Consider the following 72,089-nt stretch of genomic DNA (forward strand, 5'->3'; position numbering starts at 1 on the left):
TTCCAAACTGTTTTGGTAGGACACCCATCAAGACAGGTTTTGAGCACGATCTCCGGTTTCAGTATTCATGTTTAGATGGGCTAATACGCTTAATACTAGTATATGACAAACGCTATAAAAACATAAAAATTTCAAAGAATAAAAAAAATTATTAGAAATACATTTTTTTGCACTCAAAAAATTATTTCAATATTTGATGAGGTCACAGTGATTGAATAAGTGTTTATTTTAACCTTAATTTAACGCTTTGAAATACAATAAATTAAAGACCTGCTTTTAAACTCAATTTATTTCTAAACGTGAATTGATAGCTGTCACAATGCTTCCCAGGAAATGGGTTGATTAAAGTAGAATAAAGTCATCATTGGTTCTACTGACTAAACCTTGACACTTGATTTTCATTCATATACTAACTGTACAAAGATATCTGGTCGAGATCTAAATATTAAAAATCTATTTATCCTCTTGAAAATCATTGGCTTTTGCAAACCCACATTTTTCAGCGTGTACTTTCAGTATTTGAACAGTTAGAAGCCCACTAAATCTTTTCTTTTTGGAAGGTTTTTGTGAAGTTTAGAAAATTATATTTGCAAGTTTTTAAGCGCCCATATTTGAGAGTTTTAACATCTTTTTCTAATAATGAGATCATACAAGGACGGAAAAACATGCCAGTGGATGTTCTCAAATGATCCCTTTACAATCCTTCAAAAGCGGTTGATTTCACATTCGTAGATAAAACACACCTTTACCTGAAGGCAATCAGTCAACAGCATTTTTTTTTTTTAAATACTTGCTAGGGGTTCTACTGGTAACAGCCTTACCATTTAGCAGCACAGAAAAGGTCAGCACATTTGGAACACTAGACTTTTTAAAAAGAAAATAATAATTAACTAATAATAATTAACTGTTAATTGATTAACTAATATTAATTAACTGATACCTAACCTCCCACCAATGCCCTGTGTTGTGACCACCGCCCAGGAGCCCTTTCTAGTCCCCCAGGCTGCTCTGCTATGAGCAACAGACAGGAGATTGGAAACCGTCTGTGTGACTCTGGAGTTCACTGTTTTAAGCACTATGCTACACTATGACCTCCCAAAAAGATAGTAGTGGTGGAGAGCACATTAAAGTTATCATTTTAAAGCATAAAATTCAGGCGCCTGGGTGGCTCAGTGGGTTAAGCCGCTGCCTTCGGCTCAGGTCATGATCTCAGAGTCCTGGGATCAAGCCCCGTGTCGGGCTCTCTGCTTAGCAGGGAGCCTGCTTCCTCCTCTCTCTCTGCCTGCCTCTCTGCCTGCTTGTGATCTCTCTGTCAAATAAATAAATAAAATCTTTAAAAAAAAATAAAGCATAAAATTCACAAGTATAAAAACTATCGGTTTCCAATGCTGGTAAGATCAGACAGGCATGACTTCCTATTCTCCATAAGCAATGCTGTAAATTGGGTGCCAATTACTTCCAGAATTGTGTTTAAAAAAAAAAAAAGAAGAAGAAGAAGAAATGAAATGAAAAGAAAAAAGAATAGAAGCATGGGTGGAATAAGAAAGAAAAAGAAGAAATTGCTGTGAAAATATTTATACTTTCTGAATCAAAATTGCATTTCAAGGAATTTCACTGAAAGTAAAACGCACAAACATGGATTAAAATATTATGCGGAATGATGACCCCTTCATCCTTTTTTCGTGTGCACAGAGAAAATCAGCAAATGCCCAACAACAGAACAGATCGGATTCTATCACATCCATGATAGGATATTAATGTAAAGATTAGGAGAACAAAACAATGTTGTCACAGGGAGCATGAGTTATTAAGTGTAAATTAGGAATAAAGTTACATGTGAGCATAATCTGGATAGATTAGAAGGAAATAAATTCCATACGTGACGAGTTTTTGAGTGACAGGTAATTTTTATGTTATTTTATGTTTTTTCTGAGGTTTTGAAAACTTTTCCTTTCATGAAATTAATGTACATACATTTAGCTGGAAAATCAAATAATGCTCAAGGAAATACTTGAAAAGACAAGAGGTTCCAGGGCGCCTGGGTGGCTCAGTGGGTTAAAGCCTCTGCCTTCAGCTCAGGTCATGATCCTAGGGTCCTGGGATCGAGCCCCACATAGGGCTCTCTGCTCAGCAGAGAACCTGCTTCCTCCTCTCTCTCTGCCTGCCTCTCTGCCTACTTGAGATCTCTGTCTGTCAAATAAATAAATAAAGTCTTTAAAAAAAAGATAATTTTAAAAAAAGAGAGAGACAAGAGGTTCCTATCCACTCCTCCCACCTCCCCCAGAAGCAGTCACTCTTTCTCCTCATACCTGCCTCCAGATTTGCAAATAATATGGCTATATTGCCATTTTTGACCTAACAATTTGAGACATTATCTATTGCCTTCCTAACTTAGGGGCTGAGGATTGGGTCTTCTTACACCACTCACACTATCTCACTTGCCCTAAGTGTTAACTTGATTACAACCAAATAGTACTTATTGCTGAGTTAAGGCGTATACTACAAATGCATTAGTCTTTTCTGATAATACCATTTTTCCTTATGTTCCTACTGCCTTCTTCCCCATTTCTTCAGTTTGCTGTGTACTGACGGCAAATGTGTCCCCAAATATTGTACAGATCAGCAAACCTTGTCAATATTCTTCTGCGTGCACTCTTCCATATGAGAAACTCATCAATCCCGTTTTTCTTCTAGTCTGCCACCCTGCTGGTAAAGACAAGGTTCTTTAAAGTTGTGGGATTTTCCCTCCCACAGGGTAATCTCACAGATAGGGTAAGACTTCCCCTACTGTTAAACCTTAGTTAGCAGGCAATTTATTGCTTGTCAGTTGAGTAAAAATAATTTTTTCTAGACCATTAAAGCACACTGCTTAAATAGTAAATAAATTATTTTTTTCTTAAATGTTTAGGCATTGATTACACAACATGTCAGATTTTTTAAAAGCTTTAAACACCTTAAGCAAACTTACAAAGATCAGAAAACACTTTTGCAAACATTTGAACTTCCGTAAATCCAATAAATCAAGACTTACAAGTCTAGTGAACTAGACTCTCCTAAGACTCAAGCATGTAAAAAAAAAAAAAAAAAAAAAAAAAACACACAAAATAGCACAATGATTGCAAGACTTACCCTACTAATCTCATTCCTACTCATCTGACGTTTCTAGTATCATCCTTCTTCTTTTCTTGTTTGTTTGAAAAATATGGTGTTTAATGCTGTCAGACTCTGAGAGTGTTACAACGATTTTCCTTTATAATATTTAAGGACTTATAATTTACCAGAACACAGACACAAAAGGATTTGTTTCACTGCTACTTAGTGTGAGATATTATGGATGGAGGCAAATGTTTCATAGAGATATGATAAAATGTTACATATATTATAGTTTCTTTCTTTGGAGCTAAAGCATAGCTATGACAAAATTTCATATATATTACAATTCCCTATCTTCGCAGCTAAGGCATTGTTTTATCCTACAATACTGAGCCAAAATTTAATACAGAATACACATTTTCTGATATGAATTTATACACTGTTCATGTCAGATCTAGCCTTTCCTTTTGTTAGATAAATATCAAAAAAATAATCTAGAGTATATAATCAGTTTCTGAAATCAGAATAACAGGGGAACTTGGGTGGCTCAGGCAATTAAGCATCTACCTTTGGCTCAGGTCATAATCTCAGGGTTTTGTGATGGAGCCCAGTGTCCATAGTCTTGGAGCTCCCTGCCCAGTGGGGGATCTGCTTCTTTTGCCTCTCCCACACTCATGCTCACCCTCTTAAATAAATAAAAAAAATCTCTTTTTAAAAAAGAAACTTGTTCTTCTACCTCATAAGATTTTTTTTTAAGATTTTTATTTATTTATTTGACAGAGATCACAAGCAGGCAGAAAGGCAGGCAGAGAGAGAGGGGGAAGCAGGCTCCCTGTTGAACAGAGAGTCGGAGGCCGCCTCAATCCCAGGATGCTGAGATCATGACCTGAACCGAAGGCAAAGGCTTAACCAACTGAGTCACCCAGGCGCCCCTACCTCATAAGATTTTTAAAGGCAGGGATGTTAATATGACTACACTTTTACACAATAATTATTTTTAATAAAATGTTTATTTTTGAATTATTTTAGATTCACAAAAAAGTTGCAAAGATAATCCAGGGAATTCTGTATACTCCTAACACCTTTTCCCTGGTGCTAACATCTAACATAATCTTTCTACATTTGTTTAAACTAAAAATCCATATATCACCTTTATAAAGATTTTTCTTCTCTCAATGAGGCATGTGAAATATAAGTAACAATGATAATACAATGACCAAGTAGTTCAAAAATTGTAAGGCATTCGATTGAATAACAGTACTCCTGAAATGTAAATAATAGTCACATTAAGACAAAATGTTAAGTGGTAAAGATAAAATGTGTCATTCTCTCTAGATTTATAAGTATGATAAAACCACTAGAATGCATTATTTCAAGGTTTATTTGCTAACATTCGAATGTGAAAAAGATACAAGCTGCAAACTGGTTTTTATTATAATTGTGTTTCTCCATCTTTATGTACACTTTTCACACCAGAAGTTGGTCTCGTTTAATGAGAGAGATACATTGTCTAGGGGGAGCAGAATCTCCCGTAAAAGAGAATGTTACCGGTTTTGTTGTGCCTGATAAAGAAGAGGAACGGGTGGTTTGCATTAAATTCAATGGAAGGGAGCCTAATTCGAGTGCTCACCACACTCCCAGTGCCAGCTGTAGCCTCTGTACCTTGTTCATTTATTTCTACAAAAGACTTGTGGAAAACATTGGACAGAAATAAGTTTCTCTCCATAGACATTCCTGAAAAATCAGCTCTGTTCTGGTTAAAGGCATCACTCATCCCCATACTGCTCAGGGTTGACTTGAGATTGTAAGTCTCTTCCAGCTTGAACTTGGGGAGCTGCAGCTGAACCTCGTACAACTCCATCATGTCTGCACTGGTCCATTCACTCAGCTTCTCATAGGTGGTGGCCTTTTCCAGCTGCAGGTGTGGAACAAGGAGGAGAGAGTCAGTAATTCCATAAAGAGTGGTTGAGTGAGACCTGGATACTACATAGATGAATTACCGTCCCTCCCATTAACCAGGATAATAAAGCACACACGTTTGGAAATTCTTTGTGTAATGAGATTCTTCACCCTGTTGACCTACAGAATCTTTGTTTTGTAACTGACCAGTTGCCAGGATACAGGAGAATTAGACCTTATTTCAAAATGGTGTACTTCTATGCCAGCATGCAAGACATCAACTACACGCAGAAATGGGTCAACATAAATATGCCTTATGTGCTGTCTACACAAAAGTATAAATTTTAGAACAAGTTATGTGCCAGGGTACAAAAGGATATCTGTTATATTAACATGAGAGGCAGTTCTTTGAAAACAATATCTGAGATAAAATAAAATGTCTATATAAACACAACAATATGAAATTAATAACAATAAGCTATGCCCCAAAAAAGAGAAGAGTAAAGAAAGGAAAATCTCCAAATCTTAAAAATAATGCCTGTTTTTTAGTATAGTTTTTTAGAGTGTTTTTCTGCTCTTTATATTTTAAATTTTAAAATAATAAATATATATGGATATACATACCCATATGTATATAGGAGAAAAAAATGTGCTTGATTTTTTTTTTCAGATAACATGTTTGTTTCAAGATGCATGTTTTTGCTACTTTGAGAGTTTTCTAGACTCAAGCTGTCAGTGACATACTTGTAGATGGTACACATTAGTAATCTGACAACATATTCAGCTTAGGAGCCTGCACTTTTAGGAAGAAAGGGTTATCTTATAAAGGTGTGATGCTAATAGTTTACTGTACACCCTTGGTCTTACTTTTACCATTCTTTCCAGTTTCACAAATTGTATGATACCATTTGGAAATCTCTTCAAAATTCTAGCAGGGCTATGAAAACTTACAAGTATACAGAATCTGGAACACACAAAAAGTTATGCACAGTGCAAAGAAAGCCAGGCCACTCACTGCATGGGAAACTAGTGTTCAATTTAAACATACAAATTGCTCAGAAACATGGTCTGACCAAAGTTATATCAGACTTGGTGCGCCTGGGTGGCTCAGTGAGTTAAGCCGCTGCCTTCGGCTCAGGTCATGATCCCAGGGTCCTGGGATCGAGTTCCGCATCGGGCTCTCTGCTCGGCAGGGAGCCTGCTTCCCTCTCTCTCTCTCTGCCTGCCTGCCTCTCTGTCTACTTGTGATCTCTCTCTGTCAAATAAATAAATCTTAAAAAAAAAAAGTTATATCGGGCTTCATAGACATTTAGCTGATAAACAAATAATACTTGAAGGTAGTACTGATACTTAGTACAGATACAGCCTTTTCCTCCTGAAGACTTTATTTAATTAAAATGTTTTTTTTTTTCAAGTTTTGGAAGTCAGAGTCTTGTTGAAAAATGTATATCTCAAGCTAGATTAATGCAAATGATTAAAAAATTAACCTTTGATTAAGTAGGCCCTACCAGAGGGAGAAGAAAGACCTAGACGGAGGTCAGCTCTGTGACTGACAAAGAATATACGTATCTGTTGCTCCTGTGACTGTTCTTTTAGCTACCCGGTGCTAGCGCCTACAGATTACTTAAACTTTCTGAGGAATAGTGTGACAACTTATAGAATTTTATAAAACTTAAACGATACTGTGAAGGTAAAGTCGTCAAGGCTCAAGGTATGTTGGTTGTCTTCCTCTACCAGAATCAAAGAAACAAACAGGGAGACCATGTCTTGTTTCTCCCCAGAGGGGTAAATGCCAGAACCACCTTCACAGCAGACGGACTGTACCTGATCCAGGCCATCGATATCTTCTGGCAGCAGTATGAGCAGGCTGAGGTCACGGTTTTCATAGTAGAGTTGTAGGCCCATAGCTTGTGGCTTTTCAATGTGAAAAACTTGGAGTTTTTCTTTCATGGACATCATTTGCACTGGTTTGCTTGTACTCTATGGAAAGGAAGTAGCAAAGTCATTGAGAAGGTGTTCCACCAAATCGTTAATTTTGTTTTATCATAATTGGTTCCTAGTAGTCTGGGACACTGGCAAAACTGGTGATTCTCTGCAAAATGCTGAATAAAGTTACACAGACCTTGTTTTCCGAAATAGGTGTTCTACTGGATAACATTATCGATAAGTGATGTGGAAATTGCCTTTTATAACACTATTGTGGCAACCTCTATAAGTCACAGCAAGCTGGATCCTACTGAACACTTAAAAAAGTATCTTATCTCATGCAAACTATGCCAATGTCAATGATTCAGAAACGGCATAAGGTGGATTTCACATGCAAACATTTGAGAAAGTATTTTAGTATCATAAACACTTACATTTACTAGGAGAATAAAAAGACAATAGGCTAGGAGGACATACTTGTAAAACACATATCTGATAAAGAATCAGTATCAAAATTAAAGAACCTTTAAAAACTCAATGGTAATAAAAGAACCCAATTTTTAAAATAGGCAAAAGATATGAACAGATACCTCACTGAAGGAAGACTTACAGCGTATGAAAAGATGCTCAAGCATACGCCATTAGGGAATTGCAAATTAGAACAATGAGATAGCACTACAGACCTTTTAGCATGGCTGAAAATCCAAAACACTGACGATATCAACTGCTGACAAGGATGTGGAGCAACGGGAACTGTGATTCTCTGCCAGTGGGAATGCAAAGTGGAAGCCACTTCCAGAGACAGTTTGGCAGGTTCTTACAAAGCTAAACATGGTATTACCACATGACCCAGCAAGTGTGCTCCTGAGTATTTACCAGAAGAAGTTAAAAACTATGTCCACACAAAATCTTGCACACAGATTATTTATAGCAGCTTTATTCATAATTGCCCCAAATTGGAAACAACCAAGACGTCCTTCAATAGGTGAATTGCAAAACAAACTACAATATGTCCAGATAATGGAAAATTATTCAATAGTAAAGTGAAATGATCTATCAAGCCGGGGAGAGACAGGGAGAAAGCTTAAATCTATTGCCTATTGCTTAGTGGAAGAGGCCAGTCTAAAAAGTCTACATACTATACCATTCCAACTACATGGCCCTCCAGAAAAAGCAAAACTATAGAGACAGTAAAAAGATCAGTGGTTGCTGGGTATTTAGGAGGAGGGATGAATGGGTGGAGTACAGAGCATTTTTAGGACAGTTAAACTATTCCATATGAAAACAGAATGGCAGATACGTGACATTTTGCATTAGTCAAAGCCCATAGAACTATACAAGACCAAAAGTGAACCCTAATGTTAACCACAGACTTGAATTAATGAAAATGTATGAATATTGGCTCATTAACTATAACAAAGGCACCACACTAATGCAAAATGTTAATAATAAGGGAAATTATGTGCCTGGTGATATATGGGAATTCTACTTTCCTCTCAATTTTGCTATAAACCTAAAAATGCTCTTTAAAAAAGTGTATTTATAGTAAGGCCAATAGTAATACAAAAACAAAACCCTGCAATTCAGATGTTGTAAACACTTTACTTATCCATTCTATAGGGAGCTGTTAATCACAAAGTCCCACCCGTCTGCTAATGTAGTGGTCATATGATTAGGGTTGTTCATTCAGGATACTTCATGATACAGTGATTTTTCAGGGATGAACACATGAATGGCATAAAACAGAGCCCTCCTTAAGGAAGGAGCATTCTGTTAGAGCTAGCAGAAGGACTATCTACCAGAGTTGTGAAGCTCAAAGTCTGACGATGGGGCAACCAAATTCTCTGGTCATATAGAGAAATTGTATCTTTAGTATTAGAGAATGAAGGTGATAACCAGAGGGAGTAAAGGTGATGGGAGTGAGGGAAGAGAGGGACAGAGAAGTGAGATTATGTCTTGAGACTCCCTGGACCTCTCAGTTCCCCTTAGTTATGTAAATAATGCTAATACAATTCCCATTTTCCTGAAGCTATTTTGGAATGTTATCTTATCACTTGCAACTGAAAATTCCTTATGGATATACTAAGGCAGGTAACTATCCAGCTCATTTCTGCTTAGCCCATTCAATTACATGTTTGGTCCCTTCCCCATTTTATCCCACTGATTGTCTGAAAGCCACCTACTGCACATACCCACATGCTTACTGCACATACCCGCATGCTTATTAGGTCCCTGGGAGCACTGGTTATGTGAGAAGACCCACCCCAGGACTAATCAGCTTTAACAATTTTTGGCTAATCAATTCCTTTCCTAGGAATTTAAAATGAGATCTATTAGACTGGTCTCTAAAATGGAGGCAATGTTGTGAGTAGCATGTTATGCCATCGTGGACTGGGAAGAAGAGAAAGTTAGACTTCAGCCTGAGGGAAGAATGATGGGAGAAACAGAGTTGCAAAGATAGAGATTGAATCTTGACTACATTTGAATCCTTGTTTCCACTCAAGTTCCAAGGCCCAGACGTATTCTAGCCCTTGGATTCTAGGGGATCTGTCGCCTTATATTAGTCTCCCTTCTTGAGGTAGTGAGTTCCTATCTATCACAAAAATGAGTGTGTTGTATACTAACACAAAGAGAAAACAATGGAAAGCATGAGATTTTAGATGTGTCTTTCTTTTTTTTTTAAAAAAAGATTTTATTTATTTATTTGAGAGACAGAGATCACAACTAGGCAGAGAAGCAGGCAGAGAGAGAGGGAGAAGCAGGCTCCCTGCTAAGCAGAGAGCCCGATGTGGGGCTCGATCCCAGGACTCTGGGATCATGACCTGAGCCAAAGGCAGAGGCTTTAACCCACTGAGCCACCCAGGCGCCCCTAAATGTGTCTTTCTTTTACTTATGGCAAGATAAGGGTTTGGTAGAAGAGAGTATTGGTCTAATAGAACAAGAACAGAACTAATAGTGAAGAGTTGGGGGTTACGGTTCTGGTAGATTTTTAACTTAGGCATGGCTCCAGTCACTTTGACAGCTGGGAAATAAATATAATAACTATCTTACCTACTCCACCATAGTCAAAGCAAGAACTAAGTGATAAAATATGTGAACTGTCTCTCTTCAGAGAAGAAACAATGAAAAGAGGAATCCCCAGGTGGGATGGACCTGGCTTTTAGCTCAGGTATCCCTGCCCTGGTAATAGCCAGATTTTCCAGAAACATTTATTCAAAAAGAAGAGTGAATTTCAAATAGAATCTCCTTTAAAATATCATGTAAAAACCATGCTGATTATTAAAAGTTTTCTACCTTGTTTATTCTGAAAGGCTTTTCTGTGGTGTTTTGGACTAAGAACTGATGTTCCCAGATTCCTTTAAAGTAAAGGGCATTCACCAGAACCATTCTGGTTGCAGAATCCACTGCATCATCAGGTAGGAGATTCTGGATTTTTCCTATAAGAACAAAAGGATAGATTACAAATGGTATAGTTACATCCTGGCAATATGCCACACTTATAAAAATTATAATTATGAAATACTACTGACTGATATCTTATATCCACCAATGATCCAAACCAGGAAGTTAGCATTAACAGAATATTACTAACAGGTCCTATTTAAATTTCATCTGCTGTTCCAATAAAACTCTTCTTTTGGATCAGAAATCAATCCAAGATCTCAAGTTGTAGTTATGTCATTTTGTCTTAGCACCTTTGAATCTGGAATAGTTCCTCATTCCTTCTTTGTCTTTCATGAATTTGACACTTTTGAAAAAGTTTGGTAGTGTGTCCCTCAATTCTCATTGTATCCCACCAGAAAGATATGTTAGGTCCTAAATACCAGTCCCTGTGAATGTGCTCTTATATGGAAATAGGGTCTCTGCAGACCTAATCAAGTTAAGATGGAGGTCATCCTGAATTAGAGTAGCTTTAACCTAATAATGATATCCTTACAAGAGGAGGAAAATTTGGACATAGACACACAGAGAGGACAAGACGATCTGAAAACACAGACACAGGACAGACTTAAGAAGATTATGTGCCAACAGAGGCAGAGATTGAAGAGTCCACAAGCCAAGGAATGTCAAGGATTGCCCCCAACCACCTGAAGTTGAGGGGAGGCATGGAACAGTGCCTTCCCTAGAGCATTTAAAGGAAGCGTGGCCCTGCTCACATCTTGATTTCAGATTTGAAGCCTCCAGAACTGTGGGAGAATACATTTCTATTGTTTGAAACCATCCAGTTTGTGGTCATTGGTCATGGCAGCCCTAGGTCACAAACACAACCACAGAAACAATGTTATGTGCTTCTCAATGAATCATACCAGGAAACAGATTGTGTTCTTATTTCCCACTATGGGTGATGTTAACTTTGATGATTTGATTCCCACAGGTTTCTCACTGTAAAATTATGGCTTTTTCCCTTTCTAATTCATAAGTGTCATGTGGGGAGCTACTAGATGACCACATAAATTTCCTCTTTCTCATCAAACTTTTGCCCACCAATTTTAGCATTCGTTGGTGATCTTGCCTGAAACAATGATGACTGTGGTGTTTTGCCAAATGGTGATTTTTGATTTCCACTATTCCTTCTACATTTATCAGCTGGAATTCTACTATGAGGAAGAACTCTCCCATCTCCTCCTTTTATTTAGGTATTCAATAATTTATATCAGTATAGACTCATGGATGTTTGTTTTACCCTATGGGTTATAATTTATTACCATCATTATCTATTTTGTTGCCCAAATTGTCCCAGATTTGGCTATTAGAAACCTCCTCAAGTTGGCTCCTATGTCCATTTGACATGTTCTCAGATATTTTGAGCATTTACCTATATTCTGGTACCACAGTATGTCCTGAAGTTTATCTGGTGCTTTCCATGTCCCAGCCCTAGAATTGGCATTTCTTCTAGGAGCCTTGGTTATGTTGTTTTTTGTTTTTGTTTTTGTATTTGAAGGATGGGTTTTAGAAATCAAGATGTGGATGTGTGCTATGTTCATTATTCCTGGGGTATCATTGCTCAGCAGAGAAAGCTAGAAAATACACGTATTATACACACATCTGTAAATATTTCCATATCTATCTAATTCTCTGCTTATGTATTATAGATGAGGAATTCATATTGATATCTCCTATTTCAATCCAGCACCATGGGGTTCAAGCTCATCTTTGCTTTTCCTTATTTACAATTCTTTTCCCTGTCAGTGAAACACCTGAGCCTTATTATTTCCAATATATTTATTCATTTGCTCAGTCCTAGAATATACATAAAATAGTTTCAGAATGGCTAACCCATTCTCCTATGAAAAGCAAATTTGATAACTAAGTTACAAGATCTGTGTACAGTTCTCTTTTTAAAGCCTTAGAGTACATAGTCAAACTATGTTTTTCTAGAACAAATATTTGTTGAAAAGAATAATTCTGAAACAGGAATGCAAACTAAGAAAAGACGCTATTGAAAGACATTTTGAAGAGAAAATACAGATGGATTAGGTGAAACCACAGCGAGCGCACGCACGCACACACACACACATACACACCCCAGAGGACTGCTGAGCAAGGCCAAATGTTATCCAGGAAACTGGAACCTCCAAGGCCATGAGCAGTGGAGCTCAATGGGAAAGGGGGAGTGTTAATAGAATTGAGGGCATTATCCTATTCACAATAATTATTCTTAGCCTTGATTGTCAATTAGAATCACCTGAGGATTTAGACAATACTGATGCCTGAGCCTCCCTCCTAGAGATCTCAATTAATTCATCTGGGGTTGGACTTAGGAATTAGTAAACTTAGTTTCATGTGTCGTGAGAACTGAGAGCCACTGGTTTGGAGCCATTTGGTCTAATGGTCTTTAATACCTCCCTGTGTGCCAGTAATGGGTAGCAAATATGTCCGCCTGCAGGTTATTACAATGAGCAAGGACATCCATACCACAGTGAAGTCAGGACTAGTGGGGTTGCTGACTTGCCTTTTTTTTTTTTTTAAATAAGGACTATATATAACACATGTGCTAAAACTTTCAAAAATAATTAAGAACAACTAAAATTAGGTCTATTTAACTTCTCGATTTCCCTTTATTGTTACAAACAAAAAGTAGGGGGTGCCTGGGTGGCTCAGTGGATTAAAGCCTCCGCCTTCCGCTCAGGTCATGATCCCAGGGTTTTGGGAGAGAGCCCCTAATCCGGCTCTCTGCTCAGCAGCTCTCTGCCTGCCTGTCTGCCTACTCGTGATATCTATCTGTCAAATAAATAAAATCTTAAAAAAAAAAAGTAGGCATGGAAAACAAGAGTAGGTCAGTGAAATATAATAAATTATAAAATATAATATAATATAATATAATGAAATCCAGAGCTTGTCTTTCCATTCCCAGTGGTTTGCTGGTAAACTGTCTCTAGGTAGGGGTGCGGGAGAAGGAAACTCTTGATTTGTAGCCCATTTCTGGGGTGTAAATATTCTCACCATATTGATTTTGAGCTACCAACATGGAAGTCTGGGAAAGCAGGGATGGGAAGACATGTGCACACGCAACAAATGGGCTCCAAGAGCCTGACTGCGCGTGCGCACACCCCGCCTGCAGAAGTCCTCGTCCGACACACATGAGAAGCCCCTGTGCAGCTTTTGAAAAAAGTTTTGGGGTCAGTAACACTTCTAGAGATTCCAGTTGATCTGAGGTATGGCTTGGATGTGTCTATTCAGGACAGCCCTCCCTCACCAATGAAACAGACATTGTGGTTTAACAATGAACAATTAAATGATGTCAGAACATTCTAAGTCATTTTAGTATTCACCTATCTTATTAAAGACAGTGTATTAAACTTAATTTACAGTTTCTTTGATGATTCACCATGGGGAGGCCGTGTACATCATTTCTTTAATCTTTATTTTTTGCACAGAAGTTTTATTTTTTAAAAGCTGTGTTATTTTTAATCAAGTATTCTATCACTCGATAGAGTTGTAGGTGCAAATAGAAAACATATCGAGGACTGAGTTTTGCACAGACTTATCTCAGATTGGTTGAGATCGAGATGATTTAAGTTGTGCCGCATTATTCTATGGACTCATATGCTCTCAGAGAAACTAACCTCTTGAACCCGCAGCTGTTTTAGGGTATGTAAAATATAATTATTGAATAAAGGATGTATAAAGTGTAGTCAAATACAACTTAAAAGTAACTGAGCCAAATTTGACCATGATTTTGCTGTACTCTTTAGAGTTAAAGTGCCACCTACTGGCTGGTTCATTGCACACACCCCTGGTAGAGGTAATGAATGGGAAGGACAATCTTCCAAGATATTCAGGGTAAGTCCTGCTGAGCACAGTTATTAACGTGACACTAGAGTGCCCAGTGTGCCAAGCACATGAGAGATTTTGAGATGAAAAACATGTAGACAATAACCTTCTCCAACACCCACTTTCAAGTAGTTTATAGACTATAAAGGAGACAAACCAGAAAAAAAAATTGCAACATGTAACTGACACTATCGAGACTTTGACTCTGAATGCCGAGTGTGTCCCAGTGGTCCATATGGCTACTTGAAAGAAGCTCTATTTGAAAGCTTAAGGAAAGAAGCTTCTTTCAAGTGTTTCAGATGGAACGTAGTCATGCTGAAGAGTTTCTAGCAACTTTTTCTTAAAGGGTGTGCAGAATTCTGCCTTGATGAAGTCAAAATTCCCGAAGAGCTGTTTAATTCCTTAACCTTACTTGGTTTTGAATAGCCCTCAAATACCCAATTTGTATTCAGTACATAAAGAGAAAATACAGAAAGATTACAGCTCTCTGTCTCTTTGGAAGATACCACTCTACGAAGTAGAGCCAGCCTTGCCAGCTGGAACAATGAGGTCATAGGATGCAGGAAACAGGGGCTCAATAAAAGATTCTGACCATGCCCTTGGTTAGCTTATTTTGGAGGTCTCTCATTTTAGAAGTCGTGTGACAACAGAGGATTTTTCAAAGCGTGTCTATCCTATATCTCGACCCTATAATAACTATAATCTGAAGTCTACTTGTTCCTCCATAATTTAAGAAGAGTTATTCAGTTCTTCCTTAAAATCAAAACTTCTGCACTGTCAAATATGGCATCCATGGCTGCTTAAACTTAAATTACTTAAACTGAATTGAAGTAAAAAATTCAGTTCATCAGTAACATTAGCCACATTTGAACTCATCTATAGTTACGTGTGGATAGAACACGTGACCCTAGCACACTGGGTAGGGCAGACTTATGGCACATTTCTGTCAACACAGGACGATCTCCCAGGAGGCTGTGTGACCTAGACAGTTGGGTCTGGTCATGTTCCTTAAGGGAGGCAGTCTATGCTGGGAAAGCAGGACAAGGATGGGAAGAAGCCAGCTTCTGCAACACGAGACCATGGTTCTCCTCTCGGCTCTGAAAAGCTTTGCTCTTGTGTAAAGATGGCAGATTAACTGCTCTTAGCCTTCCTATCTGTAGAGCTCCCCTTCTTTTCCAGAAAACATGACAGACACTGGGCTAAGAATCTGAGACCTCAGGGTTAGTTCAGCCCCAGATTATTCTTACAGTCACATCTGCCATGTTGAATTTGTGTTGGATGCTACAGGCTTTTGCCTGTGCAGTCCCGTTTGGTCCGCCTGTCAACTGAATCCATACAAGTGCTCAGTAAATGCGAGCTGGTCTATCATTCTAAAAACAGTCTTGCTTTTGAAGGAACCCAAGTCAGGTATAAGTTAAGTACGATGGTCACTCTTGCCTCACCAGGGCTTTTGAGTCACTATTCAATGAAAAAGAAACTGAGAATTAAGGGCTGCTAACTTCCTCAGGGCATTTCAGTAAATGTTAATGTTCTGAACAATGACAATTAGCAGGCCTGCTGTGTGTTAGTGATTCAAAGCTGAAACTCACATCAAGCAGCATCATTGTACTTGGGCCCTTGAGTCTAGCAGGGGAGGCTTCAGTGGTTAACTTCAGTAATAGTGCGGTACCTGTCAAAGTGAGCTTTCACACCCAGTTCTGTGTAAGCAAAGAGGGAGACATAAATGAACTATTGGGACTTCACCAAGATAAGAAGCTTCTGCACCACGAAGGAAACAATCAACAACTAAAAGGCAGCCTATGGAATGGGAAAAGATATTTGCAAATAATATATCTGATAAAGTGACATATCTGATAAAGGGTCAGTATCCAAAATAAATAAAACCTTATAAAGCTCAACATCCCAAAAAATGAATAATCCAGTTAAGAAACGGGCAGAAGCCATGAATAGACATTTTTCCAAAGAAGGCATCCAGAAGGCCAACAGACACATGAGAAGATGCTCCACATCACAGATCATCAGGGAAATAGAAATCAAAACTACAGTGAGGTATGACCTCACAGCTATCAGAATGGCTAAAACCAACAACACAAGAAAACAGATGTTGTTGAGGATGTGGAGAAAGGAAATGTGTGAGAAAGGGGAATCCTCTTGTATTGTTGGTGGGAATGCAAGCTGGTGCAGCCACTCTGGAAAATAGTTTGGAGTTTCCTCAAAAATTTAAAAATAGAGCTACCCTACCACCCACAGATTTGTGCCACTAGATATTTACCCAAAGGTACAAAAATACAAATTCAAAGGGAGACATGCACCCCCATGTTTATAGCGGCATGATCAACAATAGCCAAGCTATGGAAACAGCCTAAGTGTCCATTGACTGATAAAGGGATAAAAAGGATAGACACATAGACACACACAATGGACTATTACTCCATCATAAAAAATAATGTAATCTTGCCATTTGCAATGATGTGATGGAACTAGAGAGTATAATGCTAAGTGAAGTCAGTCAGAAAAAGACAAATAGCATATAATTTCACTCATGTGGAATTTAAGAACAAAACAAATGATCATAGGGAGAAAAGAGAGAAGAGAGAGGCAAGCCAAGAAACAGATTCTTAACTACAGAGAACAAAGTCAGGGTTACCAGAGGGGAGGTGGATAGGGACTGGGATTAAAGAGGGCATTTGTGATGATCACTAAATTTTAGTGTTGAATCACTAAATTTTCACCGGAAACTAATATTACATTATATGTTACCTGGAATTTAAATAAAAAATTTGAAAATTAAAATTAAAATATTAAAAAAGAAATAGAACACCCAACTTTTAAGTGCATGTGTAGCTACCCAGCTACAAACTACATCTTAAAGATGGTTACTATAGCAAGTCTAGGTGACCAACTATCCTGGTTTGCCTGGGACTGAGAGGTCTTCAGGTGTTAAATCCAGGAAAGTCCCAAGAAAATCAGGACAGGTGGGTCCCCAGAGCCTAAACGGGGGACCATGTAAAACTCAGCCATGTAGCTGAGTTTAAGATACAGGTGCAACTGATGTATGAAACCTTTGGGTTTGTATTCAAATAATCCTCCTTAAAAGCAAAGAGGATTTCTTTTCACCATTTCCTGGTGACTTTACAATGACAAATGCAAGAATCATCTTAGACTGAAATACGAAAGCCATGTTTTGAGGATGGTGGAGCTAACCCACCAGTCTGGGTCTCTGCATTGCCTCTGCAAAGAGAATGCTTATCTGCCTTTTGACTATTATATAAAAGAAAAATAAACGTCAGACTTATCATGAAGCCACTGTATTCCAGGTCTCTCCGCTACGGCAGCTAGCCCCCTACAGTAATACATGACCTCATTTTGAAAATTACTTAAGATTATATAACACATTTAATGCCACAATTTCATTATTAATTGCTAGCTATTTTTGCTCAGAAATCACAAATGTTGCAGCATTTTGACTTTCCTCTTTGCACTTTTCTGCTTTTTTGCCCCTGGGCTCCTGTTTGGAATTATTGGGATACAAGAATTTTCTTGTCCTCTTAGTAAAGTGGGTATCTTGACTTAGATGTTTTAGATAAGACTTTCTGGGAAAGCTAGGAATCTGAAAATCATGGGCATGGATAGAAAGAAATGTTCTGCATATTTAGAATGTATCCACTGTTCTCGTCCAGAAATACACATACTTACAAAGCAAATTCAAAAAAATACAAAAATGCTTGGAGAAGATACTCTGCCAAACATCTTGGTGAAACCTTACCTTCAGTCTGACTTTCAACCCAAGAGTTGATCTCCTTTCGAATTTGTCCAGAAGCTCCCACAAAATTAACAGACTGTGGTTCTGCACCAAAGTATGTTTTCATGTCTTTTAGATATCTCTGGAAGATAGAGGTAAAATCTTCTTTTGCAGAGTTTGTCCAAAACCGAGACATCAAGGCTATCAATGGATCATTGCAAACCCCCACCCCATTGCCCCCTCTGTCTTTCCATACTTCCATTTTGGTTGAAAACTAAACACTCCCCTCTTTAAAGTTAGCTGGGCACAGACTAGCCATGCAGAAGTCCAGGTGTGGAGGAAGGTCTGCCTCCCAGTTCTGGGGCTCCCACACCCTCCCCTTTTTTTTTTTTAAAGTAGGCTCTACACCCAGCGTGGAGCCCACCATGGGACTTGAACTCACAACCCTCAGACCAAGACTCGGATGCTTAACGGACTGAGTGACCCAAGCACCTCTACCCTCTCCTGTGTTTATCCATGCCTGTGAAATGAGGCTGGTATGAAAAGGGAGAGAACTCTAGGAACCCCAGGATTGTCTCCAGTGATGAAGACCCGTTGCAGTTGCACTTTGCTTTCTCTAGCAGAGCCAGAACCAAAGTGAAGCATGTGGGTCCGGCAGCCCCCTGCTATGAACACTAAGCACCAAAAACCTGTGGAGGGCCCCCGAGGAGAGCTATACGCTGCTCTGAAAATGGATTGCAAAGTGTGGCCAAAGGTTCAGCAGGCTGTCTGAGTGAAGAAAGCTGGCTTAATCCTCTGGACCTTTGATGTCCCCCCTGGTGGCAGTCATCGGAAGTGGACTTATGAGGGCACCTGCCATCCTCAGGAGCCCTGTCATACTCCTTCAGTGTACTACTTGGTAGAGGAATTGTGTTCAGCAAAAAATGCTGAGGTAATTCAGCCTCCAGGCAGTGGTTTGAAGATTAGGAAGTCTAAACTATGTAGAAATTATGATCCAGTAAAAAAGGAAGCCTTAAAGTTTCACAAGGCACCATTCCCTGGGTTGACTCATAGGTTCTACTCAACCTCTCCGAGCACATCCAGGGCTTGTGGACATTATAAAAGATATCTCATTTTGTATATCTGTGTCCTTCTCATCTCTAAGTGCCCGCCCCATTCAGATACCTTCTACTTCCGGACCAAAGCAGAATGCACAGGACTACCAGTACCAGAAGTGTCTCTAAGGCCTAGTTTGGATGCTTTTCTGCCTTTAGTCATAACCAAGCCCAAGTGCTGACCTCCCTGAATTCACTGGTTATGCGCAGGGACAGCCCTGCTTGATATCACAAGATAGCTTTAATTTTCTATTGCTGTCCCTCTACCCTACCCAAGTTCCTTGCCCTTTGCCCACTGGGCACCTGGGTCCTCCTACTCTCTTATGTGTTGAGATGTGATGCTCTAATGGGAAATTCATTGCTTGGCTTGGTTCAGGGTGGCCCACTGTGGGAAGCCCTTGAATCTGAATTGAGGACGAAAGCATGGTCTGCACTGTGGGGTCTCAACCACCTGAGAAGGGGAGAAGGTGATATTATTCCATGTCGAGAGTCTTTCCTAAAGTCTCTAAAGTTATGCTGTGAAATGACCCATCTGATCCCCGAGTCAGCTTTGCTCAACTACAAGCTCCTAGTCCAGCCATGCTCCCAGGACCAGCTCTGCCCTCTGCTCTTGCACATCGGCCCTACTGGGTTACCCTGCATCTCCTGCCCCATTCTCCATGAAACAAATGCTAACCCAGAGATGACACAAACCACATCTCTTACCCATTCACCGGCTGAGGTGGACCCCTTTATTCTGAGCATATAGTCTGGCTTGAGACCCACTGTTGATTTCCTTTACACCTAGACACTTATTGGTGCTCTAAATGATTGTTTCACAGAAGTGCTGACCCCATACATGAATATCGTCCCTGGGATCTCTAAAGAAATGTACGAAAAGTTTCCTGATTGGTCTCACATACCTCTTTCTTTCCCATCAGCTTTAAAAGACACATTTGCACTTACAGTGTGAAATGGGTAGGTTTTCTCTCCATATATCCTGTTGGCTGTTTTAAGTATGTAAGCCTTGCTGGGATTGCTGATTTCTGAGATAAGGGTCTGGAAGTGAGAGTGTATATCTTCAACCTTGCCCAAACCGAATTCCTTTAAAAGAAAAGGGATTAGTCAAACAGTCAAATAAAAACACTGAACAAGAATTAGGTCTATATGAACAACCTCTATCTCAATGAAATGAGTTGGTGTCCTGCAAACAAAAACTCAGATCAGTTGCATGGTAGACAAAAAACATTTTCTTTAATGTTAGCAGTGCAAGAATTTACAAGTTGTTAGGGTATTGTTTTCTTCACATTTAGTTTATAAAGGCAAGAACAAGTTTGAAGGCGGGGCAGCTTTGAAGTGGAAGGAAAAGATGGAAAGAGAGAGAGGGAAAGAATATGACCCTTCCAAAAAGTATACACGTTTCTGCATTTTTCTATAGTTTGATGATATTTTTCTAAAAGAAGTTCCTTTTAATTATCAAATGCATATTAAAAATAAGACATACCATTTTTCTTTTCTTCTCACTTTCAGGACAAGGTTTGATGTCCTGATTTCTGCTAAACTGAAGAACCTGTCATTTCAATAAAAAGGAAATAGGTGAACACAATTTGTGAAGATGTAATCATCTGAAATTCTCCTCAGCAAATACAAGTCAGTCATTCCCATCACCACAGAACATATAATTAATTACCGGGGGGGGGGCTGATTTCACTTAAATAATGTGTTACTAGATGGATGGGGAAGTCAACAGCAGCTTTTAAATAAATTTTTAAGCTGCTGTTAAGTAGCTACTCTCTTTATTCTTATACTCTTTATAGGACGTTTGAGATGATGTTGGGAAATTGTTAGAGGTAAAAATCTCTTGTATTCCATGTTTTGTTTTGTTTACATATGGTTGTTTTGAAAACTAGGTGTTCATTTGAAAGCATCATTTAGACGATTTAAGCATAAGCCACTATTGCTTCAATTATCTAGAAAATTCAGGGATTTTAGTTGCTTATTCTAGTTAAGTGTTTCAGGTCTCATTGTCTGTCTCACTTGACAGTTATAGACACATTCTTTGTGCTTAGCCCAGCATTTCATTTGGAAGTTAACAAAAAGGAAGTGGACATGCTTGCTTCCCCCTGAACTGTGCAACAGTAGAAAACAAGGTGATAATTCCATCTCCCATAGCCTGAACCCAGCTCACAATGAGGAATAAAATCTAGTTTACCAAAGCTTGTGCTGATTGACACCTAGTGACAAACAGAGATACACGAGCAACTCAGTCTCAGTCACAAACCATCACCATTGATATGTCAGTAGCATTTAAATAAAGCGAGGACAAGAAACACACAGAAATATATTCACATGAAATGAACCCCAGTTGGAATCCATCTAAGATTGTCAATCACATTAACTGTTAAGCCTTTTAATATTTAACCAGTTATTAACCAGGGGTAAGCCAGGATTTTGTTTTCATTTTTGAAACACACAATATCTTGTGAACTAAAAGAATAAGGGGGATATCCTAGGCCCAAGCTGACAGAAGATAAATTCTGCCTATTTCATGTAGAATTACTGTCTGTGCTGTTTTCTGTATTTGACTCAAAGGGCACCACCTGGAGTGGAAATTCTGTCACTTAACCTTTTGATTATTGCAAGATTTAGGGCTGGATTTCCTCTTTTCTATTTCTATCTTAAAACACACACATATATTTGTACATTTGCACACAAGCACACATATACACATGACTTTTTAAACTATAATTTTGCTATCTATGGCTCTACTTGTGAAATGCATGCGTGTGTCTATACATGCAGGCACAATGCTTTGAAGATGTTTACAGCAAATCAATAATTGCTTAAGCAATACTATTGCTTTGTTATTTTAATGCTCTCAGTGGGTTCTTTACATTCATGCAGACAACCAGGGATTGGACATAGAAACAACCAAACAAAGCACAAAGAACTGGATTCATTTGATTTTTCTATCTGCATCTTCAAGAAAATCCTTCTGAGATTGGAAAGACGATGACTAATTCTATTATTTAAAGTATGAGCCATTCAAAAATGGTATGATACCACTCATATGTGGAATTTAAGAAGCAAAACAAGTGAACAAAGACAAAAGAGACAAAGGAAAAGCCAGACTTGACTAGAGAGAACAAAGAGAGGGTTTCCAGAGGGGAAGTGGTATGGGGATGGGGGAAATAGATGAAGGGGATTAAGAGCTCTCTTGTCCTGATGAGCACTGAGTAAAGTACAGAACTGGTGAATCACTATAGTGTACACCTGAAACTAATATAATATCGTATGTTAACTTCACTGAAATTAAAATTTAAAAATAAAATAAAGTATCCTGAAATATATCGATAATCAAAATAAAATTGGTTTTGGTGCTGAACCAAACTTGATAACCTTATTGTCTCTCTGCTTGATCTTGCTAGGGAACATGGGCTCTTACATGGTTTTTTAAGCAGCAATTTTCTTTCTTTTTTTTTTTTAAGATTTTATTTATTTATCTGACAGACAGAGATCACAAGCAGGCAGAGAGGCAGGCAGAGAGAGAAAGGGGGAAGCAGTCTCCCTGCTGAGCAGAGAGCCCAATGCAGGGCTCCATCCCAGGATGCTAAGATCATGAACTGAGCCAAAGGCAGAGGCTTAACCGACTGAGCCACCCAGGTGCCCCTTAAGCAGCAATTTTCTAGTTGGTTCTCTTCCCCAGAATTCTTTTTATGGCCTAAAACAATGTTGAAGTATATCTTTTGTCTTGTAGGATATGGCTGTAAAATGTAAGCTATGTGGACTTTAGGAAGCAAATGATGGTAACAGTTAAAAAGAAGGCTCTGTTTTATGGCTGCAGAGGATGCTTGACCTCTCCTGCTTACCTGGGCCATCTGTGCTGCCGTGGTACCTCCAGTGCCCAAATACACCATGGCCAACGAGGTCGAGATGCCCCAGGGAGAAAAGAAAATATTTTTGCCCTCAGCCGATTCAGCCAGCTTTTTGCTGAAGTCCAGGGCAAATTGGTTGATTGATTTGGCTAGCGAGTCCATTGGGAAAACCTAAGAAAAATAAAGCAGAGATGGAAAACTTGTTAATAATCCTTTCCACTTATTTCACTTTTGGCTGACACAACTATCTTCTTTAATCACCCCTTCTTGAAGTGACAAAAATATATATTATCTAATCCAAATTTATATCATATATGTAGTGTATACATTTCCATCCATTTTATATGCATCTATTTCCATTCATCCTTATATGTGTACCTATTCATAACAGCCGAAAGGACTGTGGAAAATCCCTCACGAATATTAGTAGTTTACATATTAGAAAACTGAAGTCTAGAGAGTTTGAGGGAATGCTCAAGTTGTAGTGCTAAGGTGCAGCAGAGGACAATTGGGTGCGTCAGTTGGCAGCTCCCTGTCGAGAAAACCATAATAAAAACGGTGCCATCAGCCCTGTGCTGCTTCTCAATGCACCACATGACTGCTGACTTTACACAGTAAATAAGAAATTGCTAGTCATTTTTTTCAAGAAACTTTATGGTTTTTCCTCACTTATCACCAATATTTTTATACTTTTTAACCTTATCTGTTCATTCTTTTTTAAGATTTTATTTATTTTTTTATTTGACAGAGAGAGAGAGGGTACACAAGCAGGGGAAGTGGGAGAGGGAGAAGCAGGCTTCCCGCTGAGCAGGGAGTCTGATGTGGACCTCGACCCCAGGACCCCAGGACCCCAGGATCTTGACCTGAGCCGAAGGCAGCCACTTAACAACTGAGCCACCAGGCGCCCTTATCTGTTCATTCTTGCCTTTATCTATGATATTCTTCATTCCTAGAATTTTTTTTTCCTAGAATGTTTTGATCCTTCTTTACTCTATTGAAATCCAGTTCTGTTCCAGTTTCTTTCTTTCTTAAGAAACTTTTCCTGATCTCTCGTGTGCAGAGGAGTTAAGTCCCACAACATCACTTTTGCCCCTTATTGATATTTATCCCACTGATAGTTCTGTCTTCATACGCTTGTAGCTTTCCAACTCCAGGGTAAGTTCCTTAAGAGTAAAATTTTCTGTATCTCCAACAACACCTCGCTCAGAACTTTACACAAAATGGATGTTTATAAATATTTATTACTTCTTTACAATGTTCATTATTTGGGCTCCAGCCACCATTGTCTATTCACTTAAACCTGAAACCATACACAGTTTAGTGGGAAATGCTCATAGAGAAGTAGGGAAGTCATGGCTCTTTGCCCTTATTCTCCCTCACTTGGGACCCTCTGAAAATGATCTTCTTGAACAAAAAGAACTCAGTTTTACTCATTTAAAAAAATTATATTCAACCTCTAAATTTCACCCCTAATTACCCAACATTTCCAGTCTTTTAAGACTTGGGTTCTATCAAAGAAACAACTACTTCAATCTGATCTCATTTTCTAGCCAAATAATCTCTCAAACTGGTTAAGTGATTAAAAATAAGTCAACTTCCTAGACCTAGAATTTCCCATTAGTGCCAATGTTGTGTAGAACTTCAACTTATACTGGCATCACCTGGCCCTCAGGACCTTAGAAGGGTCAAGAGTCTCTGAATCAAGGGAGAGGCATAGGTAGGCCAAGTTTTGATTTCATCATAAACTGGATTAACAGTGATCCTGCTGAAATCCCTCCTAACCATAAGCTTACACTTAGTCAAAGAACTTCCCCCTATAAGTCCTGCTTCAGTTCTAGCCCATGTCTATTGCTGAAGGTGATGAAAATTCTAGGCTAATATCACTTGACTAAAGAAAAACAACTCTAGTTTTGTAATAAGTCTACACCTCACAAAATGTTCAAAACTTACCAGTATGCAGTTTTTCTTGATAGATCCAGGGCCATCTTGGAAATAACCTCCTTAATCTCTTTACAGCTGTATTCATTCAAATGATGCTTTGTTTACCACATATATATTAAGCTTATCTCTTTAGAATTCATGAAATACATTCATATGGAAAACGTTTGTCTCCTTAAAACTATACTAACATGAAGGGAGGAGAAAATAATATCTTAGGGCCTGAGATTTTTATCTTTCTACCTAAAGTTTATGGTTATTCTAGAGTTTGACTACTTGTAACAAATTCCTGAAAACAATAATTTTATTTAATGAAAGAGTTAATTATTTGTGGAAGTTAATATCCAGTTATCTTCAGCTTCATTAATTCTCTTGTTAATATCATAATTAATACATGAGGTATTGCCCAAAACATAAAAGAACAATTCCTGCTTTTTTTTTTTTTACAAAAAATTTATAGAAGTGTTAAGCCATTGGTAAAATTTAACCCAAGAGTGAAAAGTGCTCTCTGAAGGATGCAGAATTTTAGGATGATGTTTTACAGGAAATAATTTATCCATACAAAGGTTAGACAATGATTTTTTTCAGAGAAGATTAAAAATGTCTAGATCGGAAGACTACTATGCCATTTTCAGAATAAATTATTCTTTGCAGTTTACAGAAGTTTTAGATGTGTCAGTTTAGATCTTTATCTATATATATAAAAATATATACATGGCTTAATATATACAAATATATACACATAAAATATGTACAAAGCCCTCTCAAGGGCTTAGGGGAAAAACTGAAGAACTATGGAAGTAATAAAAGGATAGTGTCATTCATCAAAATGTTGAATCATAGATACCCATAGTCCCAAGGAAACTTGGAGTCCCCTCTAGTACAATTGCCTTGTTTTATCTACTAGGAAACTAAGGTCCAGAGAATTTAAATGTGCTGTCCAATGTGCACAGACAGCTAAGAGTGAAGTTATCACTGTAATCCCATTCTCTGGACTCTGAATACAATCTCCTTTGTCATTGTATCTCATTGCCTTCAAGATTTTAAAAGGAGGGATTGGGGGAGGAAGAAAGGTGAACAGGAGGAGGAAGAAAGGAGGGAAGATGGTACAGAGGATGAGGAAGTAGGAAAGATCCTCACTTCATTTTCTACAAAAGGATACCCAAAGCTCCTTGACTTTTGATGATACTAATGATAGTGCATACTTCTTGGAGCTATGCTTACCAGGGATGACATCTCCCCTCAGCACTTCTATCTCTACCCAAAGCCATATTCTGAGGGAAGCAATAGTTTGGGATGTTTTACAATGAGCATATAGTAGAAGGTTGAGGCTTAGGCTATTCCATGGAAGAGAAGAAAGCTAACAGCCCATGGAGTGGTGGCCTGGATGGGATGTTAGGTAGAGATAGGGAAAGAGAGCCAAACCATTAATTCCATGCATTAATGATGTGGATCAAATTCATATCACCAAGCTCGCTCTTCCAAAGGGTTAGAAGGGGTTGGCCTCAATTATTCTGAGAATGCTCTATTTCTCTTTGCCTATGTTGACCGATACAGAGGTGGTCAATCTAAAGAAGTGACTGGAGGAGATTCCATTCACGGTTTCAAAGTTTCTGGTAAAACCATTTCTCTAACTCCTTTTAAATAAATGCTGTCTCTCCCTCTTTGCCCTCTTTCCCACACAAGCTTTGAATGAGCTCAGGGTTAAATCTGTCTGATTTGTACAGAATTCTTGGGGAGATGAAGCTTTACCTATTATTTCTGTTTTTGAGAGCTCTTGATCATTTGTTACTCTGCTAGACATTTCAATATAGAAAGAAAACATAAATAAACATTTTTAAACAAAGAAATGTTTACAATACCTTGTTTTCTTCTGCTGGAGCAGAATTGGCAACTGGTTCCTTTAATAAGAGATTGTGGTGAGTTAAGTAACTTTTAACTGTAGAAATCATCTTTAAAAATTCTAGCACTTCCCTTTTCTTGGCCCCACCCTCTGATTCACTTTTACAAGCCCATACACTTTTCCTTTCAAGTTTATCTTGGCTGAGAGTTCAAATAAAAAGACAGAGATCCACAATGAATGTTTTGCCTGGATGACTGACTTACCTACACTTGCCATGTCTGTCTGCAGGTAGAAACCTGAGCTCTGACAAATTGTAACTCACCCTTTCCTTGTTTACTCTCTTCTCTAGTCTGCCAACTGGCAGCAATTCTAGTAGTTTTCCCAGTAGTCTTTCTTAAAAAAAAAAAAAGAAAGAAAGAAAGCTCTCAATTAGCAGAATAATAATGGGTAGTAAAATGGAAAATATTGAGGGTGAAATATTTGCTGTTACATTGTTAAAGCCACTTTTAAGGTGCCATGTACTAGAGGCATCCAACAAATGTTGGTCCTCTTCTCCCTTGATGGGTTGATGTGGAACCCAAGGAACAACTCCATCTGGTCCCATGTCCATTTTCCCACCTCCGGGGACAAGGGGTCTGGACCAATGTTTTATGTTTTTTTTTAAACATTTTATTTTTTTTTTTAAAGATCTTATTTATTTATTTGACAGAGATCACAAGTAGGCAGAGAGGCAGGCAGAGAGAGAGAGAGAGGAGGAAGCAGGCTCTCCGCTGAGCAGAGAGCCCGATGCGGGGCTCAATCCCAGGACCCTGAGATCATGACCTGAGCCAAAGGCAGAGGCTTAACCCACTGAGCCACCCAGGCGCCCCTGGACCGATGTTTTAGACACAGTTGCTGAGTTAGATGTTGGTTCATCACTTTTTAGTTTTATTTCTTCCTATGAATATTCCCTCCCTCTTCCAGATATCTTCTATAGGAAAAACCATAGTTACTGTTTTATTTTCTACTGCTGAATACCTGTGCTTGGTGGGGTGCTGAGAGGAGCGGGGAGAGGGATGGAATTGAGAACCTTTCAGAGGGATTGAGGGAGAGAAGGAGCCTCTCTACTTATAACAGATTTGGAATGTTCTTCATGCCCTTTGCATTTTTCTCTTCATGGGACACACTTGTCTTCTGATAAAATGGCTCAAAGTTTAACATTTGAAGGTTAGTGGGGAGCCCAGAGCAGAATGTTTCTCTGGACTTCACTAGGGGATGGGACTTGTGTAAGAAGTTTATTGCACCTGCCTGACATGTGCTGAGCACATAGTAGTAGTAGTACCTACTGGTACCTCCAGACTGTTATTAGCAGAAAGTCTCACATGGAGGCTGGATATAGAGGGACTGTTCATCCTGACTGACAGCAGTTCAGCAGAGAGTGACTTGGGCAACATCAACGCACAGCACAGAGACGCTCGTTATTTATGTCGCATTAAATGCATCAATGCAAAAACTACCAAACCAGCCAAGAAATTGTTTCATCTTCTCTAAAGTCACAAACTAAGTTTTACTCATTTGTTTCCTCTGAGCCTTCTCCAGATTCCTTTCCCACTTATCTCTTGATTAAATTTTTATAGATATACTACCCATGTTGAAGAAATCATCTTTGTGCATTATTATGATGCCTGTTTGGGGGTGGACAGGGAAAGAAAAAGAGGTAATAGTATCCTAAATTAACAACATAATATTATCAACACAGTTTTGTTTGTTGCTATCATTTATGGCCTGCCCTATGTATATGTATATGTATATGTATATGTATATGTATATGTATATGTATATGTATAATATGTACAAATTACTAATAGAGCTATAGGGATAGGAACTATATGAATGGGGAAGAGGGGTGGGAGGGATAGATTTTGCTCTGGCCTTTTTATGAATTCATTAGGTATTCCAAAATTTTTCTCTAGAGAGAAATCTAGATGCATCAATATTATTCTAATAAGAATCCAGAAGAAGAGCATAAATTGAGTGGGCAGAGACTATGAGTAGATAATGGTAACCCTATTCCATTTGGGTTGCTGTAAGAGAATACCAAAAACTGGATGATTTAAACAATGAACAGTTTTTTTTTTTTTTTTCACAGTCTTAGAGGCTAGAAATCTGAGATCAGGATGCCAGACTGGTTGGGTTTGGGGTGAGGACTCACTCTGTTCTTGGTTCACAGTAGGCTGCCTACTCTCTTGTCCTCATATGGAAGAGAGAGGAAGCTCTGATCCCTTCATCTCCTCCTAAGGGCACGAATTATATCATGAAGACTCCATCCTCATGACTTAATCTAACCCTAACCATTTCCCAAAAGCCCCATTTCCAAATACCATCCCATTAGAAATTAGGGCTTTCACATATGTATGGGGGAGAGGAGACACAAACATTCAGTCCATAGCAATGGCTGAGAGTTTCCCAAAACTGAAGCAAAGATACAAGTTTCCAGATGGAAAAAAATCTGCTGATGAGCAAAACAAAATTTAAGAACAATTTTTAAAAATAGGGGCACCTGGGTGGCTCAGTGGGTTAAAGCCTCTGCCTTCAGCTCAGGTTATGATCTCAGGGTCCTGGGATCAAGCCCCACATCGGGCTCTCTGCTCAGTGGGGAGCCTGCTTCCCTTCCTCTCTCTCTCTGCCTGCCTCTCTGCCTATTTATGATCTTTGTCCGTCAAATAAATAAATAAAATCTTTTTTAAAAAAAAGAACAATTTTAAAAAATAGTCTCAATGCAAGGAAATATCAAGAACATCATTAAGAACACAAAGAAAATAATGAAAACTACAAGGAGAAAGAATTATCTTGACATCAACTTTCCCATCAGCAATTTTGGTGCTGGAAGACCATAAAATCTTACCCCTGGAGTGTTGAAGAGTGCTTTGAACCTTGAATTCCATGCCCATCCTCTAACTCAAAAATGAGAGTGAGAAATATGGATATCTAAAGAATCACAATGATTCTGAATGCTGCTACTTATCGAATTGCTGAATAACTGAAGTTCATAGAAAAATGAATCTAAACATAAGAGAAGCAAGAAGCAAGAATTCTTAATTTTTTTTTAAAGATTTTATTTATTTATTTGTCAGAGAGAGAGAGAGAGAGAGAGCACAGGCAGACAGAGTGGCAGGCAGAGGCAGAGGGAGAAGCAGGCTCCCTACAGAACAAGGAGCCCGATGTGGGACTCGATCCCAGGACGCTGGGATCATGACCTGAGCCGAAGGCAGCGGCTTAACCCACTGAGCCACCCAGGCGTCCCAAGAATTCTTAATTTTCAAAAATGTCTGGTGTCGAGGGAACAAACCACAATTCAAGCCTTACACACTTATTTTTTTTATAATTTTTTGGGATTCTACATTTGACCAGCTGACAGTTTTATTTCTGACAGAGATAATCAACATCAGCGCTAGTACTTATTAAACTCTGTATATGCTCAACATTCTTTGAATTGCTTGTGATGTATGAATTCATTTAACCATCATGGCAACCTTATGAGAAAAACATTACTTTTTCTAGGTTGAAAACCAAAACATAAAGAAGCACCATTCTGGCTATGGTTACAGGACTCATAAGGGCTAAAACTGAGATGTAGGGGCTGACAGTCAAGGGCCTGAGGTTACCCATTTAGCTGCCATGTTCCAGTGGGTCATCCATCCCTGCCTTCCGTCACGGGAAGCCTGCTGCTGGGAGACATTCTCAGAGGCTGGTCACACTCCTGCAGACAGACTCTGTAGCCAGCTAGGACTCCCCAAACTAGACCCGCCTCAGTTCTCAGGACTTAGTCATGTTCTGCTCTGTCTCTGATCCACTCAAGGCATTCAGCACTATTTGAAGCAAACACCCCCGAAAGAAGGCATTTGTGTTTCCTCTCTCACTCTTACACCCAAGGCCATCTTCCCCTCTCTGAATCCTCAGCTCAATGACCTTGGCCTTGTCTGAACCACTGCACATAGTGTTTATTCTTGATATCCTTGAGGTTTAACCAAGAGGATCCCCAAAGGTCTTTGACTCAAGCTTTTCCAAATTCCTATGCCCTTTGCTGCTAGGAGACCACAGCTCTAAACCATTTTCCACACAACCCCATTCCAGTCCCAACACTGGGGCTCCCTGAAGAGGCAGTTATCCTTTTATCTCCTTTATTCTGTTTTTTCTCGGTCCCGACAAAATGAAGCACGATGCCTGATCCTTAGGAATCAAGGTATGACAAATCTTACGGGCTAATGCAAGGACCACCTTGCATTATGACCCAATGGAATGACAACAAACAAATGGTTGTGTGGAAACGTGTTTATTTTTTTCATATACTTGCAATTTTACATAAGTCGTAGACACATCTATGTGATACATAATGCTAGAAATGTATGTAATATATATTTTCCTGTTGTTCAATGCTTTCTTCTAGTTATTTATTATAAGAGGGCATGGAAAGGACAACCACTCATCCCTCTTATACAAACAAGTAAATGCATTTTTTAGATAGAAAAATTACTGACCACCTGCTTCTGCAACTATCAGCTGCATAAAACTGACAGTGAACAATAATTAAAACCATTGTATAAAATAATAAATAATATGGTAAAAGTTAATGTTATACAATTAACCAATAGTAAGGAAGACCTAAGTGGGGCATCATCCCGCTTAGGAGACCAAATGATTAATAGGCTTGCAATGTTATGGTGGACAGCTGTCTACTATTGCTGTACTTATCATTAGTGTCTAGTAGGAGTTGTTCAGAAAAAAGCAGAAATGTGTAGGAAAAGTCTCTAAATTCTTGGCACTTAATGCAATTCGGAGGCTTACAGCTCACACTATGAAATCCTATGTAGAAACAGAACCTTTCAATTTTCAGGTGAAACAAACCTGCCAAAAAAGAGGATGTTCTTGGTGACTTTGTGCATAATAAAAAAGAGGAAAGGGTGGTCCGCCACAAACTGTGGGCCTCCATGGCCAGTTCTTCCTGACACAATGGCCCCGGTGCCAGCAGCTGCTTCCGTGCCCTCTTCGTTCACATCCACGGTAGCTTGATGGAACACTTGGGACAGAAACAGGTCATTGTTGTCAGACATTCCTGAGAAGTTGGCCCGGCTCTGGCTGAAGGCTTCCTCCATGCCCATGCTCTGGAGAATGGATCTGAGTTCATAGCGTTCTTCTAATTTGAACCGAGGGAGGTATACCTCCACATCATCTTCGGCCAGCTTGTCTTTGCTGGTCCAGTTAATGAATTTATCGTAGGTTATTTCATCTTCCAGCTACAAATCCAAACATTAAAGAAAAAACCCCTTAAGTGCTCAGAATAGAAGGCAAATAACTTACAAGTCTCATGTTAACAATCAATGACTTTAACTTTACCACGTTGTGGGTGATAGAAAAATGTAATACACTGGTGAAATATTTGCAAGAAAGTAGCATGTATGACATATTTTCATGCTCTGAATGAAAGTTTGAGACATGAACATTTATAATCAACCAATTCACATGTTTCTGCGAGGAGCTACACACCATTTTCTACACCTATAGATATGCTTCTCATGAAAAGTGAGTTTAGCTCCAGAGGTTTCAAACAATACAAGCTGGAATGGCTTACCAACTCCAAGCCAGTGGACACATCACTGATTTTGTCTGGAAGCAACAGGAACATGCTGATATCTCCAGCATATGGGAGTTCTAGAATCTGAGTCTTTAGGTCACTTATGTAGCCAATGTTTAGTTCTTTACGCAAGTACATCATCTGTACAGGTTTGCGCTGATTCTAAAATGATTAAAAAGTAAAATATGAAAGTTGATATTACGAGTCACAAGATTTATAATTAGACATGAAGAAATCGATTCTGCTGTAGTGTCAAAGAAATATGTTCTTAAAAATCAACAAAATAAATTATTTATACCCTTACAGTTGCTCTTATTAGTTTTATCATGATTACATCTATTATTAAGATGGACAACATTAATAATTATAATAATACTAAAATATTTGTTCAGCTCCTGCCTTAGGCCAAGAACTCTGTGCAATCTCACTGAATCCTGACAATAGCCAAGTTTTACTGATTAAAAAATGGAATTCCCAGAAGATAAATAAGGTCATAGATGGTTACTAGTAGAACCTTAGTGGTAGAACCTACAACTGCATCCAGAATTATGTAATTATAAAGCCCGTGGTCCTCACCATTATGCATATGGTCTCTCAGAAAATTACTGAGTGATACTCAGTAGCTGGAAAAAGCCCAACTGTCCAATGTGCATAATTTATTACTAACAAGTCATACAGGAGCATGAGTGGTCTCTAACTTTTCTTTCTCTATCTTGGCCAAGATCCTAAAATACATGCTAGGAAAATCCATCTTGTCTCATACCGCATTCACACGGAAAGGATAAAGCCCATTCAATTTCTTCTCAAATGGAGTTTTCCACTTTCCTTTGAAGTAGACAGCATTCACCAGGACCATCTTGGTGTCCCCATCTACAGAACCTTCAGGTAACAAGTCTGGGATTTTGCCTACAGAAAACAACATATGCTTAGGGTTCGTGACCAAGAACTGTGATGATGCTATGATTTGAATCTCTTGAGTCACCATCAAACTCAGCATCTACATTTGTCAGATTCTGCAGAGGTGATGATCTCAAGCTCAGGTTTTTCTCCCAATTTATTTAAAGCATAAATAAATCAGACCACCGTTCAGAAGGTTTGCAAAGTCCAAGAGAAAATGAAGGAGTTATGCATTTAAAATTTAGAATGACTATCAAACATGGAAAGATTTTCACCTCCTTTTATGTTGTTTTCTCAAAGTTTCTCAAAGTTTAGCACTCCTTCTAGATCAGATCCAGACAATCTATGGGTCTGACCCACTGATTCATTCAAAAACTGTCTTATTTTTTTTTGAAGTTGTGCTAGATCTATAGTAGGAGTTGGGGACATACAAGAGGGGAAAAAGGAAGAATTGCCCTGGAGGGGTTGAGAATATTAGAAGAGGCATTCAGAACCAGCAGTGAGACAACGCGTCAGAAATCCTGCAACAGAATGCAAAGTACTGTGGCTGTGCACAGAAGGGGGTACATGAATAAGCCAGGGAAGAAAGGGTCTCAGAAATTGTAACACCCAACTGTGGTAGTTAAGAACAACAACAACAACATGGCTTGAGAAACAGCCCACTTACACTTAATACCTGCCCTATAATTTTTCAACTGCTCAAACACATTATTTTACTTAATCCTGATTGCTATTCTATTGGGATATTACTAGTGTCATTTTACACAAAAAGATGCTCCACTGAGAAAGGTTAACAACCTCCTCAAGGTCACAAACTGGGAAAGTGGTCAGGATTCTGTGTCCACCTCTACCACCTCCCGATCCTACTGACAGACGCAGGACTCACATAAAGGTCAATGGAATCTGACCAGCTTCCCTTTATCCATTCAATATATCCCCCAGGCAATGAAAACTCTTGGTTACTATTGAAAAATGCTACAGCTTTACTTAACTTTGTGATGTAAATGACAGAATTCATGTGATCATAATAAATAAAACAGACAGTTCCCTCAAATTATTACAAAATTTGGTGAAGCAGTCAGCCCAAAGGATGAGGCATTTGGACAACACAACTGCTTGAGTCACGGCCGCTGAAGACAATGCTTAGAAAGAAAGCAAATTCGTGCTGTTCTCAGAAAAGCAGAACTCCTACGTGTCTCTTGAATTCTGCAGTTGGTTTTTACTTTCACTTCTGCTAATCCTCCCTTTCCCTGATTCCTCTGTGTCAGTAGTTTGTCAGTATTTTAGAACAGTAATTTCAAAATCCGTCATAGAAATGAAGAACAAAGGGAGAACAACTATTTTCAGAGAAACGAAAATATTTTATAAGTTCTACAGAACTTGTGCTTTTTCCCAGTATGGAGGCCAAGAAACCAAGACTGCAAACCATTGCTTGCAACCATGTTTTAAACATAAGAGTTACAGGAGCATTTACTTTTTACCTACCTTATAAAGCAAACTTTTTAAACACCCAAATAAAGAATTCAGAATTAGACTAAGGATCAAAGACAAAGAACCCCCAGTTTCATCATTAACTGGTAGTGGAATCTTGAAAGAGTCAGTTAACCCCTCTGAGACCAAAAGTCCACCACCATGAAGGGGCAAATTTGGATAAATTATCTCCAAGGACTTTCCCAGTCCTAAGAGCTCATAAATCTATGAAATGCCCTGAACAAATCTAATAATTTCTGTGTTTTTCTTCCTAGAAATTCATCTATATATTGCTAGTCAGCAATTATTTATTTATGACCTATAATCCAACCTGGAGATTTAGAAGAACGAAGGATTTTCATTATCAGCCAAAGACTGTGCTAATTTTTGTGGAGACACAGGAGAAGAGTGACATATTGGCCTACCCTCAAATAATTATGGTCTGTATGGGACGGCAAAGCAAACAAAATAAAATCAGGTCAGCTACAGTTGAAGGCTGTATAAGGTGAACGTTAACAGGACTCATGAAGCTAACAAAAGAGCAAGGGGGTAGAGAAGAGGGGAGTGGCTGGGAGGTACCTCTAGAAAGGCTAGGGCTTTGGCTTGCCACTTAAATTAAACTCTGGCATTAAGGAATGCGTAAGAAGTAAGTATGGAAGGCAGCAACTGAGAGCTCAGGGGCCAGCAGTCATCAAGTACGGTCTGTTGGATAATTAAGAATTCGAAAGTCAAGGTAAAGAGTAAGATCTTCTGCAGAGGCCAGCTGGAGGGCAGTGACGCTGCTTCTGTGTGGGGACGGCATGACAAGTGTGTGAGGTCAGTCCCCTCTGCAGTCTCCTCCCCTCCCCTGTACTCTACACTGGAGGCCAGCCAGTCTCCACTCCTTGCCTCAGAGGGCCAAGCTCTCTCACCTCAGCGTCTTGGCACATCTATACACTGTGTCTAGAATCCTCTCTTCATGCCCTTGGCCTGGACAGCTGCAGCCCATCCTCCTAGTCACGACATAAGTACTTCTCATTCCAGGAAGACCCCTCCTGTCATAACGTTGGAGGCAAGCGCCTTCCTCACGCGCTCCCATGCAGTGTCCTGTATGTCCCCATCAAAACACTTATGGTCACTTTACAGCCATCACCGACTGAACTGAATGCCTCCCCTAGATTGTAAGTTCTAGGGTGGCGGCGTCTGAGTTCTGTTTCTTTTACAGAACGTGTACAGTGCCTGGCACGTCATACGCGGTGGATTCAATAACAATACAATAACAATGAATGGATGATTTAATCAAGTGTGAGTCCTGGTAAAGAACAGAAGAGAAGCAGGAACCCATGAAAGAATTAGGGACATAAGCTCCAATAGTAGAAGTGATTCAGCAGGGACCAAAAGAGCCTCACAGCAGGTAGACTTGGAATGGTGAAAAACAGGTAAAATTATTTTCTGATCCCTTCTCCTTTGTTGCCAGTGGTCCCACACCAGTTACTCAGCGGAGAGTCACGCCTTTTTTCTTTGTTTTTGTCCCAGCAGAGAGAGAGCACGATTATTTCAATACTGGTATTTCCTACATTGGAAGATGTGTCTGTCTGTTCTCATCTTCCATCCTAATATCCAAAATCGGATTATTGAAGTACTGAACACATGTCTTCCTTTAGTAGACCTCAACTATTTTTTTTCACTTAATGCACCACTTGGCTAAATGAGAATTGGGTTATGTTAACCAAAATAATTAAGGTGAAGGGAATTTTAAGGGAGTTAGGGCTAGGCACAGGAGTGACTTTTTGAAAAAAATAGATCAACGGTTTCTAACTGAAAAGAACAACAGGAAATATGGCTTTGGTTTTACCTTTGGTCTGAGTCTTGACCCAAGAATTAATCTTTTTTCTGGTTTCTTCAGCACGTTCTAGGAAGTCGACCGCCTGGGGTTCTGTCGAGTAGTATTTCTTGGAAAGTTGCATATATTCCTTTAAAGCAAGAAACCAGCCAAAGGTGACCCAGAATATACACTGAACAAGACTTGATGTAATTGTAAATCATGGGCTTACTGTCAAGAGTTGCAGGGGGCGGGGGGTAAGGGGCTGAGGTAAGGGAAGGGGTGGAGGGTGGCCCTGGGGGGCTGGGAGGCTGAAAGAGGAAATGGTGTGGATTGTAAGTGCTCCGTTGACCCCCTTGCCCATACTCATTTGCCCTCCTGAACTGTGCATTACAGACACTGAGTCCGAGGGGAAGGCTGGGCACGTGGGGAATGGTCCAGGAAATCACTGTTCCCCAGCTGTGGCAGTCACTCTGCAACGTGGGGCCTTTGTATTCATTGTGGGCGGGAGCACTTGACCTCAGGAGCATGCAAACAGCTGCTGTGACCCTGGGTGTTTGGAGCCTCAGGGCGCTCATGTGGAATTCTGACTCTCAGTGGGCATCACAGACAGCAGCCTCGAAAGTGACCCCATTGCACACGGCGGGGCCTGACATTTCAGCTGCAGGTTCCACTTACTTCCTTGAACCTCGCCGACTGCTCTCCAAACAGCATATTGACGCTCTCCAATAAATACTCCCCTGTGGACGCATTGATCGCAGAGCTGAGAGAGCTGAACGAGTTGTGGACTGCCGCTCCAGCTTGTGCCTGAAACAGAAAGGAGGGGTCTCTTCAGGTAACACAGGGTGGCTAAGCGAGGTATTTCTTAAGCAAACATGTTCTTTCAGTGCAACAATAAAATGCCGTATAATGGATACTTGGCATTTTCTGACACTTAGAGGAATCTCTGAGGAAATACTTCTGATACAGCGTGCTAAAACCCAGAAGGCAACTTTTCACTCGTTTCGAATTTTGCTGCACCTATAGATTACATTTCACCTTGAAGTAACCGATGTCCTAGAAGGAAGTGAGGCTTCTTTTATAATTTCCTGAATTCAAGGTCTCTAAGGGATTTTATTATACTAAAACATTACCTAAGAAACGTTCTAGAAAGATTTAATGTATGTCCAAAAGTACCCATTTTATAATTATAGGGGAGTCTGTATAGTGGGAAATCTGGGTTCTAGAAAGCCCATGAAAATGTAGGTGAATTCTAATATTCAATCCGGAGTTTGTAAGCATGACGACAGCCATAGGACTCAGTCACAGTCACAGCAGGCAAAGCAAGGGACAGAGCCCTGCAGATGGGCTGCCAGGTGTCCCAGGAGACTGGCTGGATTTCCATCTTGATGGGGCCCTCTTCCCCTCCTCTAGCCCATAATTCCCTGGGCAATGGGGGGAATGGAGCAGCATTGCAAGAAGGAAGTTATGGACGATATCCCCTTACCAAACCCATAGCATATTAGGGGAGTTGTTTATCAATAGGAGTCCATCTATGCCCAGCAAGTTAGCCGGAGAGCTGGTGTTTAAGGAAATAAAGTATTGAGAAAAGATATTAACTGAGATAGATGAGAAAAGATACTAACTGAGATAGATGATGAATAGATATGTACATACATACATACACAGACAGATGATAAACAGGTAGGGAGGTTGAGAGGGATATCCAAGGGTTGGTGGTCTCTCATGAAGTCATGGGGCCTGACCTACCCCATTGCTCAATTGTTTGTCACTCTTTACCTTCTTCCACCTGGAAACCTGCATCCATGCATGTGTATTCTAGGAGCTGCTACCACGATTTCAAAATAAATTACACATGCCCACCTAATGGCAGAGTGATGTGATTAAATCCAGAAACAGTGTTTGACCTGAAAGCCCTGAAGTCTAGATTCTACTCTGGCCCTGCCCATATTTATCCATGTGCCCATAGGATATTTCTTTAAGGGCTCTGAGTCTTGGTTTTCTTTCTATGAATGGAAGAAGTTGTACTAAGTTCCTTCCCTGTCTACCACTGTTACTTTAAGACAAGAAGATTCTAGAAAAAAAATGCAAAAGGAATTATGAACCAGTGAGTCAGATACCTGCAAAATGGCCTCAGGATAAGTGCCCCTCTGGATCTGTTGCATGAGTTCACAACCGGTGAGGTTCACTGGGGTCACTGGGGTCTTCTGAGCTCCAACCTTGTCAAACTGAAACACCTACATTTGGAATTAGAGACAATGTATTTATGAGTGTATTCTCCTGCTAGATTACATCACCTTGAAACCAGTGGTGCTCAGGTACCTCTTGGAAGTTCTATCTACTTCCCTGCCTTTGTGTGTCAGAAATAAGCACATACACTTTATACATAACATATAGGTGTCTGCAACTGAAATTTCTCTCACAAGATACAGCTTGAGTTATTTTACACCAATCCATATATATACTGTCCATTTTGACAACAATTTGTTCTTATGAGATGATTTGTAACCTTTTCACTAAAGTATCTAAATTACCTTCCAAGCCATAAACGGACTTGATAACAAATGCCAGTATTTTGAAGAAAAAAATAAGGTTAATTCACTACCTTGTAGGTCTCTGTCTTTTCAAAGGCCTTATCTCTTATCCACTTCTAATCTGTCAAAAACTACAAGCCCAAGTTAGTTTAGGCATAAACACACTTACTATTAACAGGGATCCCATAAAATATTTGCACACACTGTATTACACAGAGAAACCAGCATCCATGTTGGGGACAGGTGACTGGGGTCAGATGACCTATGAATCTCTTTATATCGTAAATGGCAGATCCAGAAAACACAGTGAAGCTGGAGGGTGAAAGCTGGTCCTACATAGCTGTCTCGGGCTCCTTCCCAGCACAACAGCTTTCCAGCCTGGCCTCTCAGGTCTCAGCACCCCCAGCCTGGCCCTGCACCCAGGTATCCCCCCAATCTCCCACACCCCTTGGGTCCCATTGGGCCCGCATCACATCCCTTGTGGGGCCTGTAGTGAGGAGGACTTCTCTGGTGAGTAGATTGATGGTGGGGACTCTGCTGACAAAGGAAAGGCAAGCTTGTCCAGCCAGGTGGTGTTTCTGGGTTGGCAGGACAGGTGTTAGGGGCTATGGGATCTTTCTCTGCTCTTCCGATTATATGTCATAAGTGCCATCTAACCCTCTGGAAAGAAGTGGCCCTATTCTTGCTCCTACAGAAGGGAAGAATATTTCCCGGAACAGCTTTTCTGGTTTTCGTCCTTTCTGAGGAAGTTGACACTTAAATCGGGAGTCTCCTGGCTAGCCCTAAAGCCTTCCTGAATCACAGCAAAAGCCCCCACAGAAATGGGGGATGGGAGGGGACCCTGGGCCATGCAGAGGCCGTGGGGTAAATAGAGGCACTGCCCAGCCAGGCAGTGGAGCCCGAGGGGAGCCTGGGGCTTCATTCTGAACATAAGAGCCTTCCACATCCTCCTTTCTTTCCACTGCCACCATGACCTTTACCAGGCGCACCAAGTCCCAGGCGTGGGACCTCTTCCTGGCCCCGCTTCCTGGTCAATAGAAAGAACACGGTAATCACAGCCTCAGCTCCTAGCGGCACGCAGCATGTGGGCAAATTCCTGAAAGGCTCTTAGACGCCTGGCTAAGGCCCTGAGGTTCACTAGCTGTTAACACAGATGCAGCTCCAGACGCTCTGCGGTTGACTCTAGCCTTCACACCTGTCCTCCAGCGGGTCCGCTCTCATGCTCTTTGTGTAGATGAGAAAGCAGAGGCTCAGAGAGTCTCCATGCCTTCCTTCACACACCGAGTAGAGAGCGGCAGAGCCACCACTCCACACAGCCGGGCCTGTCCCCAAAGTCCACCCTCCTTCCTCCAAGCCAAAGAGCCTCTCTTCTTTTTTTTAGTAGGTAATGAACCACATTTCCCTTTGAATTATAAAACCAGTACAGCAGCAGAGTTATAGAAAAACAACAGAACATCTTTGCCTACACCCACATGCTTGAAGCACTTTCTAGATACAGAAAAGCTATCTGTGCTCAGAGAGACAGATACGTTCATTCGCCTCCGGTGTCAAAATCTTTTTTTTTTTTTTTAATTTTAACAACCTAGAGTACTTCATTTCTCACTTTCCCTCACAATATATTGCTTCTGCTCCCTTTATAGTGAAAAAATTAAGACCCTGATGTTTTCTGAGGTTTGACATGAAGTTCAAGCTTTCCAGCCTCCTCCAAGGGGAAGAGAATAAAGGGGAAGGTGTGTTGCCAAATACCGTTGGTATCAGGGTTGAGCAACTGAGTTTTGTTGTAAGCCTAGATATTTAAACTGCCACATTCACCGGGAGGGATGCCTTTTACTTCCCTGCCTCGTGCAGTGAGATTGGCTAACACTCCCTGTGAACAGCCTCGAACCAGGCCCACGGTAAATGGGTCACTGTGCACCAGCAAAGGACAGCCATAGTCTCAGGCACGGTTCTCGTGGGAACCCAAAAGTGGCCGGGGGCATTTTGGTGTGACTGAGAGCACAGCATGTGCTTGTGAGAAATCAGGGCCAGTACCTCAAGCACTCAATGTCAACATTTGTGGCTATGTGAGTCTGAAAGACTCTTAATTATATGATGACCTTATCCGGCTCACTGACCTCAGACATAACAGAAGCAGGTTGAATTCATCCCACAGGAGTCCTGTGGCATGTGGTGGATTTCCAAGGCCCAAGACTCAGTGAAGGAGTCCCCTGACTGAGCTGGTGTCCCTTCACCAAGCACTGAAGCCAGTGTACATAACAGAAAGGCCTCACAATGTTCATGCACACCCTGTCCACCCTGATTTTGAAAACTGGCCATCAGGCCAGATGCCGTTTTGTTGATGTGAACTCACGGGGTTGATAACGTGGCCAAGGCCCTCTGAAGTCACACCACTCTCCTTGTATCTCCAGCAGTGTGGTGACCAGAGCTTTTCAGGACACTCTCCGTTATCTACAGTTGAAAGTTTTCATGGTTTAGCTGCTTTGGAGATTCGAATCTAGGGAACTTGTGTGGTGATGGCACGTGACAACTGACCTCGGTAAAGTCAAGCTACCTGAAGCATACAATCTCAATTCTACAATTCCATTCAGGAGAGACCCAGTCCTAGTTTGGAGCTTTAACAGACACTTACCTTGGCCATCTGGTCTGCAGTGTTGCCTCTGGCACCCAGGTAGACCATGGCCATGGTAGATGAGATGCTCCACGGAGAGAAGAAGAGATTCGGGGTGGCACTAGTATTTGCCAGATGCTTGAAAAAATTGAGGGCAAAGATTGTGTTGGCCACATAAAGGTCTTCCATTGTTTCAATCTGGAAGGAAAGTGAGGAAGAAAGAAACAGGTCTGAAAGGTGACTCAACATTTTGGGTGATATTGGCGGAGTAGTACATGGTGTACCCTGCACAGGAAAGGGGTTCCCTCTCTGCTCTTCCTTCATGGCACAGCATGAACTAGAGCCCAGATGTCGTCATGGTCATGTGACGTGAGCAACCTCACAGGGCTCCAGGCTTCATGCGATGTTCTGCTGTTACCAACTTAAAATCATTAATAATTTTGAACAAAGGCTCTGCATTTTCCTTTTACACTGGATCCTGCAAATTATGTAGCTGATCTTGAGATGCAGGGAGCAGTTACATGAGTAGGGACGCTTCATATAATAATCATAATAAGAGCAATGACAATGAATAGCATTTATTAGATTTTTACTATACAACAGATGCCGTTCTAAACATTCTACCAACCATTTAATTCTTACCAAAACCTTATCAGAAAGGCATTGCTATTTGCATTTTACGAAGGAAGAAACAACAGCACAGAGAATCAGGAAAGTGACCAGTGTCACCCAACTATAAAGGGCAGGACCAGGTGTCGGAACCAGGTGGGGGGCCTCCAGGGTCACACTTTCAACCTCAAGGCTCTATCCACAAATATCCAGCACACACATGGGCAAATACACGCAGAGTCAAACACGTATTCCTGTTGGCCCCAGCTGAGATCACCAGTCTTCCTTCAGACTCTCTGTTTCTAGAAGTGGCTTGGATTCATCAGTTGAGGTTGGTGTTTTTACCCACTTCCTACCTCCTGTATGCCCCGCCCCTCCACACCTACATCCACAACCTGCAATAAAACAGCTACCCACGCTAAGGAGTTCAGTATGGGGGTGCTGGAATGGTCGCCGGCTTCTCCTGCACCCCCGCCCCCCCCCAGCAGGCAAATCCATTGCAGGCAACACTGCATGCAATGAATATGAAACAGACACACACACACCCTATCACCACCTGAAGATAAAGGATGGACACACCTTCTGTGACCCATGTGAAGCGGAAAGCATGGACACACCCGAGGTGTGTATGGTATCTGTTGGTACTGGCCAGTGATCATTTTTCTGGCTCTGTGTTATGCTTTCACAGTGGCTTAAAACACACCCTATAATTACCAAAATATATAAATATACCAAATGATGCTGACACTCATCCCACAGGAACCTTTGTGACAGTGGCTTCCCAGAGCTGAGGAGGGGCTGACGGAGGTTCCGAGGTGAGGGACGTCCCCATCTGTAGGCTTGGCTCACTCAGCAGGCTTCCCAGCAAGGGCCAGGACTCACTTCCCTCCCCAGTCCTGGGGTTGTCTTAGGGGAACACTTGGTTCATGAACACTCTCTTTAAGAAAATCATTACAATCTGAATCAAAAATGTCTCATTTGAAATACCACCCAAGTGTATTTTATTGAGACAAAATTGTAAATTAAGCAAAATTTGTCCCTGAAACCATTTCTTCTCATTCAATCCTTGCAGGATCTGAAGAGGGTACATACTGTTATCTTCATTTTTTAGGTTGCCTCCTGATGCTCAGAGAGCTTAAGTAACTTGCAGAAGGTCACAGAGCTTCTATGCAATGGTGCAGGGATTTAAGCCTAGGTCTGCTTCAGGAACCCACTCAGTCCACACTGCCTCACAGTGCCTCTCTTTGTTGGTGGTGAACTTCACTATTATGTGTAAGAGTTTAGGCAAGTTACTAGCTTGAGAAATGCTAGAAAGAGGAAATAAAAATAGGAAGGTAGCAAGTCTGTAATGCTCCTAGAAGGCGTATTAAGTAGGAAAAACAAACAAACAAACAAACCCCACTATTGTTTGTTTTTTTTTTCTTGCTTCATCACTGAGATTGGATTAACTGGGTGACTCAGACATTTGTTTCCTCTTCCCTCTACTGATTGAAAATTGTCTTGAAACTAATTAGTCTTACTGGGCAGATCATTTTTGTGAACTGCCTTATAACATTTTGGAAACAAACTGATAATTAATATCATAAATAAAATATATCTCTATCCTCATGTGAAGAAAATAAACAAGGATAAACTCAGAGCCAGAAAAGTAACCGCAGGCTTCTCCCAGACGGAATTCATTATACTAGCCTGCGTAGTCAGTCACTCTGACACTAACAAAAGGTAAGTGCTAAACTATCAGAGAGGCTTTTGATAGATTTCTGGTGGCTTTATGAAGGAAAAAAGTAAACAAGGACAGAATTAAATTCTCCCAGGTGCATTTACTTTTTTAAAAAATAGTCTAGTTTTTATTCCTTGAATAAGGGGCAATTAATGGCTTTAACATTAAAAAAACCTCATGTCTATATTGCAGTTACCAAATTCCTTCAGCGGCATTGTTTTTGTTTAATTTGTATCAATACTGCCCAGGAAACCCTAGTAATTTCTTGATACAAAAATACGGAGATGTACATCGCACGGCTAGTTAGCTTCAGAGCCCAGACAATCTCAGCCTTCTGGTGCTTTTCACATGAGGTTTGAGAAGTTTGCAGTCTTGGAAATCTATGAAGGCACACATACACCATTTTTCCTCTCAGGCAACTCCACACCTTACCTTTAGGTGGGACTCTGCCTGAGACAATGTACAACTGAAGTCACAGAATGATGTCAAATGACATCATCGCCCGAAACAGGTGACACCTGTTGTGTGTTTCTTATCATTAAAATTTTAAAAAATTGTTTAATTTCTGAATATCATCCCACTAATTAAGGTTTAATATCATCACGGGGAAGAATAAATGGAGAATACACGTGGGGCTGGGCTCCATGATATTTGTGTCACTTCCTGCCCCACGAGTTGACAAACGTGCCCTAAAGCTGGGCACACATCATCAAGCTGGGAGGTGTCCTGAGGCACCACCAAGGGCCTCTTCTCCTTGGTGCTGGATGCTAGATTTGAGTTTGCTTTGGCATTTAAAACAATCTGTTTTACGACAACATAGTGCAAATATTTAGAAATTGACCACAAAAGGCAATGAAGACAAAGAGAAAATAGTACCTTCAAGGAAATGTCCCATCCAAACTTAGTACCTTCTCCCCACCAACAAAATTAAAAGCAGTTCCTGTTATTTGATGACTTTCATAATGAATGAATGTCTGTTTATGGATATTAAATGATTTATTGAACTATTACTTCAGTCAATCCAACAACTGTTTGGAAAGTTTTTCTCTTCCACCAAATTGACCAATTATTGAACTCAATTCAATAAGTACAAGGGGGGATTGAACAGACCCAACTCAGACTGCTGCTGAATTTCTGTAATTTCTGGTAGTTTTAGATAAAGACTGTCATCTTTCTTGTTTTTATTATATTTATATACAATTTATAGGTTTACTTTCATTGCTTAAATTACTATCTTTTAACTGATCTACCATTTCCATCCAATTCTGTGTCAAAACCCTAGTTAGTAAAGAATATACGTATTCTAACCTGTTCAGTAAAATCCCCGTCTTGACTTGACTGGGCACCGTAGTTCAGCTAATGTTACACACACATCTGCAGGCTTCTGAGATTCAAAATTAAGTCTTACTACAAATTTAATTCAAATCTTGACCCAAAATATTTTCACTTAAAAGAAACCTAAACAAGAAAACACCATGACATTTTTACTCATTTTCTAAAGACACCCCACGCTTTAATTTTCATTATTAGTAATACAAGTAAGAAGGAAGACGGAGAAAAATGAAAACCTGTTTCCCTGGCCATGGAAATCACTGAAAAATACCTGGTTATTCCCGGAGGCGCTGCTGACAAGAAAACGTCCTCAGAGAGCTGTCATAGTGCACACACGGAGAGGACTGGTTTTATACAGCTCTGCCCCTCCCACGGAGCATTTTTTTTTCCTCACTCTCTTTCTAATCTGTATCCTTTGAGTGATTCAACATTTTACTCAGAAAGACATCACTATTATAAAAATGCTTGTTTGCTGAGGCTCCGTTTAAGAAATTTGTCCGGAGGATGACGTCATTCAGAAACTTAAAAATTTGGCAATACCTACACATGCCTGTTAAAATTAGCTAAAGTTTGTCAGCCTGTTTCAAGCACCCTCTCTGTACCTGCGCCCAAGGACAGTGCCGAATTCTACAATTACCCTTTTATCATTGCAAAGGGATGGCTCGTGGACCCTTTGCAATATTTAAAGACAATAGAATCCTTTCTTTCTAAGTCTAGACAGCCCCCAAGTGACCCTTTGGGCATGGAAAGGAAAAGAGAAACACTATTTTTCTTTCTTGGAGATTCTCTATTTTAAACTGTCTTAAATTTCTCAAAGTGGAATCTTCTAAATAATTCTGGGTTCCACCCAAATCTCCTGTCAGCAGCCACACCCAAATAACTTTCTATTTGCCCAGTGTTTCCAACACAGATCTTATCTTTTATTATACAGAGAAAATCCACTCTGTATTTAACATTGACTTTTAACTCTAGGATCATGTCGTTGAAAACTTGATTGAAAAAAATCACTAGGTGGGGGTGCCTGGGTGGCTCAGTTGGTTAAGCATCTGACTCTTGATTTCTGCTCAGGTGGTGATCTCAGGCTTGTGAGATGGAACCCCAGTACATCAGGCTCCGCACTGAGCAGGGAGTCTGCTTAAGATTTTCTCTCTCTCCCTCTCCATCTGCCCCTCCCCGCCCCTGTCACAAACGTCCATGATCTCTCTCTTAAAAAAAAATTAATAAAAAAAAGCAAAGTTTAGGGAAAAAATGTCACTAGGTGTTTAGATACAGGAAAGGAATTAAAGGACAAAAACAGATAAAAAATAGGCATGATGAGTGATAATTTGAGTCTAAACATGGTTATATTGTTTGAGCTAATTGACAAGGGCAAAACACTAAAGGTGGCTTCTCATCTATTTGCTCTACTTTCATGTATAGGAAATCCTCAAATGGAAGAGATGGTTAGAAGTAAAAGCACTGTGTTTCTTCTCAGCTGCTGTGGCGAGCTCCCTGTCATGCTTAGAGAGCTGGGTTAACAACCTGAATGTCAGTGACACCAAGTCTGTGGGTTTGAGCCCTCTATGGGTTTCTTAGCTCACCCGTGGTTCACAGAGCTAGATCTACCCATATCTCATCTTGCTTTTGTGAGTCTCCCATCCAAAGGAGTGGGGGTGACTTAGCCCAAACCCCTCATTATTATCAGGGGGACAATGGGATAAGGGTATTCTTCAGAATCTGTGTCTAGCAGCCAAAAGCCAAGTTATGTGATTTTCTTAATCGCTGGAAGACCCAGGTCACATCAAGAAAAAGCAGGAATCCCACCCTCAACAATGATCTTTCAACTCCTAAGTTCCTCCATGACACCAAAGGGAACTCATAGGCAGCCACTGACCTTTTTACAAGTTTTAACATCCCCCAGTGTTCAGCCAGATCTCTGTCCAGCGAGTGATCAGTAGATGCCATTGCTGGTCCAGGGATCCCCCTTTCCACACTCAGTCTCCTGGGGGGCCCCTCTGGCAGTGTTTACAGGACCAATCTGTTCAACTGTTCTTGAACCACACATTGGCAGCTCAACAATCTATTGGGCCAATAGCGGATGTAGCTAGAAACCTAGCCACCCTTTGCTTTGCTCACTTTTCAGGCTCTACTGTTTCCATCTGATTGCTTTCATTCAATTATCCTTCTCAACAAGAATGATGTTATCCCTTCTCCCCACTGACCCAAATCTGTGAGGTTCTGCTCATACTCCACAGCTTCCATGACATCCAGTCTGATTTCTATAAATCTCAGTGAAGTCATGCTATGTAGAACTTCACCTCTTAGAGCTACAACATACAAGCGTATTATTAATTCACTAATTAATTATATGTATTCTAGATATTTCATTTGAATGGGCTTCTATTCTCAAATAGGTTCTACACTTATTGCCCCTTCAGCAGCAAGAACAGTGCTGAGGATCAAGCTGGTACTTAACAAAATACCTTTTTTTTTTTTTTAAGATTTTATTTATTTATTTGACAGACAGAGATCACAAGCAGGCAGAGAGAGAGAGAGGAGGAAGCAGGCTCCCTGCGGAGCAGAGAGCCCGATGTGGGGCTCGATCCCAGGACTCTGGGATCATGACCTGAGCCGAAGGCAGAGGCTTTAACCCACTGAGCCACCCAGGTGCCCCAACAAAATACCTTTTGACTGAGAGAAATGCTAAGACTTTCTAGAAAGGCTCTTTAGTATGGTGAGCAAAGATACGGATCCTGGGAGACTCAGAAAGGTCGAATTTGAATTTTCTTTCTGCCACTTACTAGTTATAAAATCTTGCACAAATTTCTTCCTCAACTTCTCTGAGCTTAAGTTTCTTAATGATGCTGCTACTGTTCATTGCCTCTGCGAAAGCAATCCAATTTCTGCCCTTTTTCTTCCTGATCTTGTTCAGGTATCAAGAGATTCCTTGCATTGAGGAAGGAAGGCCTCATTGTTGGTTGGTGGGTAGCTATATAACCCAACCTTGGTCAGTGAGGTTTGGGAGAAGTCTGTTGGGGAATGTCTGGGGAAAATTTTCCTTCCTAATAGGATAGAGACATACAAAGAGAAACTCCCTGTCATACACCACCCTCTTCTACCCAGCTTTGAGCCTGGCTGCGTGAGGATGAGATGCCAGGAGACACTCCCACCGTACATCAATCCAAGAGGAAGGCCAAGAGCTTTGCAGAGATGTCAAACCAGAACCCTGACTTCAGAGCACTCCCAAGTCAATGCTGGAAATTACCTACCTCTAATTTTTGTTCTTATTGTTATTGTTACCTGAAATGATAAATAGTAAGCCTACATTACCTAAGCATTCCTGAACAACACAGATTTTTGTGAAGAGCAGATGAGATCATGACGGCCAAGTGCTTAGCATATTATCTTTCACAGAGTGAGTGTTCCACAGGGTTTGCGAGGGAAATGGAGTGACTGTGGGTGGGCAGATATGGAAGCTATCTTCCCACTTAGATTAGAGAAATGTTATCAGATCAGTGAAAAAGAAAAGAAGGTCATGCCTCAAACTATTAGAGGAAGCATAAAGGGCAATATATGGTAAGAAGCCCGTGAGTGGCACCAGGGGTGGGCAGTGTCACAGTAAAGAGGGGAAGGATAGATATATGTGTGTTAGAGGCCTCCAGGAGAGAATAAAGATAAATGAGAAAGTGGCAATGGAAAGGGGAAAGAACTAAAATTACAGGAATGGGAAGCAAAGACCGTTGTGTGGCTGCCTAGGATCTGCCTCCTGCAGTCGGTGTGGTAGGGGAGGGAGAGAGAGGAGAGCTGACAGCACCTCACAGAGAGGACCTAACCCCAGAACCAGCTGAGACCTAATCTCAAGACATCCCACGTGAACTCCAGACAAGAGAAGCTGCTTGTGAAAACTGTAAAGGGGAAGAAAAATCTATAAAATGTAGCAGAGGAAGAACACAGCTGGTAGGAGCTCTAGGAGGAGACCACTGTGAGAGCCCCATCGGTAGGCGGATGAGCAGAGCAGAGTGACCACATAGTAAGGCTCACGTTGTGAGGTAAATAAGATCACGTCTCTCAGTAAACCCAAAACTGGGCTTGCAGCAGCTGTAGGTCAGATCACTTTGGCAGCAGCTGGGGATAATGAACTGGCAAGTCTCTCAACAGCTTGTCTTTTTCAAGGAAAAATGGGTGAGACAATCCTAAGTGGTAAAGAGTGGTAAAAAAAAAATCATAAACCAATCATAAGTAGTAAGGAAAATTATAATACCACTTAGCATAAGGGGTGAGAAACATTATTTATATATATGTATATATATAAATATATATGTTATATATGCAATATGACGCCAACCATATAAGTAAAATATGTACAGAAATACAACTTGAAGGAAACGTGTCAAAATGTAAACAGTGATTGTGGTAACTTCATAGATGTTTGTCAACTGTTTTTTTTTTTTTTTAATTTTATAAAAACTCCCCCACATCTTTCACAGTAGGCATGTATTACTTTTAAAAGACCAGAAATACATGATCAAAGTATCTATATTGAGGCGTTTATTTTCTTCCCAGTAGCACTACAATGAAACATGTCTAAAGGAGAAAGAAGGTCAAAAATAAGAAAACTTTGTGAATAAAGTTCTAATATTCTAATAGGGAAATTATACGCACTGTGTTTTTTTCTGTGACGCACCTGTCCAGCTGTGAGGGAGCAGCCTGTGAGTGGGTTAACCATCGGGTGTTAGTCTCCCTGTACACAGTAAGCACCATGAGCTCCATAAGCCCCGAGTCTTCCCCAGGGATGGAGATGGGCACTCGGCTCAAATTAAGGTGCTCACTGAGTGTTTGCTGAATGACTTGTTCATGCTCAGCACGTGGCAGTGTTATGCTTTTCTCTTCTCCACTTTGAATGAACAACCACTGGTACTTTCCTAATTCCCTCTCCATGGGAATTGCTTGTAGATGGGAAATACACACATGTATCATCTCTCATGTCACCACTGAGATTATCCAAAGTGCAGTACAATTGTAGGTCAAAAAGGAAGTCCCATTTTGACATAAAATGCCATCTCATGATCTTATTTTACTATTGACTTTCCATTAAATATATCAAAACCCTGTTTTTTGGGGGTTTTTTAAAAGATTTTATTTATTTGACAGAGAGAGATCACAAGTGGGCAGAGAGGCAAGCAGAGAGAGAGAGAGAGAGAGGAGGAAGCAGGCTCCCTGCAGCAGAGAGCCTGATGTGGGACTCGATCCCAGGACCCTGAGATCACGACCTGAGCTGAAGGCAGAGGCTTAACCCACTGAGCCACCCAGGTGCCCCAAAACCCTGTTTTTATAACAAAGATCATTCATGTGAATTAGCCTTAGTGTTACAGTAGCATGGTCCACCCTAGACATTTAAGTAGCTGTCACTGTGAGCAAGAGTCAACGGATATGAAAGTGGCCACTTCTGTAGTGTGAATTTGGGGTCCCCTAGGCTAAGGCATCACACAGTATTTTGCTTCTTGAAATATCTTTACCAGAGAATAAACCTTCTCCTTCTATAATTAGCAATAAAAGTCACCATGTTAATGGATCTGGGAGAAATAATACATGTTTCAAATTCCTACAGAAAGGATTTTGACAGAGTAGGGAGACGTGGTCAAGGAAGGAGTTTTGGGGTGGCTGAAGAGGATAAGCCAAAGGACGAGAAGGCTCTGGATGAGAGTGAGCCCAGGTCATAGAAAGAGAAAATACCAGATTCCAGGGCAACGAAAACCAAAGCTTGCCTATTTTAAGATACCGCCCTGGGCCAGCCAGGAGTCTGAGAAAGTTTGCACATGAAACAAGCTCTGTTAGAGAGGATAACTTTGCAGTCAGAGTGTTTATCTTGTTGCCAAGTGATAACACCAACATAGATGCCATGGTTGGTAGGCTGGGGGATCATGTGTCCGGTGTTCTGTGATTCAGCTACATGAGAAAACCAATAACCTTCCTAAAACCTGTCATGCCCAAAGCATCCAAGGAGAGATCACATTTGCAGAGCAGCCTCAGGACGCATCATGAATCACAAATTCACTCATCCTATATACCCGGTGAAACTCTGCGCTTAGAGTGATGCATTTCCTTCGAGGGTCTAATGATACAACACTGGATTCACAAAACCACAATTGCATGCCCCACTTGGCTTCCTGTTATCCTAGCGGATTATTTTTGGATAAGTGGATTATTTATATTCCTTAACGAACAAGTGTAAATTTAGTCTCTCTTTTATCTAGCATGTTCCTAGTACATCTCAGCCAATACCTAATAAAAGTAACACATTTCAGTGATAACTTTCATCAAACATACTTAGAAGGTTAAAAAAAAATAAGACATAATCATAGAATGTATTTCCAATCCAGATGTCAATTACTTTTGTTTATCCTCTTTATGAATTTCTGTATCTTTTCTTCATTAAGAGTAGATAAGAGACCAGAGACCAGTTGCCACTTACTACTAAAATACATTAATAATTCACACACGGATTTCAGATTTGGTCCCATCCAAAACGACTAGGGAAATCCCTGGTTTCTAGGAAGGAACTGTCAAAAGAAAAGAGGATGAACGGGGTGGGGGGGGCGGGGGACAGTGAGGCGTCTTATCACAGGGTGGGACTAGAACACCTACCTCATCCAAGGTTAAGACAGCCTTATTTAGACTTAGGTCAAAGCGAGAGGGATGAGGAAATGATTGCTCAGTTCTCACTCTGTTAATCAGTCATATCCACGGACCATGTGGACAGGAATATGGGAATGCAAATGGGATGCGTGGGTGACAGGAGCAGGAGGAGAGGAAAGCAGACAACAAAGAAAACGCTCCTGTGACTCTGTCTCTAACCTCAACCTCTCCCTAGATCATGAGATGGCCAAATGCAGCCTCCTAGCAGACACCTGCCCTTGACCTACCATGACCCACCATTCTTCACCTGTTTCTCTTTATCTGTTTCCCATCCATCTACCAATCATCCAAACCAAAATTGAAGCAACCTCCTTGATTCTTTTCTTTATACCCACTTTCACATCTATGATTTCACAAATCCCACTAGTTTAGTTCTGAAATATTTTTTGAGTTGATGTGCTCATCTTTTTCTCTAAAACTATTTCTCTTTGGTCTCCATCATTTCCGGCCTGATCTCCCTGTCTCTAGTGTCTTGTACCTTCAGCTATAAGCCTGATGTATTCACAATGTGATCTGACCTAGCTATGTCTCTTCTCAAAATATTTCAATGAGTCCCCAGTAAATAAAAAATAAAAATCCAAACTGGATTCACATGGATCCAGGACCATCTGTGATCTCTCCCCTGCCTTCTTCTCCAAAAACATTAATTTAAATATTATAAAGTAAGTCTTTAATATCTGATACATAATAGGTACTCAAATTTGTTAACATTAGTGATCAGCTCTATAACTGCACTTAGAAAACTGTACTAAGTTCTATTTTTACATATTTATTTCCCTGGTAAAGCTCTTGAGAACAGAAGCTGTGTATCTCAGTTTTTATACCCACAACTTTTTGTATATTGTATGTTCCCTGGGAATGTCTCCTTAATGTTTTTTTAACTAAACTGGAAACAAACTTTTGTATCCTAATTTTGATCCTCCCTAGCACTACTGAGATAGCCTCCAAGTGTGGCCTTCCTTCTCTCCCTCCTTTGCTATGAAGACAGAAAACTTTATCTTCTGGGACAGGGAGTAGTTAAGGGTGAGTCTCATGAACTAATATGAGATAAATGTCAAGATCCTGGGTATATGAGTGCTGAGAAATTCAGGGGCGGGTGCTGAGATAGGACTCCATAAGCAAAGGAACAGAGACCTTGATCTTGGCTAGTTAGCTGTGTAGGCACAGAGGGGTCAGGCCTATAGCAGGGGAAATACCTCCTCTACTCCAGGGTTTGGGTGAAGGCATCATAGGAGTTTGGGCTCCAGGAGCTATAAGCAGCAAACAAGTATCAGGCATTAAGAAAGGAGGCTAAGAGCTAAGAGAAGATGGGGGTGGGGAGCCGGCACAGTTAAGAACACAAGAAAAGAAGTCTACTTTACTTGTCTCAATTTTCTAACTTTTTATATTGGACACATGCCTACAAACAAAAATACATAAATTTCAATGAAAAAAAAATTGAAGAATCAGCTAAACACCATGCTGCTAATAGGGTTGCAAGAATTGGCTCCAGGGAAAGAAATAATTTAAATGATTTATGTATTTGACACTGAAGTGAACAGGCTAATGAGATCATACAAAGATCAGAACATCTCAGATTTCCATCAGGTTAGGACTTGTGGTTTTCTGTGTGTGTGTGACATTTCATTCTAGATACTTAATCTGTCCCTCTGGAATGCTTGTTTATCTGAAGTCTGGGTTGAAGGAATGAAAATCTCCAAAAGTATATTATTTTTTAGCGATCTTAGCTCTTACCACCTTTCCCACACTATTTCCATCATATTTCTTGGTAATTTCAATATTTGTACCCAATGCTTGTTGTCTTAATATGAACATGCTACTAGCTCACATCATACCCAGGCAGGGTGTAGTACAGAGTACAAAAATTTAACTTTTCTACAGTAGTGACTTCTTAGAGTTCAGTGGCTCTTTGATTCATAAGAACTGGCTATGTACTGTATTAGTCTTATGTTTCATTGGGTTATGCTAAGAAACCCAAATATGTGGAGGAATTAAGAATAAAGCCATACTATTTACTCAAGGAAAGTTCTAGACTTTTCCACAGCACTCAGGTATGTATATCTTTGTGACCTACTCCTAGGGTTACAAATGTTTAACAACTCTTACTCCATAGCAAGTTCCTGTTTGCCTGAACATGAGCACATAAAGCTCATTTCAAAATTTTTTTAGGAAAACTTCACCATCAAGGAGGAAACTTTGGTCATCACACTTTTTAAATGAAGAGCCGTGACCCCTTAGCCTGACTCATATTGAAAATATGTTGCATGTTTTCTAATACAGCATCATAATCTTGAATTATAAGATCCTCTTTCTTCTTTAATGTAGAAAGTTAAGCACATATCCTGCTTTTCCAAAATTTCTGATATAGTGATGTAAAACACAATAATGCTCATGAATTCCATCAGCTTTGCATAATATTATAAAGAGAGATATAAAAAGAGCCACATATTCTATATGCAAGACTAAAATATTATTATAAATGAAATAATGTAAAGTGTAAGGCAGAATGTATAATAATAATAATTGATATTATTATTATTATTATTTTTACTATTGAAGTCTTGTTGGTAATTATCTCCACTCAAGTGTTATACTGACATCTGATAATAACTGCGATCTTGGGTCGGTGATTTCATTTCTTTGGGCCTCCCTTCCTTTACATTATAGTGGCCTCATACAACTTTATGTCAATGCACATTATCTTATTTAATATTCTCAGTGATTGTTTAAGTAGGATAAATCATTGTTTTGCATCTGAGAAAACAGTAGTCAAGTGATTTGTCTTGTGGTTAATACACGGTAAGGATTCACTTAAACCCAAATGTTTTAGGTCAATGCTTTTTCCATCCACAGACAATAACTTCCATGCTCTTTCCAGTTTCAAAATGTATAATTCTAGTTTTCTGGGATTGTTTAAGGTGCTCTTAGGAACTCAAGGACAGAAACAATGTCATATTCACTCTTGACTTGCCCAGTACCTAGCGATGTAATTAGCAAAAGCAAAGTCTTCAGTCAATGTGCTAAACTGGATCCTCCCTTGTCCACACTGACGACAATAAGGCATCATCCAACGTTCCACCTTAGTAACGGATGGCGTTGGCTCCATGCTGGATGCCGTCAGAAAAGGGAGGAAGTGTAAATCCTTGATGGGTATCTCAATAAATCTTATTTATAGGGAGGATAAAACTGTAAATGGTAAGGAAATAGCAATCAATCATTCTTGGGTGAGAGACAGGGGTGTTTGTTACTTTATGGGTGACATAGTGACCTTGCTTTTGTCCATACTTGAATGAAATTCTGAAAGGCGCCATTTTGTCTCATTTTTTATGGTCTCAGAGTAACTTGTCTGACGTTGGTATTCTGTGACAAGGTTTATGTCTAGCAGGCGGCCAACATGAACCTGGCTATGACAGACTAGTTTCTGAGTGTCAGAGGCTGCTTTTTTTTTTTTTTCCTTTCCTTTCTGACTGCCAAACAACACTCATTTCTGGAGGAACAGTTTCATGTGAATGGAAAGATTGTGTAATGTGCTGAAGATATTGCAAAAAAATAGCATCTCCTCCTCGTGGGTTCAACCTGACTTGTTTAATTCATTTCTTTTAAGGGAAAGGCCAATTCCTGATATTGCCATATTATCTAGGTTGGTTGATTAAACTGGGAAAGGATGATTGTATTTAATACAACAGAGTTTGGTCTGTGGTGTCATTTTTGTAACTTATCTTTAAAATTTTAATTAAAACTGTGCAGGCACAGAATTTTTCTTCTTAGATTTCTCACTCCTTTAAAGGAATTAGTTTTCACTCCTTTAGCTAATTTTTCTGGCATTTTCCTTCATGTCTGTCCTAAAACTGTTGAAGAAATAGCGATGGATGTGTGGCCTTTACAGCCACAAACGTGCGCATTTCCCATCCTGCCATATTCTAATAGAGCAATGTCAAAATTTTAGTTAGACCGATATTCTCTGTTTTCATTATTATGACTATGTACATGGAATTCATCCTAACTGGGCCATATTCTATAATTTACTTTTTGCAGATTTTGTTTTCCTAATATTCTGAATTATCTTGTTTTTTTAAATGTGTTTAGTTTCATATATATTTATGACTAGCTCAACCACAAACCCCTCCTTGCTAGATAAATCTTATTTTAATACATTTAAAATACATGAGAAAAAAAAAGCAGAAAGTATCACACTCCCAATTTCAAGCTATACTATAAAGCTGTAGTTATCAAAACTAACATAAAAACAAATGAAGAGATCGATGGAACAGAGCCAAGAGCCCATAAATAAACCCAACAATATATGGTCAACCAATATTTGACAAGGAAGCCAAGAATACTCAATGGAGATAAGACAGTCCCTTCAATAAATGGCACTAGAATAATTGGATATTCACAGGTAAAGGAATGAAATGATCCATAGCTTACACCACTCATAAAAATTAACTGGAAATGGATTAAAACCTTAAATGGAAGGCCTAAAACCATGACACTCCTAGAAAGAAAACATAGGAACAAAACTCCTTGACAAGGGTCTTGGTGATGATTTTTTGGGATATGACACTTATGAGCATAAGCAACAAAATAAACAAATTGGACTACATCAAACTAAAAAGCTTCTCTACAGCAAAAGAAACCATCAACTAAGTGAAAAGACAACCTACAGAATGGGAAAAAGAATTTTCAAACCATATATCTGATAAGGTTTAATATCCAAAATATATAAAGAACTAATGAAACTCAGTAGCAGAAAAACAAATAACCCAATTTAAAAATGGGCAAAAGGATCTGAATAGACATTTCTCCAAAGAAGGATGTATGAAAGATGTACAAAAGGCAGGTTTGAAAGATGCTCAACAGCACTGGTCCTTACGGAGGTGCATGTTAAAACTTCAGTGTGATTCCATCTCAGGCCTGCTACATGGCCACTAAAAGACAAGAGGTAACAAATGTTGGTGAGGGTGTGGAAAAGAGGGAGCCCTTGTACACTATTGGTGGGACTGTAAATTGGTGTAGCCACTATGGATAACAGTATAGAGTTCCACAAAAAATGAAAAATAAAATAACCATATGATCCAGCAATTCCACTTCTGGGACTATATCTAAAGGTAATGAAAACACTAACTCGAAAAGACAGCTGCACCCTCTTGTTCATAGCAGCATTATTTGCAATAGCGAAGTCATGGAAACAACCTAAATGCCCACTGATGGATGAATGGATAAAGAAGTTGTGGTGTGTATATACAATGGACTATTTAGTTAGCCATAAAAAGTGAGGAATGACAAGACCATTGCAATATGGAAGGACCACAGGGCATTATGCCATGTGAAATAAGTCAGATAGAAAAAGAGAAATACCATCTCATCTCACTTATACATGGAATCTTAAAAAAAGAGAGAACTTGTAAGAAAGGATATCAGACTTGGGTTTACCAGAGGTGAGGGGTAGAAAGAAGAGGAGTTGGAAGAAGGTGGTCAAAAGGCATCAACTTCCAGTTACAACAAATGAGTACTACTGGATGTAATGTACAACATGATGACCAGAGCTAACACAGCCATTAAATAAAAAAGTTGGTTAGAGAGTGAAGCCAAAGAGTTCTACCACCCTAAAGAGAATTTTTTTCCTTTTTTCTGTTCTTTTTATTGTATCTATATGAGAAGATGGATGTTAGCTGCTCTTGTTGTAATGACTTCACAATATTGTATATTAAACCATCATATCATACACCTTAAACTTATAGAAATGTGTGTCAATTATTTCTCAATAAAACTGGAAAAAAACAAATTCAAATGCTTGAGGTATCTAATCAATTTCACTTTTCTTAAAATAGTGACTCTCAGACCCTCTGATCTGGTACAGACCAAACAGCTGCTCTCAAGGCTCCTGAAAGTCTGTCATCCTTTTGCGATGACTTGAATCTGCGGATTTTTTTCCCCATTTCTCTCCTGGATTAGCTTCTCATTTCCTACATCCTTCATCATCCTCTTCTTGGTTCACTAGCTCAATTTTGTCTAGCAATTGCTCCATAAACAACTTGAGAAAAGAGACAATAGAGTAAAGCTTTTTAGATCTTGAACATCTGAAAATGCCTTTTCTCTCCCCTCTAATAAATTACTACTTTATTTTTTTTTTAAGACTTTATGTATTTACTTGACAGAAATCACAAGTAGGCAGAGAGGCAGGCAGAGAGAGAGGAGGAAGCAGGCTCCCTGCCAAGCAGAAAGCCCGATGCGGGGCTTGAACCCAGGACCTGGGATCATGACCTGAGCCGAAGGCAGTGGCTTAACCCACTGAGCCACCCAGGCGCCCCTAAATTACTACTTTAGTAATGTATAGGATTCCAGGCTAAAAAACATTTTCTCCAAAAATATTCTTGTAACTAGCCTTGCTATCAAAAACTCAAAGGTTGTTCTAACTTTTGATCTTCTGTATATGACCTTAACTTTGGTCTCAGGAAGCTTTCAGAATTTCTGTGTCTCTAATGTCCTGAAATTTCATAATGGTGTGCTTTGGGATGGGTTTACTTTTACTCAATTTTACGGGTACTCAGGCTCTTTTAATCTGGAAGATTATGTTGCTCAGTCCTAAGAAATTTTCTGGAATCATTTATTTTTTGTTATATTTCTAATATTTAATTCATAGAAGGGAGTAGTGCCAGTAACTTCCATTTACTATGGATTTCCCCCAATTCCATTTTCTACCTTCTGATACCTACCTGAACTAAACAGTATTCTGAATTTTTATTCATCATTCCTTAGTTTTGTTTGTATGTCCTTATCATGAAATCTGAGAAAATAATAGGTTGTTTATTTTTGCTTGCATATGAGCTTTATTAAAATTTGGCACCATCTTGCACATTCTCTAGAGTGCGGTGGGAGGGTAGCAAAATGTTTGGTAAAGGGCCAGACAGTAAATATTTTAGTCTTTGGGGGCCATATGGTCTCTATTACCATTACTCTGTTATTGTGGTGGGAAAACAGACATGAACAAATGGGTGTGGCTGTATTCAAATACAATTTTACTTGCAAAAGCATATGGTGGGCCATATGCCGTAGTATGCAGACTCCAGCCCTAGGGAAAGTCTGCATATGTACACAGACAATGCAAGAGTTTCTCCAGAGCATATACAAAACAGTGCCAAATTGTTTATAAAAATCCTACATATTCTATAGTCTTCTGCATCTTGGTTGTTCCATCCTACATTAGATTTCTCAAAGTCGGGTGGTTTCTAGGTATAGTTCATTTTTTTATTGTGAGTCTATTGAATAGGAATGACCCCAATGAACTAGAGTACCAGGAACTATGTATCCATTATCCTATCAGTATATACTGGACTTGGTTCTAGTTTTTGTCTCCTGATGTGGTTTTCTAATACCTGTTCTCATCAGAACTATACAAAATCATCCTTAATACGTACCTCTCCAGCACTTGATACTGTCAAATTTCTTGACTCCTGACTATTCAGGATAGATAAAATGATGTGTCATAATTTGCACTTCCCTGATTGCCAAAGAAACTGAACATCCTTTCATAATACTACGATGATATGGATTTCCTCTTCTGTGAATTCCTCATTTGAAATTTATTTTGGTCAGGGAAAGTTTGAGGAAGATTTTTTTCTTTTCTCCTACTAACTTATTAGAGTTCTTTCTATATACTGTTGGTTATATATGATGCAAAAATACTCTGATTTGGCGTCTTACAAATTTTAAGATGTCTTGATGCTGTTAAATATATCTTTATTTTCTTATATGCTTAGCATTTTGTGTCATTTTAAGAAATTTTTTTCTATCTCAGAGTCAGAAAAATACTCTCTTATAATAACTTCTAAAACTTTTGTTGCTATAGAAGACTAGGGCTCCTTGAAAAAATAATTGATTCTAGGCCTGGGGGAGGAAATATACAGGATGAGTCTGAACATCTTGTAATGCCAGAAAGCAAAGAGGCCATTAAAGACCACCAGGGTCGTATCAAAAGGACCCAGAAGCCAACACGAAAAAGTTCCCACTGACCAAAAATAAGGCAATTTGAACATGGAAAAAAAAATGTTAATGGCAATGAATGTAAACATTTCAAATATATTAAAATTCATGAATTAAAATTCATGAAAATTCATTTCAAATATATTAAAATTCATAAGTTATACCTACTTAAAGGGAAAAACACCAACGAATACACTAATAAAACTGAATTTCATGGGAATATATTTAGGACAAATTACTAATTTTCTTCAAAAATTATAATTCAAGGATAAAAAGAGAAATTTTGATTGAAAGAGATTATATATATATATGACTTGTATATCAGATGATATGTATATATAACATGTATATCAGAAAATGAAATTTGTGGACTTATTTGAATTCTGATTTGAATTAATCAACCACAAAAGGAGAAAATTAGGGATCAAGTAGAGAAATTTAAAGAATGGGCTTTTTGATGATATAAAGAAATTATCAAATGTTTTAGTTATGATAAAAGATACTGTGTTATGATTTTAAAGAGTCCTGACCTTCAGTGAATGTGTGGAAATGTTTGTGGATAACAGGGGATGATGCTTAGAATTTGCTTCAAAGCCATCAAAGTTACTGGAAAAAGAACATAGAGGAATAGGTGTGCCAGGAGACCTTGGGTGATCATAACTACAGCTAGCTGGCAAGTCTATGGAGGCTCATGAAGCTGGTGTCTCTACTTTTGTATATAGTTGAAATTTTCTGTAATAAAAGTAAAATAAAAATCAATACCTTAATGCAATAAAAGACTACTTTCAATGCCTCCATGGTCCCATGTGGGTCAGCAGGTACAAAGTGAACAGTCTGCTCGTTGTGGTCATGTTGTGTTATCTAGCCAAAGCCTGCTAGCTAACGGTCATGATCAGGTGCCATTCCAGGATATCAGGAGGAAGAGAGAGGGCAAGTGAGACACAGAAAGAAGGACAGCTATTACCCAGTTGGCCAGAGCTTGAAAACCCAGTCAGTGGCTCATGCATACAGCTCAGTCATCTCAGAGAAGCTGTATGGAAATATAACACATCAGAACCTTTGAAGTGGAACAGAGAAGAAGGAATCTCCTATTCCTTTGTGGGCTTATTCTATTCTCTTGTCTCTCTGGTCCAGTTTGTTTCGTGGAACATTAACTCTTTTAGCTTCTGGGCTGTTTCCCAGCCCCTCAGGACAGCCGCTGGGAGAAGCATCTCTAACATGGAAAATGCTCTGGGGTTGTTCTTTTATTTTGGATGTCTTTCTTAAATGCTTGTGGATACTTGTCAGTCTACTGTATTTTCGAATGGGGCATCTAAAAGCTAACTGAGAACTCTGCTTAGAAGGGAACCAGGGAGAAAGGGAGAAAAGTGTGGAAAGTAGGATGATCTAGCTGGGCAGTTTCTTTGGGAGATCCCCAGTATTATTATCTTTGGATGCCCAGAGAAGATGGTTTTGCTCTCCTAGCTGCAAGATAATGGGGCCCAGTGTGGCCTGTACAATTCAGAATTTAAACTTAAACTTATGCCTCTTTTTTCATTATGGCAGCCCTGATCTTAGCTGTGTCTGGTGTACTACTATCTGAAGGCTACCATCTGTTTCACTGTCTGTGGAGAATCAACCTCCAGTCACCTGCCTTCGTTCCTGGAGGGGTGGCGGCAGCATGCTGGATCGAAGGTCAAACTGCATCTTCCACAGACGACCAATAGCCCCATTGGTCTGTTTCTGGCTCAAACTTCTATTCTCATGCTGCTAAGTCTTCAGCCTTTAGAGACATTCTGCGGATACAGGAAATGGATTATCAGCCTTCCCCCATGCTCAGTTTCTAGAACTCAATTTTCTTGGTTCTACCAAGCCAATTACCACCCATAGTAACCAACCTACTTTTTTAGCCTCTGACAAGTTATTGTTGTTATATTCTCTTCAATTCCCTTTATCTTCCTAGCTTAATGACTGAAAGCAACCAGCCAAAATAACAAAACCACAATTTTCTCATGTGATTTTAGAAATGTTCTGAGGTTAAATGAGTGTATGCAATCTGCATCTTTAACCAGATGTCCCCCAAATATGGTGGCAAGCAGCCCTCCAGAGATAACAACCCTCTTCAGATGATGTGAGTGGACTGACTGCATCATGACTCTGAAGGTAGGAATTTTCAGTGTTGCAGAAGAAACATTTTTGTACTATTGGGGGCCTTCTGGTGACCAACATATCTTACCCCAGAGGTTTCTTCTCATGCGTGAGCTGTGTCGTGACTCCTTACTGACACATATCTGAGTCAAGTGATTTACCTGCTGCGACTTTTTGATCTGCCTTTCAAGTCTAGATTGTGGGGTTAGCTCTATGTCTTGCCTTATTTTATACTTTGCTTTTCTATGTCAGCACCCAAATCCTTCCTCCTGATCATCTCCTCGCTTCCCTCCATGTCTGGCATGATAGGGCTCAGGGAAGCAAAGCAGGCACTGCCTTGCTCTCAGCTGGGAATGCATTCTCTTGCCCCTGGTTTTAGCTGCTGGGCCAGAGGACCTTTGGACTAAGAATTTTCTAGGCCCACCATATTGCAGCTCTGACCATGATGCTTATTTCTGTCAATTAAGGAGGTCAGTAAATCATTTTTTCTAACACTCTAGAGTCAAGTTTCTTGGAAGACAATATGCATACCTATCTCCCGGAGATCTTCTTAATATTCAGATTCTGATTAACTGGGTCTTCAATGAGGCCTGAGATTCCACCATTCTAACAAGCTTCCTGTTGACAGATCTCCATTAGACAAGATGCTGCTCTCTGAGACTACACTTGGGGTAACAAAGTTCTGGGTGCTCTTTTTTTCTTTATGTCCTGTCTATACCCTCTCCCACTGGTGGGCATAATAGACACTGCTGGTGCCTGGTCTACCTGCTCATCCCCAGCTTCTGTCTACTTGCTGCTAATGGCTTGCATCTGGAACATTCAGAAAATGTCCAGTGGATGCCAAAGCTATGTCTCCAGTAATGAGATCTGGAAGTACTTGTGAGTTTTATATCTCCCATAAAAGGCCCATAGCCAGTCTCTGACAGATGTGGGAATACAAAAGCCCAACTCCTGTGTACTGAGCATTATGTTCCAGAACTCCCCATGGGATCAGGCCAAGTCTAGGACTTGCCCTGAAATTCCACCCATGTTTGGCTTCTTCTCCTCTCTCATCCAGCCTCTTTTGAACCGTTCCTGGTTTTCCTTGGAGGGAAATCACTTCTCCAGGAATCCTAGGCTTATGGTCATCTTCTGAGAAAACACAAACCAAAACAGGTGGCCTCCTCCAAGAGAGAGATTAATCACTGAAGAACTCCACATGAAGAGATTGGGTGCTGCTGGGTCCCCACACCCAGCATAGCACTCTGCTACCGTAGTAAGTGCTTCATCAATTTTAGTTTGAAGAAGTTAATTTATATATCGGCCCCACAAAATGGAGGCCCTACCACTGGCCTGGCCCACATCACAAATCTAAACCAGACTCAGCCTGCACTAACAGGAAATGCCTATCAAGGAAATCGAACACAGGCCAATCACAACGCTGTCACTCGGCTTTAGCTAGCTCACCTTACCCTCGAAAACAAAACCCACTGGCCTTCTAAGAAAATCCCCAGCCTCCTAGCTGACCCCACCCTGTTTCCGCATCTCTTCTCACGTTCCATAAAACTCGGTTTGTCCCTCACTCCAGAATGGTCCTCCACTGCTTCTGATCCGTGCTCTGCTTGCCTTGAATAAAGGGCATCAAAGTCTTTACTCAATTTTTCTTGTATGGTTGAATCAAATTTCTCAATCACATTTTTCAATAAAGTTGATGTAAAACCTTATCTGATTTTTGGATCACGTGGTCATGGCAACACCTGAGCCCCTCCTCCTACAAAAATAACTGCCAAGGCAGAGTAGACCCAATTACCCCCACACCCTTAAACCTCCCCGCTAGTACTGGGATCCCCAGAGGTATAGAAGGTTCCAGCAACAAACGGCCCCGGATCCCACTCTTTCCCCATAGATCTGGACTGAAGACCTCGCTTGCTGGCATGGCTGCCTGTGTCCCTCTCGCTCCACCCTTCCTCCCCCCACCCCCGCTCCAGGAAAGAACACTCGGATATCTAGTAAATTGCCACATCAACACAGGGCTGCTGACTCAGCACTCCTCCCTGATAATGCAGCTTTCTAATCACGAGGAAAGACAGGAAGATCACTCCATGCGCAAACCCATTTCCTGCATATTTGTAATGGCAGCACATCACACAGCTGCTGGCTCGTGGGGCAGCCCCGCCGTGCACGTATTCTTGCAACACGTTTGGAATGCAGGCCCAGCACATACGCACGCGCGATCAAGCACCGTCATTCGGGATTTACATGCAGCATTCTGAAGAAAATGCTCACAAAACCTTATTTTTCATGATACCTTCCAACTATGGCATAGCATTATAAGAAATAAAACAGAAAGTCAAAGTGTATCACGGCCCATAAGGACAGAATGGGAAGTAAGAGAATTACCGATGAGCTGACCATAGAAACACCCGAACATAAAAAGTTAAAACCAATGTTTTGCTCAAATAACAATTTCCAACTCTGAGGAGAAGTTTGCAGTGTCTCATTCTGGCTTTCAAAGGAGTGACATCAGGGACAGAGGAGGTTTGTCTCACACATTCTCCCATCTACCAGGGTGAAAGGGAGTCTCTCTGCTTACAGTTTGCATTGCTATTTGCTCCTGCTGGTTCTTCAGACGGTTTTCTCTTGTTTAATGCTTTTCTGGAGCCTTGGCCCACTTAGTTCATTCCTAATTATGCCTTCATGGTTTTACAAGAGACTGAAACCTCATTAGTGTGGAAACAAAACCTGACACGTTTCCTTGCTTCCAGTGGGCTTATACAGCTCACATACGAGGAGAAACAGATTGCATCCCAAGATCATTAATAAATCACCAGATCTGGTGATGGTCTCTCACAAAATAAAACCCTGAATAAACCTGGACCCCTTAAGAGAAACTAGTGTCCTTCTGAACTTCGCCGTATTGACATCTGAAGCCATGCCACGACCCTTGCGAAAAGGACAGAGGCGTAGGAAGGTTATCTCCTCACCATGAATGGATTCACTTAAATTCGGAAACCATGGTAATTTTGCACGTTATTTCCTTACGGAGCCTAAAGCTAACTTTTTCTCTCCCTTTCTGAATGTTTGTGTCTCTGGGTCTTCCTCTGATGCCCAATCCCGGAGGTTCTGCCCTGATAAAGCCCATCTAAGTTTAACACTTACCACCAGAAACATGAGGCCCCCAGGGCCCCCTGTCCTGACAGGGCAGCGACCAGAAATCATCAAGCAATTGCCCCCTTTGCTTTCATTTCCTGGGAGACCATTAAAGGGTTTCCAGCTGGGAACCCAGAGCACCTCCTGCTAATTCCCCTTGCCATTCTCTTCCCAGCCCCACCTTCATACAGCCCAAGGTACCCCTCTGCTATCAATCATTCATCCAGAACCCCTCGCTGGACAAGTCATTAGCCTCTCTCCTCACCTCCTTTTTATCGGCCCTAAAGGACTATATTGGTTCACTTACCCTCTGGCCTCTTTTCATTTCCTCTTTGTTAGACGCATGACTCAGCCTCTCCTGCCTGGAAGCGAATCCATGAAGCAGGAAATCTCCCCACCTAACAGAAGCAGGGAAAATAGAGGGAAGCAGGGGTGGGGGGAGTTGTGAAGACTTCTTCATTAACAATTTACTATTTTAATTATTTATTATTAACTTAATATTCTATTTATTATTTAAAGTATGCATTTAAGTCAATAAATCGTTAAACATTTTTAATTCAATTTAAAATGAGGATTTACAATATTTTAATTGCAGAGTGTTTTATTACTGTCGTAAAACTCATCTGTGGGCCCAAACAGGTGTGCAGAGTGATTGCCACTCCCTGGTCCCCCCCCCGCACCCCGCCCCACCCAGCTGCTCCTGATGTGTATAAACATGTATATTCCTTCCTGATTCCCAGTTTCTTTTTTTTTCTTTTTTTTTTTTTAAGATTTTATTTATTTGACAGACAGAGATCACAAGTAGGCTGAGAGGCAGGTGGGGAGCAGAAAGCCCGATGCGAGGCTCGATGCCAGGACCCCGAGATCGTGACCTGAGCCCAAGGCAGAGGCCTAACCCACTGAGCCACCCAGGCACCCCTGACTCCCAGTTTCTTGTTCCATATTCCAATTTTCATAATTGATTTGGCCTCCTTGGGCTTTGGCAATTCTTAAATTTTCCTTTTTGCTTTTTTTTGGGGGGGGGGTAAAAAGTTCCACATCTGACTTTTTGTCCTTCTTGTTCCTTTTTCTTGATACAACCATTTCCTGGGTTGTGAACTTCCCCTAACCTCCCACCACGCACCTGCTTCCTTCCCCCCAAATTCAAACAGGTAGTGGTTTGACTTGTCTGTCTGCTCCTCTTGGCTATGATTTTACAGGGTATCATTTGATCCTTGCTTCGAGTAAAGCAAGCGTTCAGTGAGTATTGAGTGAATTTAACTCCACTGAACCCTTTCTTGCGGGGCTCAGTCAGGCTCCCCAGCAAACCCATCCTCCCCTTCTTTGCCACCCCCATTCCAGCCCCTTCTCTGTGAGCCTTCCAGGAAGCCCTCCTCTCCCTCCATCCCCCTCGGCCCACAGCCCTCTTCCATAGATGCCGATGCGGGGCTGTCATAACCACCTTCTTCGTGCTTCCCCCCATTTTCATACTTATATACAGATGTATTTTTTTCCAATGAGAAGGGAACAAGTTTTGATTTAATTCCTAACAATAACAATATCTCAGCAATAAATAACTGCTGTTTAATAGTGGTGATTGAGTAGTAACCAGGTGTATCCACAGCACGAAGCAATTTACATGTAATCTGATTTAATTTATACAGTACATGTAATCTGATTTAATTTATACAGTACCCAATGCATTAGTACTACTGTTACTCCAGTTCGGAGGAGAAAACCGAAGTTTAGAAAACATTAAAGCTGCGCAGATAGTCGGGGTCAGAGCTGAACTCTAATTCTCCCTGGGCACAGAGTTAAAGACGTTCAGATGCCTGGATGTGGGCTTTGAGGTAGTGGGTGTTAGAAGACACCCCAGCTGGAGGGGTAGAGCCCAAGATCGGCAGGCAAGGTGCCTCCAGGCCCAAGAGAGCAAGCCTGCTGCTTGCCACCCCCTCTGGTTTCCCGCCGCTCTCCTCCCGGGACTCCACCACCTTTAGTTAAATCTCATTACACAGTTTCAGCCTTGTCCTGCTGAGTTTCAGCGTATTAAAAGGTAGATGATGCTTGGCAACCAGGAATTATCTCATATCACCCCACATTTATTGTTTTTATTAAAAACGAAGGGTATTTCCATACTTAATCCTCTCAGAGCTCTTCTCGGTTTTCTGGACTGGATTATCTGGTTATATTCCCTCCCTTAAAGCCTTAACATATTCTATTATTTTCTCCTGTGGCATTCATTATATTGTTCTTAGCATTAGACTTGGGTTCTCCCCCACCATTGGATTACTCAATGTGCTAACAGGGACCACATCCTCCTCCTCTTTAATTTCCTGCAGCCACTCATTTCTTCAACTGATGTCGATAAAACAATGTTTGCATAAGGCGGGATTTCCCAAACTTGGCACTACTGACATCTGGGGCTGGATAATTCTTTGTTGTGGGGGCGGTCCTGAATTCTAAGATGTTTAGCCGCATTTCTGGCTTCCACTCACCAGAAAGCCTCCCCCCATACCCCCAAAGAGACAAAAATGTCTCCAGATGTCACTAAATATTACATGAGAGACAAAGCCACTCCTGGCTGAGAACAACAGATAAAGAAGATCACAGCACTCGAGTGCTTTTATATAGAAGACAGCTGTAAAACGTTGAAAGAAAAGAGTGATCAATAAAATCTGGCTTAAGTTAGTGGAATCATGTAATTTTCAAATTTGTATTTTGGCAATTTATTTCTTATGACTATGTAGAGACTCTAGGACTTCACCCTCCCTATTTTGGCAATTTGAAAAAAGTTCTCTAGCACTTATGTAGTAAACCTACTGAACATTAGGCATTTAACTTACAGTGACTAATGTCCCACAAAATGCAGCAGAATAAGTTAATAACAGGACTTAGGGAAGGTCCTGTTTTTGTAAATGTTCTCCACTGAAAACCTACCAGCAATGTAGTAATAAAAAAACAGCATGATACTTAAACCTGTGGGCTATAGAGGTAGAGAGTGGATTCCAAGACTGGTTTTGCCCCTGACTAGCTGTGTTACCAGTTACTTAAATTAAGTGCAAGTTTCTTAAACTCGTTGAGCTTCAATCTACTCACCTGTGAAGATGAGTTTAATTATATGTCTCCTTAAGGGTTTTGTGAAGATTAAATGAAACAATGCATACAAAGTGCTTAGAATATTACCAAACCTTAGTACCCAGTAGATACAGCATCTAAAAATAAAAGTATTAATTTTACATAAAAAGAAGCACATCAATTGCAAGTTCATTAATTGTAAGATGTATCTAATTTCGAGGCATTAAAACACACATTTATCATTTCTCTGAGAACTATCGAGGTTCAGGATCTTTTCATGTGTTTATTGGGCTCTTACATATTTTCTTTTGTGATATATCTGTTATTTTTTAAAAATTGAGTGTTTGTTTTGAGCATATTATTATTTTGATATTATTTTATTATTTTATTGCCATATTATTTATCTGATATATGCATACAAATTTTTTCACCATCTGTGACTTGCCTTTTTGATTTCATAACGGCTTCTTTCGAAGAGCAAATATCTTTAACTCTGATAAAGTCCAACTATCTTTCTTAATTTATTACCTGTTCACTTGGTATTCTAAGAAAATGCTGTCTACCCTAAGGTCACAACATTTTTCTCTCATCTTTTCCTCTAGAGGTTTTAATGTTCACATTAAGGACTAGGATCCTCCTTAAGTTGAACAAGATGTATTCTTTCCATACAATAGAATGTTACTCAGCAATAGAATGGAATGAATGACTGATCCACACAACTTTAGATGAATCTGAAAATCATTAGGTTGAGTATAAGAAGCCAGACACAAAAGATTGGGTGCTGTATCATTCCACTTATAAAGAAGTCTAGAAAATGCAGATGCATCTAGAGCAATAGAAAGCAGATTAGTAGTTGTCTAAAAATGGGGATAGAGACAGGATGGATTGCAAAAAGACATGAGGAAATATTAGGGGTTGATGGAAACATTTGGTATCTTGATTATGCTAAAGTATACACAGTATATAAACTAATCAAATGGTTCCTTGTAAATATGTGCAGCTTATTTTTCTTTTTTCCTTTTTTAAAGTTTTTAATTTAATTCCAGTTAGTTAACATAAAGTGTAATATTAATTTCAGGTATACAATATAGTGATTCAACACTTCCATACAACACACAGTATTTATCACAAGTATTTCTTAACAGGATTATTCATTTTAGGGATGTTGAGTTTTATAATTTCTTTATAGATTTTGGATACTATTATCAGGTATGTCATTTGCAAATATCTTCTCCCATCTCATAGGCTGCCTTTTAGTTTTGTTGATCATTTCCTTCATTGTGCAGAAGCTTTTTATTTTGATGATGTCCCAACAGTTTATTTTGGCTTTTGTTTCCCTTACTTCAGGAGACATACCTAGAAAGTTTCTGTGACCAACATCAAAGAGGTCACTGCTTGTGTTCCTCTCTAGGATTTTTATGGTTTCATGATTCCCATTTAGATCTCTAATCCATTTTGAATTTACTCTTGTGTATTGTGTAAGAAAGTGGTCCAGTTTCATTCTTCTGCATATTGCTGCCCAGTTTTCCCAATACCATTTGTTGAAGAGACTGTCCTTTTCCCATTGGATATTCTTTCTGGCTTTGTTGAAGATTTATTGACCACATAATTGTGGGTTCACTTCTGGGTTTTCTATTCTGTTCCATTGATGTGTCTATTTTTGTGACAGTATCATACTATTTTCATCACTATAGCTTTGTAATATAACTTGAAGTTCAGAACTGTGATGCCTCCAGCTTTACTTTTCCTTTTCAAGGTTGCTTTGGCTACTTAGAGTCTTTTGTGGCTCCATACAAATTTTAGGATTGTTTGTTCTAGCTCTTTGAAAAATGCTGCTGGTATTTTGATAGACATTGTGTTAAATACATAGATCACTTTGGGTAATATAGACATTTTAAGAATAGTTGTTCTTCCAATCCATGAGTATGGAATGTCTAAAGGAGTTCATGACCACTAAACCAGCCCTGCAAGAAATAGTAAAGGGGACACTTTGAAAGGAAAGGAAAGATGAAAAGTGACAAAGACAAGAAAGGATCAGAGACAATGACAAAACAAGAAATAAAATGGCAATAAATATATATCTATCAATAATTACTCTGAATGTAAATGGACCAAATGCTCCACTCAAAGGACATATGGTGTCAGAATGGATTAAAAAAAAAAAACAACAACAACAAACAAGACCCATCTATACTCTGCCTACAAGAGATTCTTTTTATACCAAAGACACCTGCAGATTGAAAGTGAGGGGATAGAGAAACATTCATCATGCAAATGGATGTCAAAAGAAAGCCAGAATAGTGATACATACATCAGAAAAACTACACTTTAAAACAAAGACTATAATGAGATAAAGAAAGGAACTATATCATTATAAAGGGGACAATCCAACAAGAAGATCTAACAATTGTAAATATCTATACACCCAACAAGGGAGCACCCAAATATGTAAAACACTAACAAACATAAAAGAACTAAGTGATAATAATATGATAATAGTAGGGGACTTCAACACCCCACTAATAGCAATGGACAGATCATCTAAACAGAAAATAAACAAAGAAACAATAGCTCTGAATGACACACTGGACTAGATGGACTGAATGTATATATTCAGAACATTCCATCCTAAAATGGCCTAGAATACATATTGTTTTCAAGAGCACATGGGACAGTCTCCAGAATAGATCACATATTAGGACACAAATCAGGCCTCAACAAAGACAAAAAGATTGAAATTATACCATGCATCTTTTCTGACCATAACATTATAAAACTTAAAGTGAAGAAAAAATTTGGAGAGAGCACAAAAATAAGGAGGTTAAACAATATGCTATTGAACATGAATGGGTCAACCAAGAAGTCAAAGAAAAAATTTTAAAAATATTTGGAAAAAAATGAAAATGAAAACACAATAGTCTAAAACGTTTGGGATGCAGCAAAAGCAGTCTAAAGAGGAAAGTACATGGTAATGCAGACCTACCTTTAAAAGCAAGAAAAATCTCAAATAAAAAAACTAACCTTACACCTGAAGGAGCTAGAAAAGAAACAACAAATAAAGCCTAAAACCAGCAGAAGGAAGGAAATAATAAAGATCAGAGCATAAATAAAAGATATGGAATCTAATAAAACAACAGAACACATCAATGAAACCAGAAGCTGGTTCTTTGAAAAAAATCATAAAATTGATAAACTTCTAGCCAGACTTACTAAGAAGAAGAGAGATAGGTCCTAAAAAAATACAATCGCAAGTGAGAGGGGGAAACAACAACCAACACCACAGAGATACGAAAAATTATGAGAACGTATGGAAAACTATATGTCAACAAACTGAACAACCTGGAAGAAATGGATAAATTCCTAGATAGATATAAACTACCAAAACTGAAACAGGAAGAAATAGAAAACTTGAACACACCCCTAACCAGCAAAGACACGGAAGCAGTAACCAAAACACTCTTAACAAACAAGAGTCCAGTGCCAGCTGGCTTCACAGGCAAATTCTACCAAACATATAAAGAAGAGTTAACACCTATTCCTCTCAAACCATTCCAAAAAAATAGAGAAGGAATGAAAACTTTCAAAATCATTCTGCAAGTCCAGCATTACCCTGACATCAAAACCAGGTAAAGACTCCACTAAAAAAAGAGAACTACAGGCCAATATCCCTGACGAGCCAGGATGCAAAAATTCTCAGTAAAATATGAGCAAACCAAGTCCAACAATACATTTTTTAAAAAATCACTCACCACTATCAAGTGGGATTTATTCCTGGGTTGCAAGTATGGTTCAGTATTCATAAATCAGCAACATGATACACCACATTAATAAAAGAGAGGATAAGAACCATATGACCATTTCAATAGATGCAGAAA

General features: G+C 39.8%; 2 protein-coding genes across 2 annotated transcripts; both read right to left on the reverse strand.

The window, feature by feature from the left end:
- Window positions 1–4,088: 4,088 nt before the first annotated feature.
- On the reverse strand, window positions 4,089–26,771 carry SERPINB10 (serpin family B member 10). Its single transcript, XM_047698583.1, has 8 exons — window positions 26,684–26,771; window positions 22,878–23,054; window positions 20,513–20,578; window positions 19,975–20,112; window positions 17,960–18,077; window positions 10,213–10,355; window positions 6,817–6,972; window positions 4,089–5,008 (listed from the first exon to the last, which is right to left on the reverse strand). The coding sequence occupies exons 2-8, from the start codon at window positions 23,043–23,045 to the stop codon at window positions 4,604–4,606; spliced, it is 1,194 nt and encodes a 397-aa protein (XP_047554539.1). The 5' UTR covers window positions 23,046–23,054; window positions 26,684–26,771; the 3' UTR covers window positions 4,089–4,603.
- Window positions 26,772–30,970: 4,199 nt separating this feature from the next.
- SERPINB2 (serpin family B member 2) lies at window positions 30,971–45,599 on the reverse strand. Its single transcript, XM_047697386.1, has 8 exons — window positions 45,518–45,599; window positions 41,607–41,783; window positions 38,564–38,680; window positions 37,122–37,250; window positions 36,477–36,594; window positions 33,039–33,181; window positions 32,273–32,437; window positions 30,971–31,937 (listed from the first exon to the last, which is right to left on the reverse strand). Exons 2-8 carry the CDS (start codon window positions 41,772–41,774, stop codon window positions 31,527–31,529), a joined length of 1,251 nt encoding a protein of 416 aa, XP_047553342.1. The 5' UTR covers window positions 41,775–41,783; window positions 45,518–45,599; the 3' UTR covers window positions 30,971–31,526.
- Between the last annotated feature and the right edge of the window lie 26,490 nt (window positions 45,600–72,089).

Source organism: Lutra lutra, chromosome 12 (assembly GCF_902655055.1).
Source record: "Lutra lutra chromosome 12, mLutLut1.2, whole genome shotgun sequence".
Lineage (NCBI taxonomy): Eukaryota > Metazoa > Chordata > Mammalia > Carnivora > Mustelidae > Lutra > Lutra lutra.

What these genes read in the sequence shown, in the direction of transcription:
- SERPINB10 (XM_047698583.1), bottom strand. Translation starts at nt 23,045, where the DNA reads ATGGACTCGCTAGCCAAATCAATCAACCAATTTGCCCTGGACTTCAGC. An exon ending in AAACCTACCCATTTCACACT is followed by an intron (nt 18,078 to 19,974) that starts GTAAGTGCAAAT and finishes TCTATCTTCCAG; the next exon opens with AGATATCTAAAAGACATGAA. An exon ending in GGTTGAAAGTCAGACTGAAG is followed by an intron (nt 10,356 to 17,959) that starts GTAAGGTTTCAC and finishes TTGTTCTTATAG; the next exon opens with GAAAAATCCAGAATCTCCTA.
- SERPINB2 (XM_047697386.1), bottom strand. Translation starts at nt 41,774, where the DNA reads ATGGAAGACCTTTATGTGGCCAACACAATCTTTGCCCTCAATTTTTTC. An exon ending in CTGCAGACCAGATGGCCAAG is followed by an intron (nt 38,681 to 41,606) that starts GTAAGTGTCTGT and finishes TTCCAAATGTAG; the next exon opens with GTGTTTCAGTTTGACAAGGT. An exon ending in GGTCAAGACTCAGACCAAAG is followed by an intron (nt 33,182 to 36,476) that starts GTAAAACCAAAG and finishes TGTTTTCTGTAG; the next exon opens with GCAAAATCCCAGACTTGTTA.